Source organism: Cupressus sempervirens, chromosome 5 (genome assembly GCF_028749045.1).
Source record: "Cupressus sempervirens isolate cs-2001-9-10 chromosome 5, ASM2874904v1, whole genome shotgun sequence".
NCBI classification, from domain to species: Eukaryota; Viridiplantae; Streptophyta; class Pinopsida; order Cupressales; family Cupressaceae; genus Cupressus; species Cupressus sempervirens.
Window position 1 is genome coordinate 758,741,583 of NC_143122.1, and position 72,089 is coordinate 758,813,671.

Consider the following 72,089-nt stretch of genomic DNA (forward strand, 5'->3'; position numbering starts at 1 on the left):
AATCTCCCAACATATTCCTTACTTTACTATAAGTGTTATATCCTCTAATGAGGTGAGACCTAGCAGTCTCTTAAGTTTCTAACAGGACAAACCCCTCATAGGGTAGATCATATATTATGATCAAATATTGTAACCCTAATAGGTTAACTTTATTACTGTAGTAGTGAAGATTTGTGGGTGCCATCCTCACCCCAATTTTTCTTCACCTCAGAGGGTTTCTAGGTAATAAATATTGTGTTGTGTTTATTTTCATGCATGTGATAGATCATATTTACATTACAAGTTTTACATGCATAAGTTAGCTGATAGATGTGAATGAATTGGTGAAAAGTATAAGTTCTTAAGATTGTGATTCACCTGCCACATGCGCGCCCCCGCCCCCAACCCCCTTCAGTATCTCATTTATCCTGTTTATAACTCCATGAATCAATAATTGGTATCAAAGGATTGGTTCTTTGAGAGAAGCTTAATCACTTGGAGATTAGATCTTGGAGATGGAGGCTTTCAAGTTGGACAAAGTTATTGACAATCAGGTGATTGACATCCAATTCATATTGTAGAAACTTGAGAAAGCAAGACAAAATATGAAGGATTCCCTAAAAAGGAGGAAGGAATTGGCCATCTAGATAAAACAATTTTCCTATGAAGAAGTTGAGACTGAAGGACTATTTGAATTAGTAAATTCAAATGAAAAATCATCTATAGATCTACTTGAAAAGAAAAAAACACTTGAATGAAGAAATAAGAGGACTAAAAAGATAACATGAAATCTAATCAGTAAGACTATGTGAAGTGACTCTAGACAAAAAAAGAGTTGAAGAAGATAGGACTATGGCTAAAGAGGACAAAAGGGTAATGGCTGCTAGACTTGAAGAAAGGATATCAGATGTGTAGAAGCTCACAAAAACTCGAGTGGACATGATGAATCAACTAATGCTTGCAAATCAGGAATTGAATCACAAGGATTTGGAAATTGCAAATCTCAAATCACAAAAGGACATACTAAAGAATGAACTAAAAAATGAGAAAGAATCTATGAAGAGATTCAACAAACCAAAAGTGGCAATGAAATACTTTGAAGAAATTATTAAGTCATCTAGTTGTTCTAATGGGTCAGGACATTCATGCATTGAGCAAGGAGAATCATCTAAGAATGGTGAACCAAGGAATGTAAAGTCAAAGGACAAACCAACATACTATCGCTATGGGAAACTTGGTCATACTACAAATATTGGTCGAAGCAAACATGGTATGCAAAATCGTAAACTTAAGTTTATTAGTTACTATTTTTACTGCAAGAAACAAGGACATCAAATACATGAGTGTAGGTCAAGAATGAGGAATGCATCTACTACACCTAGATTTGAAGGATATTGCTTTAACTATCAAAAGTATGGGCAAAAAGTATATATAGACAAAACCTTACTAGACAAATCAGAGGAATAATTATACACCTAATAATGCATGTTTCATATGTCACAAGTTTGGACATCTAAGTAGTACTTGCAGGACTCAAGTACATTTAGCAAATTAGACAAAAGGTAAAGGCAAAGTAGATATTGAGCAAGATAGGAAGGAAATGAATAAAAAATGGAAAAAGAGAGCAGAAATGGAAATAGTGGAGCAAATGGAGTTGAGGTGACCCAATCCAATGGAGGAGGTGATCATGTCATCTCAAGCTAAGAAAGAAAAGTATGTATGGAACTATATATTTAATTGATATATCATACATCAGTTCCTAACATGAAATGTGCCAAAGTTTATATTTTCATATATAAAGATGTATAAGAATGTATTTGTGTAAAGTTTTTGAGAGTCAAAAAAATTGTCTATGTTGATCGAGCATTGTAACATAAACCGAGCACTTCAAAAGTGGAATGGTATAGGTCAAGTAATATGGAAGAGACCGAGCTATAAAACAAAGACCTAGTTAAAAGGAACCAATATCAACTGAGATAGTTGGCTTCTACCTACCTGAGTGCACAACATTAATGGAGACCCTAAATCAATCAAAAGAAGGTATATATTGAATTTTGAAGACATTATCTCATACGTTGCATACAGATTTCAAGAGCACAAAACGATTTGGTGATTTGAGCAACAAGTAAAAGATCTCAAGAGCAATTTGGATGAGAAGCTTGAACAAGTGAAGATCTAAACTTTGTCGAGTAATTTAGAGAAGAAAAGACTGTAAACCCTAATAGAGAACATGTCAGTTTCATCTACCACTTGAATTAGTCAAGAGGTTAGTAGATTCCAACTAGTGAAGAGTGATGTTTGTCCTCTAGCAAAGTTTCATGCTATTCTAGAAATTGCGATGAAAGGAGATTCGATGGGTGCACAATCCTCAATATCACCCAAAGTTATTATGATCCATGATGTTAGAAATTATTACATATGTAAAATCAGAGAAGTAGGAGACTATGATATTAGAGAAGCATATGAGAAGTTATGCAATGGAGGAATCTTGAAGGATGAATTCAAAGTTGCTAAAAGGAAAGGATTAACTCGTGCCCTAGAATTCCCAAGAAATTTTGAGATTGAATGGATTAAAGTTGTTTTCAGAAGAATCCATGATATAAAGTATTGGTTACAGAATGGACCCATGGAGATCATGAAGAAAATGATTAATAGGGTTATAGGCTATCCAACCATAGAAAAGAAGGAAAACATGCAATGCCCGAGTCATGAGGAAATTGAGGCAACCACAAGAGCCAAGTGTAATGGACGTGGTTTGTCCATCACAAACACTTTTGATTCACTAATTGAATTTGTAGTGAGAGTTATACCCCACAAATTCTATCAATCAAGTAGATTGAATAGTGTGTCATGTATGGCAGTGGATCAAGAATGGAAGATAGTAATGAAAGATCATGAATAAGATCTTTTCGAGCTACAAAGACTACAACTTGCAAAGAATCAGTCATCTCTAAGAAAAGAAAATAATTCAATGTGTCAGTTTGGATCCCTCATTGTATGTATTATCTTTTATATCCAAAAGTATTTTCTTGGTGTTAGTGATGTTATTTGGGAACAAGACAAATTGGTGACTAGACAAATAAATGAATACATTACTCAATTGGGACCGAATTTGAAAATGTAATGGATCCTTATTTTGATGAATTTAAGTAAAGAATGAAAATGAGGATGAGGATACTTGAAGAATTAGTCACAAGGTATTATAATGACATATATTTTCTTATAGATACAAACAACACATTTGTGCAGGTAGTGAAGCCAATGAAGGCTTGGTTACAATGTTTTGACTAAGAAATAGATAGTGATTTAGTGAGTGCAAACATTGTTACACTATTGAATGAAGAGATAGATATTGATGCTAAACCTTTTGGGAAATATGAGGAAGCTAAAGAAAGAATAACAGTAAATATTAAGATAGCTTCTAGGGAGAAGGAAAGGAAAAGAATGATTGAAGACCTAGAAGAAAAATTGAGCACCCTAGGCAAGGGAAAGGAACCACTACAATAAACACAAGGTCTTGGAGAAGATGAAGAAAAAGACAGTGGTGATGAGGAAGATGAAGAAGAAGAAGGTTGCAAGGAAAAATCTCTAGTTGTTGTCACTCCACTAAGAAAGAAGGCTTAAGGAACCAAAAAGAAGCCATCAATGACACCCCTCTCTCCTCTACCACCAAATAAGCCAAGAACCAAGGCAGTTGCTAGTGTTGAGCAAACTATAAAGAGAATAGCAAAGGCTACTGAGCCCAGTGCCCCTAAAACCAAGAGAAGAAGATTGGTCAGAGGACCACCTAAAGGACTATATAAGTCTCTTGAAGAGGTATGTATAGATATAAGAAGTTCCCCATGATTATCTAGTTTTAGATTTGTAAAGTATAATACATTGGATAATGCTGATAGAAACAAAATTGAGGAGGTTATGGTAGATATGATTGCTAATTACACAAAAAACATGTCAATGCAAACATATATAGAGTGGGGCATGAATACCAATTTTAAAGTCTGTTGTGTGATTCTCAACATGGACTATAAATGCAATTTATAGCATGAGAAAATTAAAAAATAATTCCTTAAGTGACATAAAATTTGCCCAAACATTGTTAAATTCATGGGAAATAAATGTCACTACAATCAAGAGGATATTTTTAAAATACAGGGTCCCTCTCAAATCCAATGATAAGACTTCCATTAAAAAAATAGAGAAAAAAAGTTAGAACATGAACCATCAACCACAAATATAAAATAATCATTATGATCCCTTTGTCCCACCCTTCCCTTTATGGGTCCTTTCTTTTTTTTGCTTTACATTCCCTTTGTGTTTGGTACCTGGGTGGTTTGAGGTTGACATTCTTCTTGCCTCTTTGACACCTAAAAAATTTCTTCCTTGTTCCATCTTATTTGTTTTCTTATTTTTTCTATCAACTACATTCTAGTTGAGTTCCTTGAAAATTTACTCATTGTCTTCTAGTTCCTTATAGGAAGAATGATCAGACAAAAGTTTTAAAGCTTTAAGTTGATCCCTAGATTTGAAAGTACTAGCATCATGTAGATCATTAGGAGATGAGGTGTAGATAAGGACTAGGGAAAATATTGGAAGGTGATCAGGACTTACAATAGTATAGGGTTGCATAGATCCTATATGAGAAGGGTTAGGGAGAACCTAGGCTTGACATAATACTTCATCCAGAATCTTCTACTAAGAAGATTTCAGGAGAGGGCCACTTTGCTTTAGTACAAAGGATGAGCCAAGATGACTAGGTGGATATTTAGGATTACTAACAGGGAGATCTCCAAGAGGGGGGGGGGAAGGTGGGGCTAAGCTCTTCTTTACACTACAATGAGGCACATGACCTCCTGTAGGGGATGAGAAGGAGATATTCAGGTGACCAAACCTTTTTCACTTGACACAGAACATCTCCACTTTCTCACACTTCAAAGATTGGACAAAGAAGCCCAGTTTAGATTCCAATATCCCCACAGTTGGAAGCTCCTTTTTCACCTTAATGCTCACACAAATTCTAGAAAAGTGGATTCTAGACTTAAGCTAATTAATCTTATCCACTAATAGGAGTTTACCAATGGATTCTATAATACCTTTGAACAATTCATTGTTCTAGAATTCAAGAGGGAGCCTAGGGAGATGAACCCATGTCAGGGACTCCACTCCAAGGTCAACCATTGGGTCAAGTTTAGGCTTCCATTTACAAATTGCCAAAGTATTTCTAGCATTAGATATAAAGACCATGACCCATTAGAAAGAAAATAAGTGATATCTTCCTTATTACATAATGAGAATAGAAACATACCATTAACCAGCACATTAATTTTAACACTTCTTTTTAGGGACCACATAGAGGTAGCCCACTTCCTGAGGAGCTTAATAGAGGGTCTGAAAAGAAGGAAGTGACTAATAGAGAAAGTTCAAGTTCTTTAGTCATTTCTTCTAAGATCACATCTAGGATGTTAAAAATATTCCCTTTAATGGAGCAATATCCTTTGGACACTAGAGGATCATGGGGTTGGGCTATAGCACTAGCTACCTTAGAGGAAAACAAGATTCCTTTCTAGATAAGGGCAGCCAGGGGATTATCATCAACAAGTGTTGATTTATGTTTCCCTTCCGAAACATTGAGAGGGGAGGAGAGTTTGATCTAAGGAGTGGTTACCAAGCTGTCAATATCATCAAAAGTTTTAGACTGGATCTTGGGGCCCTCAGGGGAAGTAGGAGGATTACACACCAATAGAATAGGTGAAACAGGGATCTCACTAGCCAACCCATGACTAGGCATGAGAGCAAGGGAGGGACGACACAGCCAAAAGAAAGGTTTAGCAACGAGAAATTGTAGAGCTACAAGTGGGAAATAAACACATGTCTATTAACATTATGCACCTATATGTCCTCACTCTTATAGAGTCTCTCAAGTGTAGCCCTCAAGATATTACATTTTTATGAAATCAAAAGAAAGTTTCCTTGTGAAAGTGATTATTGAGGGGATTGAGCTCTTACCCCGAGTTGTCTATCCTCTGCCAACAAAAAATTTGTATACAATAGTCTATGATTAGATTTGAGATCTCATATGTGTTCCCCAATTACACCATCCCAAATTCTCTAATATAAATTATGTGAACAGATTTCATAATACTACACTTGCACTATTGTATGTGTTGCAAGTGAAAATTTCCAACTTTGACCATCTAGCCAAATAATCATAAATTTTTGAATCTAAAGTGACACATCAAGTGATAAATTCTTCCTCAAAATAATAAAATACTAGCATGTTTATTTGTTATTCTAGTGTTGACATCTCTATAAGAAGAACATCACCTTTCTATGAATATATAACAACCTCCGTCTTTAAAGATATATACAACAATCTTTGTGATCTACAAAGTAATTTTTATACATTTTAGAAACCTGTGGGGCAAAGTAACACATTTTCATGCCTGTTGTGACCTCTACATTTGCTTTACAATAAATTATACCCTAATTAATTCTTTCTTTGAGAAATTTTTATAGAAAATAGAAACTAAATAAGTTTTAATTTATAGGAGAAAAATAATAATCTAATTAAAAAATAATCTTGATGTGACATAAAAAATAATTTAATTTGTTATAATATTTATTAGAGCTTAATTTCGAGGATTAACTATAAAAGAGTTGCCAGACATTTATTTCTTCTAATGATTGGCTAAACAAGTTTAGGTGTGATAAATACAAAATGTAAGTAAAAAGTACTTGCATGATATAGAAATCATGTTATTATAAACGTATACATTTTGAAATTTAAAATTTATTGTAATTTTTATTATTAGATTGGATGAAAAAACATGTTTAAAATTTATTGTAATTTTTATTATTAGATTAGATGAAAAAAAATGTTTAAAAAATGACAATTTCAAAAATATAAAATAAACTTTTTAAAATTAATTTTAAAAGTAAAATATCATAATTAATATTAATTTTATTTGTAATTTTTAGAAAACTTCAATTACCATAGAATAGTAGGGGCTACAGCGCTACTATTGTAAGGCATTCTAGTTGCTCCATATTAATAAAATTAACAAAATAGCATTCTTTTACCAGTAAAATAAATAAATGTAATTAACAAAATATAATTAAATAAATGAAAAATATAAGACAAATTGCATGACATTAACTTAACTAATTAAGATAATATTTAAAAGAATTTAGGAAAACAATCTTTAATAATTTTATTCTCAAATATAATCTCCTATCCCAACTTATTTTAAATGATTTTTAAAAATTAACAATTTAACAATAAGAATATTTTTATATCAATTTAACAACAAACATGTAACAACTTAATATTTTATAAAAAAATTGAAAAAAATACTTATAATTTTTTTTAATAATTAATAAAAATAATATGGTCTTGTAATAAAAAATTCTTGCATTTAAAGAAAATATTCAAAATGAATAAAATAAAATATTTGATTTTTTCAACATAAAATTTGAATTAATGGGAGATATAATTCTTATTCGGCGACATAGAGCTAACCGTCACTTTTGTTTTTCCTTGGTACTTAGAAATAGAGCAGTTGTAAAATGTAAATTGCAAAATCTTTAATTTAGATATTATTGATTTTAAATTAAATAAAAATTAAAGATAGTTATTTTATTTTTAAAAATTCACTATGAATATTTAAATAATATATATTGACATGCAAACATAGTAATTAAATAGAATAAATTGTTTAAACAATATTAATTTTACAATATATTTGTAAAAAATTATAAATACAAACAATTTAACTAAAATATGTTAAAAAGAAAGAACAAATACATAATTAATATTAAAAATAGATTGAAATACACTTGTATATATGAAATAAACTAGAGTTAAAAAATACTTTCATGAACTAATACCAAAAATAGATTGACACACACTTGCATGTAGAAAATAAACTGAAGAATGAAGAATAAACTGAAAAGGAATAAAACATTCCAAAAACAAATATTAAAATAGATTAACATACACTTGCAGTGTAGAAAACAATTTGAAGGAGAAAAATATGTTGGAAAAACTACTTGATTAACATACACTTCTAAATTGAAGAATTTTTTTTTGGAAAAACTAATAGTAAAAATAGATTGACATACAATTGCATGGAGATGTGATTTTGGATTTCCAAAATTAGATGTTATTCTTAGATGCGATGTGATGTATAAATTGAAGACAAGTTTTCATATTTTGAACAGCAAACATTTCATTTTGAAGGCGGGAGAGACGAGAGAGATTCATTTTGACTCTTGAGCATTTGTATAGCAGCATATAACATGGTTGTGGTAATTAAGGAGAAAAATTCAGGGGAACTCATTAAATGGCCAACAGAAGCAGAAGATGCATATTATTCAAGTGAAGAAATTCCCTTCGACATGATCAGCATCCAACAGCCCCATTCTGTTAATAAATCAGTTGAATCAGAGGCAGATTCTGATAATATATCAGTTGAATCGGAGGCAGATTCTGTTAATGGCCAAGGAGAAGGTGGGCTCAACATGAATCAAGATCAAGAACTACATGAGGGGAAAAACAAGAAAAAGAAGAAGGGTATGTTGATCATGCGTCCGTTTAAGCAGCTTGGGAGAATCTTCAGCAAGCTTAAGCATCAAAATAAAAAGAAGAAGAGCAGAACTACTGTCTAGTTCTGATCAAGAGCTCTTTTGAGTAAGGAGGAGGACAAAGAATATGTTGGCATTTCTGTTTTAATATTTTAGAGATGGAAATATGAAGAAACTGGAGATAGGTTTGAAGCGAAGAGTTGAGAGATTGCATTTCTGAAAAGAGGAAAGGCCTATCCATAGAGGGCTACTGTAAGGGAACACATGACTGCAATTGTATGCACTAAAATGCTATGTTATGATTACAATTGTATGTAGTGAAATGCTATGTACATCTCTTCATTGTATTTGTTTTTGGTTTTGGGCCAATATGAGGATATTTCTGCTCATCTGTAATAATTTTACTTTGGATGTAAAAGTGATTAATGGTTGACTCCATATTGCATGTGATTGATATTTTTTGGCTGTTACAATTTCAGGCATATCAAATGCTGTGTCCATATTCATTGCTTTTTTCTTTGTTTAAGGTCTAATGCTTATCAAGATAATTACAAGTCAAAATAATGGCTGTCATATTCATTGCTATTTTTAAATGTTTATCAAACTAATTACAAGTCAAAACAAGGGTTGTCTTGTTGCAGTTGGAGTCTCTGTTTAGTACAAAAGATAGTGAAGATTAGTTTAGATGTAAGCTGTGTAGATAAAGCTTTGCCGTGAAATAAGAAGTTTTCAAAAAGAGCCTCTATCTAGTAACCTGTTGTTATATGCCCATCTTCAAAGTCTTGAAGGCTTGAAAATGTCAAAATCAGTTTGAACTTTAGTATGATAGAAATTGAAATAATTGATTCTAATGTAAGGAAAATCCATTATAAAAAAAAGTTTATAGAATTTCAAATTACTCTTTCATTACATATCAAAATAATCTTTAAATGCACAAATATTCATAAAAGAATTCTTACTGAATTTTACTAAATAATATGTCCAATTAAATATTTGAACAGTGGGACCGATCAGTTTTTTTAAAGTTTACTTGGAAGAATTCTAAACCCTGTGGACATAGAAGTAAAATGTGCAATATGTTGTATTTGAATTTTAATCATGGAAATCATTAACTATATTAGATAATATACAGATAAATTTCATAAAACAAAATGCGTGTAAAGTATGGGAACTGGTAGTGGGCCATGTGTGGACTAGACATGAATAAAGACCTATACTCCAGCAAACTGGTGACATGTATTTTTTTTCACAGTAGGATTTTAAAATGTAATTTCAAGTGTCTTTGTTGTTTCAATCACAGTCAGATGCAAGAAAACATGATACAATACAGTAACAAAAGTTAATTTATGCGATATATTGATTGTGAAATTATAATCCTTGCAATAAACTTGTGGCTGTACATAAAGACAAATGTAATTACAAACTCAAATGAAATCCCTTAATTAAAAAATGAAACATCCATATGCATAAGTTAAACCATACACAAAATGTAACTCATCTTAATGATTTTGTGGGCACTTTTATTATCTGGAGTTCAAGTATAAACTGCAGACATCCATGTGAGTGAAAAACAATGAACTACAGAAGAAAAAAAAATGATAGTTCTAACGAAATGGTTCTCTCTTTTTAAAATTTCGTTGGTCAGCAATGGTTTGACAGGGTTATGGAAAATGGCAAATTAATGTCTAGAATTTGGTGTACAACTAGAACAGGAACTGCAATAATGGAGAAATAACTAGTTTAGGTCACAAAGAGTTAGCCAATTTCATGTCTATCATGTCTAGAAGCATTGTTTTGAAATTCACTCTAGATTTCATCAGCTTCAAACTTCAAATAAGAGGAGGTTCAGACTCATCCCTCACCAAATTTGTCTCTTGAATCTTTTAAATTGAATTATAATATTCATGGTCATCTAAGCTCAAAGGAGATGAGGAGAAGCGGTCTCATTGGTATGTGGAAGTGACGCAGATAAGGATTTATCTCTTTTGAAAAGACGTACTGCTGAATTTGAAGCAGGATCTTGACCATTAGGAGGTTTAATCAAAACATAAGTTGAAAAAGAATTAAAAAAACACACAAACAAAGCAAAAGGGTACGCATATTCTGGACTGGGGATCAAAATTAGGGATCCAAGGGAAAGTGAAAAGACCTGTACTTTTCTACACGTCATGCATTTTCCTCTAAATTTAACTTGGTTACAATTATCACTGCCAAAAATAGCAGTCATAGCAGTAGGGCTACAAAACTATGGGAATTGTCAAAAATGTAATGAGGACTTGCTAAGTAGGTGTGCAACATTTAATTGATTCAATAGGCACTGGAGTGCATAATATTTGTTATCAAACACCTGGTATGACTTTACCACTTACTAGTGGGGGTGAATGTATAGAAGCTTACAGAAAGAAGACAACTAGAACTGCGTGAGGACTCTCAAGAATTCTGGTTCAATAAAAAAATTGGATTTCAACGTATGTATCACATTAAAAATTGAAATTAAAAACATATTACTAAATAGAAAGTCTGATAAAGCCTTTCCAATGAAGATTTGCCCACAAAAGAAATTTGAACTGAGGAGAGCAATTCCAAAACTTACCAATCAAGACTTAAAAGGAAAATTTTGACTTGTTCCTGATCTCCTTTGACAACTTTATTTGTGGGTTTTTCCTAAGGTCTTTCTTTTCCTTCCATATCAAAATAGCTCCGAAAGAGATTGATTATTTCTAGGGTTTATACAGTTGAAAACCCCTGGTGCAGGCAGAGAAGGGCTTAGATCGAAGGTATTTCGGTGGATGTTATGCTCAAAATCAGATTTATAATCTTGTCGTTACAGATGTAAATCAAAGGGTTTCTGAGACCTGGAATGCTTCTTAAAAAATTGTAAAGGAATGTCATACAAGTACGTTGCAATGTAAGATCCCTGCCCATCACCATGAAACTGGTGCATTATTGTTACAAAAGTCTGAAGATGGGTTATGCTCGACTCCTCTTCCTCTGCATTCATTCTCCCTCAAAACCCTAATCATCAAAATAACCCAACAACGCAAACCAAATAAATAGAGAGAATCCCACGATCTTCAAACAAATAAACCAATCAATTGTTAGCTTCATGTCTGTAAAGTTCAATAGCCGCTCCTCCTATTTCAATTTTATTTCTTGTAATATAAATTGGTACAACTCCTCCTATTTCAATTTTATTTCTTGTAATATAAATTGGGACAAGAAAACACCGTTTCAAGAATTATTAAGAGAAAAATAAAATCTATAATTATGATTTTCACAATCAACTAGTAATCGCATCTTTGTGTGCAATGGGTATGCCGAAAATACATTGAAGATCAATTAGAAAGATAAAGATAAAGAGTAGCGGATTTATGCTTTCATGGTGACTATTAATTACTTATGAAAATAATAATTATCTATTAGAACATCAACTACACATAATCTACAAAATATTTTCTTAGGGAAAAAATAGCATACTGAATAAAATGAAGGAAAGATTACATAATTACATAATAACAGGTAAAGAAAGATTAATTATAAGGTTTTAATTTCAAATTTTTATATGGGCACACCACATTGTGATTCTCCATTTGTTTGTGATTGTCTAGATGCATTAGTCTACCAAGTGGAGGTCTATTCTTAGTGAAGTTAGTTTAGAGTGTATAGGCATATTAGGTTTATTTGGGCTAAGGGATATTTGAGTTTTTAGGTTTGTTGATATTTAGGGGTATCATTAGGGGGTGAGAATGCACCCAAATTCACTAAGACTATGGGTTTCATATTGATTTTTATATTTGAAAATTCATTTGTATCTTCCTTTTATCCATTGAGCTTTACATTCTTTCACTGTTGCATTTCATGAGATTATCCAAGCATTTAGATGTACTTTCAACAAGGGTTGACAAGTTATATAAATGAAATAGATTCTTAAAATAAATTCTTACCACATTGTGACATCCTCTTCCTCTTTCATCATGCAGTGCTCTATGAGCAACAAATTTTTCAAAACATAATCCTTAAGAAGGACCCTCTATTTAAAAAATATCCTCTTGATTGCAGTGTCATTTATTTCCTATGAATTTAACAATGTTTGGGCAAATTTTATGTCACTTCTGACGCCATAACTTGCATTTATAATCCATATTGAGAATCCACAACAAATTTAAAAATTGGTATTCATGTCCCACTCCATATATGTTTGCATTGACATGTTTCTTGTGTATTAGTTCTAAATCAAGTCTTTTCTTCGTGCCCATGTCTGAAAAAAAAAAAATGGCAGAGGGGCAAAAGAAAACATTGGGACTCGTAATAATTTCAGTCCTGTGTATTTCAGTCCTTAATAATAATTAATACTTCTAAATTTAAATACTAATTCTTTATATTTATATCAATAAGTTTTTATAATTTGACTCTAGATTTGATTGTTGAACATTTGGGATCACACGCGAGTCACTGAGTGGAATCCCAAAACAAATTCTTTGGACATCGGACTTCTCTCAGTGATGGGACACTAATTAATGCACCATTAACATGAGCTATATGAATTGCAGTGAAGTACACCAGTACCCCAAGTAATGTCTGCGCATTCTATAGCTTCAATTAAATTCCCCCGTCTCCATTTAACTTATTCCAAGTATTGTGTGTTGCCTATTTAAAAAATAAAGCGACGAAAATCTGGATCAGAGCAACAGTTGATCACCAAAATTATCTCCTATAAATTGGCAGGTAACCAGCACGTCCTTCTGTATCTTAGGCGGTCTTTTGCTTGAGAAATAAGCATTTTCAACAGCGGATATTCCACGGGCCAAGATAATCATAATCGAACAGTGAGAAAGTAGAAATGCGCGAAAAGAATCCTGTGATGCGAAAGGATGGATAAGACGAAGAAAGACGACAGCTATTCCACATCATCTTGCGATGAAGACGAGCCTATTAGTTGGAGAGGTTCAGCTGGGAGAAATACTAAAAAACGTTTTCTAGGTTTACACTTCTCTCTGAAATCCACCTTTGATGAATATTGCGAGCAGTTTAGTGATATGGAAGCCGAGTTGGTTAGATTGAAAAGAGAGAATAAGACCTTGGCTGAAAGAAACAAAAAGCAAGAGGAAGAGCTCAAGAGGGTTAAACAGCTAGAAGAATCTACCAAAAAACTAAAGGAGGAGCTCGAGAGAGCTAAAGAACGAGAAGAATCTAACAAAAGAATTCTTCAGCAATCAAGAAATAAACTGCGGGCGCTGTCTACAGCATTTGGGGCGATGAAAGAAGAATGTGATCAAATGTACAATCAGCACGGAGAGATTCCGCAAGTTTATAAGAGGAGAAAATACGTTCTTAAGGCTTACGAGGTCAATGACTTGTTGAATTGCCCAATTTGCTTGGAACCATGGACTCATTCGGGAGAACATATTGTCTGGTATGTTGCAGTGGCAAACGGGTCTCAAATTACAGTAACTTCTATTTTTTTTTCTGGTTTACCACAAGTCTAAAAATTGTGCATTACCTATACACAAATCTTGCACTACTCTCGGTCTCTTTTTTTAATATTAAAAAATAAAGAGGCCTTTTTTGGGGTTGCTCTATTGATCTATAAAATTGTCTCTTGATATATATTCTGAATAGAGCTACTATTATCTGACAGATTTGCTAGGACTTAATGTGTGTTGGGTGTCTTACCCTGCTCTGCTCTAATTTTTAGTGGCAAGCTTTTTTCTTTTTGAAAGATTAACCGAAAGCCAATTGCTTCATTAGTTCCTGCTTATATAGGCTGAGACCAGTGCTTTCAGCGCACTATACCAGATACTTTCCTCCTTACAACTGTGCTCGCAGAGAAATAAAAGGCTTATTCTATGGTCTGATTTTTCAATTTTCTCTTATATATTTTTTCCTTTTTCATATTTGGAAGTCATATTTTGCCAAGGTAACCAATTTTCCAATTAAGAAATTCTGAAAAAAGAAATCATGACAAATGATACATGAACAGGGGAAGTTTAAGTCATTCTTTAATGTTACAAACAGGTTTTTCTTTTTTCTTTTAATCTATTTAGTGAGACGGTTATGAATATTGTACCGGGTCTTCAAAATATTCTTTGTTTTAGGTGGCACATGTGAAACAGTTCACGTGCCTTGTCTATCTTACGCATTTTGCATACTTGCCTGCATCTGTACACAAGAACAGATGGCTTCAAGCCCCTCTTCAACTTGGCTTTTTGTCTATCTCCCTTTCATCGAATCTGGTCAGTGGCATCATGTGTAAGAAATTTATGCATAGCAGGAACAATGTAATGCATGACATAAACAATGCAGTACAACTTGTTTTACCTTGTTTCCGTTGTGTATAAATGTGTAATACTAAAGCATTGCTATAAATGTGTCATACTAAAGCATTGCAAACATGTTAACTCTAGCTTTCCATGAATGTGCCTTGTTAAACTTTGAAAGAGTGGGTTAAAAATTAATTAAGATAGAAAGGATTACATCAAGAAAAGTTCAACAAGGAGCTCTATCCTGAGCAACAAGTTCATCAAATTCTTGCACCATCTCAAAGGGAAGTTGCCCTCTATCAATAATATTCCAGCCTGGAGCATAACCAGAAGTCCATTTGGCTAAACATTCAGCAACTCTGTTCTATTCAAGAGAATGTAAGTAAACCTAATGAGCTCAAGAGAGGTACAAAATAGAAGAATCTGATTAACAACAGTGACCAGCTGCCAACTAACATCTTCAAGCTCCTGCGAGGAAAGCAAGTTCACCACCACTTGGGAGTCAAACTCACAGATAATCTTGCGCCATCCCCACAGACAACATTGTTCCACAGTATATAAAATGGCCTGAGCTTCCATCAGATTGTTAGTGTAATCACCCTTATGCACTGAGAAAAAGAATTTAACATCACCAAAACTACAATGGGCCACTCCCCCAATACCAGCAGAACCTGGATTCCCCCAGAAAGAACCATCAAGAATTGCTCTCATTCTCAATTTCGATGTGAAATAATTTTTATCCATTTTTGTTGTTCTGCTCATTATAGTTTATTGTTCACTTCAACATTCTAATGATTTGTTTATCCTACATGGTTTGCTTTCTTGTTCCTCAATATGTTACAAAATGCATTGTGGAAAAGGTCTTTTACAAAATGAAAGATTGACATCGGGAGTTAACATTGTTGTAGCATTGGTTTTGTTCAACTATTCTAATGATAGTCTTTGATAGCAATTACTAGAGCTGCTCTTTTTTCTCCTAATAGCTTTGTGACAGCCTTGGTGACATTATCTGTTAAAGAGCGTAGCAGAAACCAAAACAATACAGCACCTGAGACAACTAATAAAATTTACCTTCCTGTATATTAAAACTCATAGGCTCATAGCTAATGATATGTAGAAGTTCTCCATACTTCAGGGCACTTTATAGCTTCTATATGGTCTGGAATTCTTCCAACAAATTCTGAAAGACCAGGTCAAAGAACTGAAGTTATTTTCAGTGCACAAATGTAAACAAATTGACAGCCCAATATTATGAAGAGAGTTCAATGACTTGTCTGCTTCTGTGCATAGGTAGTAAGATGAGGTTCCTTTAGAATATTTATAAGGAAAAGAAGCTTTATAGCTGGGATGCAGAGTAATCCTAAGGCTCCCTATCAGAAAACATGTACAGGCCATGTCAAATGATAATAAATATGTATGCAATAAAATCATCTCCAACAATATGTTATTTTACTCCTTGGCCCTAGCCATCAATCAAATTCCAAAGGTGGCTGCATAGAATATTTACCATTTTCACGTCATGCTATGGAATTCTTAAACAAGATGACCATAACATTGAGTAAATTTCCAGCACTAGGTTTCAGATTATCAAAGCAACACCACACAGTCTGTCTGTTAGGCGAGGGAAATATATAAATCAGAGCCTGAGCACCAAGGAGATCTACAGGCATATCACCTGCGCGAAAACCTACAAGTGCTCCAATTGATGAGGTTGTGCCACATAAACTCTGCTCCAAGAGTGGATAGTGAATACTGTTTTTGGCTATACAAGCATTCATAATAACATCTGCAATAACAACACCGCCTTTCACAAGCGTAAGCACCATCACTGTAATGAAGTAGTCCTGACGTTAGGATTTGAGACATGTCATGGAGTCACATGCTTTGGGTTGGTATATAGTTGGAAAATGTGAGTTTCAACAGATCTATTCTCCAAGTTATGAGGATGGCTTTGAGAGTAGAGTGGAAAATGTGAGTTTTAACAGATCTATTCTCCTAGTTATGAAGATGGCTTTGAGAGTAGAAGTATTCGAGCCAAATCTTTTGGGGTTCCAATTCAATCACTGTTTTTAACAGGCTCTCCTACATTGATAGTTATGAAAGTTTTAGATTGTACTTCAGTGACCGGTTGTTTGGATAGATTGGATCATCATTCCAATGTTGGATATTGGCATGGTGATGAGGGTCCAACTACACATGACAATGGAGGTTATTCTTACACCAGCGGTAATGTTGTTTGGGAAGGTTGGGTGACGATGGGGAGCACTGCCGACATAGTGATTATACATATAGTATAACTATATTATTGTTATTAGCACTTGAAAAATTGCTGTTAGTTTTAGAATGACTGTATAATATGATAACTAGAGTTATAAGATTTTCACAATCTATTATAATGCTATAGAGTTTTTGAGTTCGATTTCATGGAGATTTCTGTCATCAACGTTTTGAATCACACTATGTGATCTATCATCAGGATGCAAGAGATCCTAAGAGAAAAGTGATAGGAAGAAGGGAGGAGATGAGAGATGAGGGAGACAAACAGATATCTAGGATGGGTAGAGGTCTTGTCTACCTTGCTATCTGTGTTTTTCTACCTCCTCTCACCTCCCCTCCCTTCTCCCTTCTTTTAGTGGTTTCTAAGTCTGCAATCTATCACTTTTCTCTTGGACTCTCTTGCATCCTGATGATAGATCCCGTAGTGTGATTTGAATCATTGACAGAAAATATCTTTACATAATCATACTGAAAATCTCTATAACATGATAACTAGATTCTAGTAGTAGTATTCATTGTTGAATAATTCAAATCACAAATGTCAAAATTTGCTCTTCTTTTAAAATTTATGTATCAAATGTTATATCAAACAATTGCTCTTATTTTGACCCTATAGTTTCTGATTTTTACACGGGAATGGTATTTGTTTGGCAGTCATGGGGTAAAAATCTTTTCATGAGTACTCATAAATTATAAAAAAGTTAAATAACATTCATTAATAGTTTCATTCCAATTCTGCTATATATATTATTTACCCAATAATGCTGTTGTCTAAGTTAGAATATAGTAACATACTAAGATTTAATAATCCAATCAGACTTTAGTTTGATGTTATTGTAATCCACCCATTTGAGTTGAGAGAACAACACTGTATATTGATGTTAAGCTTCAGAAATGAACAACAAATCATGGACAGGGTAATGCACATCTAGAAGTCCTGTCGATCCCTTTTCCCTGCATTTGGACCCCTGTAACTCCACGACCAGCAATAGTTTGAAGCTAGTGCTCGACTTAAGGCAACCTCTGATACCTTGAATAGATTACAATCTCCCTGAAAATCTGTGCATAGTGAAACAATTAGATTCACCCAGTCCAGGCGCCTACCATTAGGGTACAAACTTAGTTATCGATTCGGGATACGAATCCGATTCGGACACGTGAATCGGATCTGTGGATTCGTGATTTTTTCTTTTTCCGATTAAGATTCGTGAATATATATATATATATATATATATATATATATATATATATATTACTGATCTTGCCCGAGCCCCAACTAGTAACAGATATATATATATATATTTCTCTCATTTATTAGTATATATAATGCATAAAAAGGTCATTTTAGCTCTAGAAAGCCAAAAATTATATTTAAAAAAGTCATATTAAATAACTTAGACTCACTTAAACCTATCGATCCTTGAGGATTCACGCTGGATCCTTGAGGATTCGTGCCTGGATTCATGCAGATCCGGGCAGGATCCTTGTTTTACACAGTGGATTCGTCAAGATTCGTGGGCCATAAATCCGGACGAATCCACTGTGTAAAACAAGGATCCTGCTCGGATCTGCACGAATCCAGGCACGAATCTGGATCCGGATCGGACCTAAATCTGGATCTGGCCTTTAGGGCACGAATCCGGTAACTAAGGTTACAAACAATCAAAACGTTCACTTTACATGTGACATAGTTCTGTTTTACGTTATAAGTTTTAACTTTTGGGCATTCCTTTAATATTGTATTATTTTAATCTTAAAATTAAAAACAACGTACAAAGACTTAGGGTTAAAACTTAAATTTGAAGTTCAAATTTTATTTTGTTTATTTTTTCAAAAAATGCGCCTTTTTAGAATAAATATCTAGGAGACACTTGGAAGTTTCTTTGATATTTGGGTACTTTTGGGCGTCTTAGAAACTTTGCAACATTCCTAATTGGAGTCCCCTCCAAAGGTGACATTTCTTATTGGTGAAAAATCAAAGGTAACACCTTCATGTGGCAGATGTGGGCGACAATGGAGAGAAGCGTCATTGTCTTGGAAACTTTGAGATTTAGAGGTGAGATGTGTCTTTTTGCTTTAGCAGGAATGCTTTTAGGTGGTCTCGGTGACAATTTTCAAGTCTCCAAGTTTGAAAGATGAGTTTAAGTAATTTTAGACTGCTGGGAAGTCAAGTTTGTCTAGGATGTGGGTGCGAGATGGGCTCTAGCTAATCAAGGATATTGTGAGATTGAAATCAAAGGATTTGTGATGAAATGAGTTAGAACATTCAAAAATCCTTGTTCTAGTTTGAGTTTCATCGTGGAAAGTTAGGAAAGATTGTGGCAGGTAATACTGGTAAAGACGCGTTGAATCTTGAAATTTGCCCAAGTCTGAAATTTTTTGAAAACTCCCAAAATCTAGAATCTTTATTATAGCTCCTATGAGGCTGAAATCTATCTCAAACATCTTGCAAGTATTTATATTTTTAAAAGTTATATTTTAAATAAATCACCTCACCATTTGAGCTAAAAATTTGAAGTGACAAATTGAAATTTTCACATGTAAGATAGGGTCAGAAATATGAGAACCTTACAAATTTCAGCTTTTCAAATATTCCGCCCAGCTTTAAGTGATATTTCTATTAAAGCTATCAACTCTAATTTGATCACAAGGATGTAAAATGGCAAAAGGGCAAAATTGATTAAATTTGATGACTAGAGAAAAGTGTGGGGAATTTCCTCTAAGCCTAGGAATTCTGCACAAAATCAGTCCTCCATCCTCAAGATCTCCACCCAACAAGAAAGATCAATTTCAAAACTAAGTGCCTAAATGGAAGAGATAAATTCAATGAAAGGCAGATGCAAATGCTGAAAGTTGAAGGGGTTAGTGTTGAAAATGTGAAGGCAAGAAGGGAATTTTGACCAAGACAAGACATGCGAAGGCATGGCGGAATTCCTTTAAGCCTAAGAATTCCACCCTAAGGTAATCCTCTAAACCCAAAAATTCAGTCCCTCATCAAGAAGTGTTCCTTTGAAATTCGTCAACTCCCAATGGTGTGATTAAGTAAAAAGTGATGTTTGAAGAGGAATTTGGACAAAATCCTAAGGCAGAATCAAGCTTTTGAGAAAAAAATGATGGAAAAGCATAATGTAGCAAGTCTTCATCAGACCAAAATGCTGATTATGAAAAAGACTTAGCTAATTATGGATATGAAAAGGTGCTTGAGGATTGAAACGAGGGAATTAGAATGAAGTTGCACCTAATGTTCAAAAATCCAAATTCCTTTAAATCTCCAATCTTCGACATAAGCATATAGGGGTCGGAATTTCTGTCAGCCTGGGACTTTCGCTATGAACTCAATCAAAAGAGTAGATGCAAGACAAAACCAGAACCCTTCCGAGCCACTCAAAACAATGAAATTTGCTAAAGACTTGTGAGTTTATCAACAAAAAAATTTCTTGATAGGAGGGCAAAACTTTTCAGGAGAAAGGAATTTTGTTTACTTGTGCTCCTAATCTCCGCCATAGGCTGCAAAATTAAGGACAAGGTGACCAATTTGTATATGAAAGGGGTAGCAAAAAGATTTGTTTCCCCCTCATCAATGATATTTCAGATGCATCAAGAAGTGATTTGAACTAAGTTATGGCTTGGCAAAATTCATCTAAGCCCATGAATCCTTCCCAATCTTGGTCCTCCAAAGTTGAAATCTCTGCCATGGAGAAACTCAGCTCCAGTTGGCCTTAACTTGAGAATTTTTCATCTCAATCATCTCAAAACAAAAAAAAAATCGATTCTAATTAACATGTGAAATCAATCCAAGCAAGAGAGTTGATCCACCAAAGTTGTGTGAGCTGAAATAACATGGACGATAAATGTGTTCGGAAAGAGAAAAAAATGAATTGAATTTCATCCATAAACAAGTCGGTTAGTATGGAGGAAATAAAGGTCTAAACTCAAACAATTTTTTTGGCCTAATTAGAAACAAGTCGGCCCAAACTAAGGTCATGCCTTTTCATTGGACTTGGGAAGCTGATGCTTGAAAGTTTACTAATTGAGGGGGTGGATTGCACTAGTTGATCTGACAGGGTCTGACGCATGACAAGTGGATTCCACCGGTTGCTTTGGCAAGGTGAGCCAACCTTGCTGATTGGTGCAGGGGCACCTAATGAATTTGCCAGGAGAGGGGCCAAGTAGTAGGAATAAGAGTTTGGTATGTTGTAATAAACCCTTAGGGCAACAAACCTGGATAGGTTGAGCCTAGGGAACATTAGGATAAGATTGCGAACCCTATGTAATCAATAGATTAGGTTAATGTTGCATCTAGGCATAGTAGTCTTAAGTGGTCAAAAATCGGTCAACGCTTGGTCAAAGGTTGACCAGGGTTTGGAAAAGTCCTCATTATGGAAAAATACACCTTTCATAATGATTTGGAGTCATTTGGAAGAGTTCGGGGCAAAATATGAAAAGTTGCTCAAAAAGTTCAAAGTTGCAACTTGGCAACTTTTTTTTGACAAAATGTTGTCAACTTACCCAACCATGAGGAAATTCTGTTGGGGAAGGATCTAACTGCCTTGGGAAGAAAATTTAACCTATAAATAACCACTATTGGAGAGTTCAATCAACGGAGAGCAAGTTTGAGCAATTTTTGTCAATGCAACATTGCTGATCCGTACAAGCAGAGTTGGAATTTTTTTGAAAATGATTGAATGCATTTATTATTAGAGTTGTGATTGTTTACAAATGTTCTTACTTTTCTTCTGAATGAGTTTTTGTAGAGGAAGATAGAAGTTTGTATATATTTGCTTGGTTTTGCATCTTTCTAAGCAATTGGGCTTTTTGAAAACAAATGGAGTCTTCTTGGCATTTCACAACCTAAAACTTCCCATGGCTTAGTGGGATGTTAGGAATGTACACAATGGAGGTAGTTTAGAATGCTCAAGCCCTGGATCCAAGGGCTGGATACTCTATTGGTGAATTTGTGGGTGATCACTATGTGTTTTGAGCCATTAAACTGATGAAAAATGGGAAATAGGCCTTCTTGTGAGAATACAGACAAGATCAAAGACCTCAAACGTTCATGGTGGATGCTATAGGATCTAATGAAACTTTTTTGGATGTTTCATTAAGAGATTCAATCGTGAGACTAAGGGACAAGCTTGAAAATGGGGAAACCCTAGGTTTTTGAGGGTTTTGTGGTTAAGGCACTTAAAGGTAGAACCCACTTGGGAAACTCGGGAATTGGAAGCCTCATCCAAATAGGCATTTGAATCTATAAAAACTTTGGTGCCTTGTTCAGAGCAATTTGGAGTAAAGTTGGGAAAACCAGTTTTGGAGGGTTAATTCTATTAGGCCTAGTAGGTCCATTTGATGAGTTAGGAGGCTAGATTGTCGAATGACTTAAACAAATTGTAGGGGGTTGGACTCCTAATGCATCAAAGGAGTTAGTGAAGGTGTTGGACACCTTGTGAGGTAAAGATCATGCAGCAGGGGGTAAGAGTGTTGGGTGGGGGAGTAAGGGTTTCTAGGAAAAACCTTGAGCATTGTTACTAGGGAAGTATTTGGATTGAACTTAACCCTTGGAGGGTGAGAGTTCATTGGTAGGAGTTGTCACGGGGCTGGATTTTAGCTTATTCCCAGGTTAAGCCTTCTCCCTTAGAATCTCCAACAACGCGTGACACTGGGAATCCCTACTTCTAACTCCCCATATGGTCCAGCCATTTTCATTCACCCAGAGTATGCCTCTCCCAAAACTTCATCATGTGCCCACACACCTGATTGCCTAAACAAACACTCTTGCAGAATAGAAGTGCCTGCCGAACCACTTCATACTCTGGTTCTCTTCCTTTGCTTCTCCACGCACACATCCTCGAGCTACAAGCTCTACCCCTGTTCAACCCTAGGCTAAACCCCTGCTTAGCCCTTGTGATATCTTTCCCTTGGCGTCCCCCATAAGACCACCTTACTCCAATATCGGCCATATGTGATCTCAACTCCCCGAGTCTCTTGGCCACCCCTGATCACCCTTGATCTTCATAACGCCACTCTTGGAATGCACAGAACTACTATAGCTCCCCTTGTTCAACTCTACTAACTACTCGAGCCCAGTACTGCACCACTGCATCGAGAACTATTATGACCCCCTTGCTGAACACTACATCCACACTGGCTGACTTAGATCGTTGAGTCCTCCCTAGCTCACTACGCATACTTCCAAAGTATACTCGACACTACCATGACACCTTGGAACATTATAGAATCCTCTAGTCCAATCTTGCATGTTACCTTAACACGACTCTATCTCCACGACATTCTTTCTCTTGTTGGTCTCCTTAGCTCCCCATGAACCCTGAAGCCCAACCCTTGTTCCCCATGGAACTGTTGACTGCCTTAGCCAAACTCTGAATCCAAACACTGAGCCCCGACTGCCTCGACACCATGTCTATATCTACATGCCCTCGTTGGTGAACACTTTGTTCTCGTATGTCTGATGCACTTGAACCAACCCCTTCATGCATCCATGCAATCTTACCCAATCCATGGATCCCTTCGCAATACAAGACCTACTTGAGTTCCACACCCTAGCTTCATGATCCACCCAATCCCTTGGACGCTGTACTCCATTTCCAACTTGGCTATGCTACCATAGCTTCTCCTCTGAATCATTTCACTCATCCGCTTCACCCGTTTCAATCATGCACCACAAGCCATTGCTTCTAGCCATCTATCATGACTCACTTCCTTGAGTCATGTCCAACAACTACCTCTTCGGATGCTTGATACAGATCTGTCTCATGACTTGGCTCACTGTGAGCACTATCTTGGAACACTACATCCCGATCGCCATACTGGACCACCACAGTCTTTGAGATCCCATCCCAATGCAAACACTCAACCAAGCACCCTGGATGTTGACCCAGTGCCGCACCCCTTTGATACCGCTCTGCATAGATATCTAGCTCCATAACACATCCCCCCACAGCTAACCATAAGCCCCCAATGCGCCTACTCGAACTAACCATTTGCCTCCTACCACAAGACTAGGTACTCCACTTCCCCAGCTTTCAGACTTTGGACAAGCTCAAGGTAGTCATCGACAACATTGGCTTAGCTACTCCACTTCACTAAGTTAGGGACCCTTGTCTTGTTGCCAAGCCTCACCAAATTACGATACGGTGGAGCTACTCTTCTTCGCTCCAATGACTATGCATCACCTCTATCTCATTCAGAGAGTAGAGGGAAGGACTACTCTTCTTCGTACCTCTTGGGGGAGGTCGACTAGCCAAGCTACCCTTGATGCACACTGACACTTACCTTCCACAATTACACCTCATCTCGGCTCCATGCCTTGCCTATGCCACAACTATGCTAGAGGGAGCATCTTGTAGCATAGCCCCAGGATTGCACCTTGGCTCGGTTCCACACCATGCCTACACCAGAACTATGTTGGAGGGAACATCTCGCAACACAGCCCCAAAGGGTACACCTTGGATCATGTCCCATGACAAGATCCTACGCCACAACTATGTCTGCCTAGCACACGACATAGTCCCATCTTGCTCCTCAGCTCGGCCCATTCCTCGCCTACACCACACTTGTGTGCACCCAACTTTGTTGTACAGGCCCATAGCCTTTAAGTTTCATCTTGTGAATCAATAGCCCCTTACAGGAGTCTTGGGAAGACCCTAGAAAACCAATCTTTGGAAGGTTAGGAGAATCCCCTAAGCATCTTATTCAGAGTTAGATTTAGCACTTAAGATCTTACTGCATCATGGTAGTATTAGAGCAAGAGTTATAGAAGTTTAAGTCAGACACAGAGGAGTCAGTCTTCTTGGGAGAAACAGAAGTGGAAAGCATGACTCTTAAGGCTATGAGCATGAATACTGTAAAACAAATCTTCCAAGAAATGATGGAAGCCCATAAACAAGAGTTGAAGGGAGAACAAAGTAAAGGTAAAGATATGGGCAAGTTAACTGAATGGGGGATGTTGCTGATAATGAGGATGAGCCAGAGGCCACCACATCCAACTCTCTTGCTGCTACAACAACTGCAGCTGAGAATGAACAAAAACTGTTTGTGGATGCCTAAAGTACTTGAGTAGGGACCATTTTGATGGGTTACCTCTTTACCATGGAACTCTCAATGGAGAGGAAGTGTCGGATTGGATTGATGCATTAAACAATCACCTTGACATCAACGAGGTGACATAGGATAAAAGGGTTAGTGTGGCAAAGGCAAGGTTGAAAGGACCAACCTTGATATGGTGGAATGTAATGCAAGAGGAAAGAGTACAACTTGGCAAGAAGAAGATCACTTCTTGGGAAAGAATAGTGATTAGATTGAAGACTCAATTTCTACATGCAGATTATGAGGTACAAATGTACAAGAAGTTGCAACAATTTAGGCAAAAAGACCTAGATGTTAGTGGTTACACTGAGGAGTTTCATAGAATTAGTTTGAGATTCAAAAGGCAAGAGAATGAAGCAGAGAAATTGGCCATGTATTGGGCAGCCTAAGGAAAAACATTCAAGATGAGATAACCATCTTGGCACCTGAAATAGTGAACACATGTTTCCAACTAGCCTTGAGAGTAGAAGACTGAAGAGAAAGGTTAAGATAAAAAAGGTAGAAATTAGAGAGGGTTTAGAGAAAGAGGGTTCCCTAGTAGAGGATAGAACTACAATGGCAATAAGGAAAATGCTTAACTAGAGGGGTGTGGAGAGAGTAGTGTGAGGAGCACAAAGGCAATTTTAGAGGAAGAAGCCCATCTAGAAGCAGATTTGGAGGATGAGGCAAAAGCACTACTGTCTTCATAGGGAAATGTTATCATTGTGGACAAGTAGGGAACACTATGGGTAGATGTCCTGATAGGAAGACTAGTTCACAAATAATGGAGAGGACTACCTTAGTTCAAGAAGATGAAGCCAGTAGTGACTTCACCTATGGGCAAAATTGGACCAATCTATGAAGGAGAAAGTTTGATGTTGAGGAGGACATTGTTGAAGGTACCCCAACACAAGGAGCCACCACAAAGAAAGACCTTATTCAGGACCACATCCAAATCCCATGGCAAGCTGTGTAAAGTGATAGTGGATTCTGGTTCAAGTGAAAACATTGTAGCCTTAGAAATGGTAGAGAAACTAAAATTGAGTAGACTTCCACATGCAAGTCCATACAAGGTGTGCTGGCTAAACAAGGGACATGTTCTAGAGGATGAGCAAGCCTATGTAGAGTTTGAAATAGATGAATATAAGGATAAATTCCTATGTGATATTTCTACCCATGGATGCTTACCATCTTCTATTAGGACAACCATGGTAGTGTGATGTAAAAACAATGCATGATGGAGAGAAGAATGCATATGTTATCACTAAAAATGGAAGGAAGTTCCAAATGGATATGGGAGACGACAAAGCAATAGGTCTTAGCGTCATGTTATTTGGGGGGAAAGAGTTACTTAAGGTCCTAAAGACTGAGCCCGAACAAGAAGGGTATGCCATTGTCTTAAAGCCTAAAGAACCTAGAAAGGAGAAGGTTGTAGAGGTGCATAAGGAAGTGCAATAATTGTTGAAAAAATACTAAAATATTGTTGTCAAGACATACTAGATAGTTTACCACCTATGAGAGACGTGATTCATCAAATAGACCTAATACCAGCTTCCACCTTACCAACCGAGGCAGCTTATAAAATGATCCTTGCCTAAAATGAGGAAATAAGTAAATAGGTACAAGAGTTGTTAAACAAGGGCTTGATAAGAAGAGTCCAAGCCCATGTGCACTGCCAATAGTGCTAGCTCCCACAAAGGATGGCAAATGGAGAATGCTTACAGACTTGAGGGCCATCAACAAGATCACTATTAGATACATATTTCCTATGCCTAGGATTGAAGATTTTATGGACTACCTAGGAGGTGCTTGTGATTTTTCTAAGATTGACTTGAAGTCAGGATATCACTAAATTAGGATTAGACTTGGAGACGAGTGGAAGACAACCTTTAAGACCAATGAGGGCTTATATGAATGGTTGGTGATGCCATTTGGGCTCACAAGTGCACCTAGTACCTTTATGAGGTTAATGAATAAGGTATTGGTAGAATTTATTGGCAAATTTGTAATCATTTACATTGATGACATACTAATCTTTCACAAGACAAGAGAAGAACATTTGCAACATTTAGACATGGTCTTGAAGAAGTTACATCAAGAGAAGTTGATGATCAACTTGGATAAGTGTGAGTTCCTAAAAACTTAACTGAACTACCTTGGTTTTGTTGTGTCTCAAGGGTACTTGAAAATGGATATGTCTAAGGTAGAGGCTATCTTGAATTGGCCCACACCTAGGTTTGTTGGAGATATTAGAAGTTTTCAGGGCTTGGCATCATTCTATAGGAAGTTCATATGGAACTTTAGTCATATAGTGGAACGTATTGTTACATCCCAAATTTTGACCTAATTTAAAATATGCCGTTGAAGTTCACATGAAGTTAGTTGACAGTTAAATTGGTTATAATCTTGTGAAATGATAAGATGGTTAGTTGTTATAATTATGCATCACGAATTCATTCGGCGGATAGTCATTATGATTATTTATAACTTGTTTAATTGTGGAGAATTTCCTTGTAGGAAACACGTCGAAGGGGTGGAAGTATTGTCAGAAAAGAATTAGGCACAAGAGCATCACCATCACTGGGCAGAGGGGTTGAGGACCTAGCGACTTGAAATAGGATACATCTGTGGGAGCCGCATGAGCTATTTAAATAAATAGTTTAATTAAAATAATTGAATTATAAAATGTACCTCTTAAGGATTTAATATGATCTTTCACCACATTATTATAATAGATATATTTATATACGTGCATATAAATAACAAAATGAAATGGCACCATTATATTATAATAATTTAATTAAATGTTGTCACCTCATTAATATATTTATATGTGCTTATATAAATAATAATATTCAAGATATAATAACGTTTGAATTATGATAATATTTAAATTATAATCTTCCAACTCTATTCTTTTCTTTTAACCGATTAACATTTGACATGATAAATCGAAGTAATTATTGGAATTCGAATGGATTCTTTCTTTGAAACTAATGGAAGCTGACAAGTCACGTCTCGTTCCTTTTATGTGAACCTAGAAAGGAGTCGGATTCATTCTTTTCCCACTCGGCCATGATTCTTACTATCTCTACCACCTTATTATATTATATGGAATCGTAATAGGAGAAGAGGGTAATCATTTTTAAGCACTCGACTTCTTTTTATTAGTCACGACTAGACTTTTTAAATGAAAGTCGTGAGAGGAGTTGGAGACCTTTTTATTTTTTCTGGATTTGTTTATGCCGTTGTTGCTTTGAAACCTCCTTGCCTCTATAACGCCAAACTCTATTCTCATTGCCAGTTTTAATTTCCATCAATACCCTTGCAATCATCAAATCTTAACCTTGATTCCGACAATGTGATTTACCCTTTGTTGTACAAGTATTTTCGGCTAGGAGATCAGAAGTATATGTGCTGAAGGTGACGCCTACAATCAACTAAAGGGAAAATGATTTTAGATCAAATTATAAGTCGCAGACAATTCCGCACTTCATCAGGTCATGTAATGCCATATCTATATCATTTTATAATAGCCAGATAGATTCACAAGATTCTTTCTTTTCCAGATTTATCTTAGAGCAACAATATGAGTTTGCTGCATACTTCTTGTTCCTTGGAATTAGTCCTCTTCCTTTAGCCTTCAAAATAATGTAGATATAACCCTTATGAAGGTGTTTTTCCAAGCACAATAAAATTTGAAATGAAGTATACTATCCAATGATATTTTCCATATAGTCTCAAGAACATAATCTTCGGGGCACAGTTGTGATGAGCATACTAATCAGCGAATTTATGCATAGAGTAGTTTGCAGCGAGTTTCAGCATTCATCATGATGATATCTTGTTTGAATTTACAAATTGAACTTCTTTAATTTAGCTCTGTGCATGACAAGTGAAAGCCAGGAAAAACATAATATGGATCCATAATCATTATGCCAATGGATATTAGAATTAAACAATCAATTCTGGAATATTTAAAGAACATAATCATGTAATCACAGATTGTGAAATGCTGGAGGTATGCAATCTTCCTGAATAATTGATAGAGTTGTTTGCTCTGGGATTCCAAACACCTGAGACTCACTCGGCTATATTGCCAAGGAAAAGGGTGGAGAGGTGAGAGAGGAATTTGCAATAACAAGAAAACAGAATCAGATATGACATACAATGTTTATCATTTTAATATGAATTATATAATAGCTCATGCATGATTCTGTTTTTTGTAATCTCTTACTGTCATGTCGAGGGGTGTGGTTAGATACTAGGTTACTTAGCTAACGACAAGATGGTCCTTGTTTGTACCGGGTAGGGAGGGCCTTTCTCATTAGAGATTGTGTGGGGAGTAAGTTAAGGTCCGAGGTTGGGTGGTTAAGCCCCTGACAATGTTTCACCTCTTCCCAAGTTGTCGGATGTTCAACAGACAAAGATAAGCTATACATTCAATTGTTTGTCGGAAACAGGTATTTTACTTTTATGATATATGCAAGATGAAGGTAAGATTAATTGAATTATATCATCATTACAGTTATTTTACATTTAGTTGCGAGAGAAAGATTTATTTGATGAATTGTTATGTCAATCTTTCATTTATATTAATAATAAATATGAGCATATCTCCTAATCTTGAGTTATTGCCACAGTTAAGCAATTGGAAGGAAATAAATGATACAGTGGTATTTGAAGCCTACTTAATACAGTGGTATTAGAAGCTCTCATTGATACAGTGGTATCTAACGCCCTAAATGATCCAGTGGTAATTGAAGCCCTAATTGATACAGTGGTATCTGAAGCCCTAAAAGATCCAATGGTAATTGATGCCCTAATGGTTATAGTGGTATGTGATACCCTAATTTTTATATAGTGGTATTTAATGATAATCGTCATTTGATTTTGATTTAGCAATATTGGATGGAAGTTGTTATATGATATAGTTATAGTGGTATTTGTGGACTAATTTGGGTGATTGCAGAAGCATCCCTAGTTTTGACTTTGACCTCAAATTCCATGGTATGTGGCTTTCAATTTCTATAGTAAATTCATTTGATGGTGTTTTAAGTTCATAGTTAAGAAATTTTGTTAAACTGATTTTAACCGTCAATCACTTTCATATGAACGAAATTGATTTAACTGGCTTATTCTGAAAATGAAGTAATAATTGTATTTCTTCGAGTATGTTAGTTGTTAATTAAGACTCGGGAAAAGTGTTTGTTACACCGATACTTAACACCATCAAAGTGGGGATCAAATGCAAGTTTGCTTGGGCACTTAGAGAAGATGAGAGTTTTGAACTCTTGAAGAAGAAAGTAATAGAGTTGCCTATGCTTAAGCTACCAGATTTTCACAAGACTTTCATAGTGGAATGTGATGCTAGTAGCCTAGCCATTGGGGCAGTATTGAGCCAAGAGGATCATCCAATAGCTTTTGTTTTAGAGAAGCTTAATGAGGCTAAGCAAAAGTACTCTACATATGACTTAGAGTTGTATGCTATGGTACAAGCACTCAAAAAGTGGAGGCACTACTTGCTTCCAAAGGAATTCATTGTTTATATAGGCAACCATACATTGAGTTCCCTTAATAGGCAGGATAAGCTCGATTAAAATACCTAAAGTGGATTGAATATCTGTAGGCATATACATTCATCATTTAGCACAACAAAGGAACCTCAAACAAAGTGGCCAATGCCCTTAGTAGGAGAATAATGGAAATACAAGAGGTTCAGTTGCAAAGTTTGGGTTTGGAGACTCTTAAAAACCAGTATGTTGAAGACAAGGATTTTGCAGATGTAAACAAAATTTGTTTTGATTTTGCTAACACTTTACACGTTGAATATGCTGATTAATTGTTACAGGAAGGGTTTCTCTTTAAGGGATCATAGTTGTGCATTCCACCAGGGTCCATGAGGACTAATATTATCAAGGAGAAACACCAAGGAAGCCTTGGAGGTCCTTTTGGGTATGAAAAAACTTTGGAGTAGGGGAATAGGTCCTATTATTGGCCTAAAATGTATCAAGATGTCAGACAATTGTGGAGCAATGTACTATATGTTAGAGGGGAAAAGGAACATTATCTAATGCAAGACTATACCGACCTCTAGCCATTCCAACTAGGCCTTTGGAGTGCCTTAGTATGGACTTTGTTTTGGGCCTACCTAAGATAGTGAGGGGCTATGATGTTGTTTATGTTGTGGTAGACCGGTTTAGCCAAATGGCGCACTTTATCCCGTGCAAAAGTACAAATGATGCTTCCTACATTGCAGGGCTATTCTTCAAGGAGGTTGTAAGAATTCACGGAGTACCACCGAGCATAGTAAGTGACAAAGATTCTAAATCTGTGCGACACTTCTGTAGAACTTTGTGGAAGAAGCTAGGAACCAATCTGTCATTTTCTTTAGCCTACCATCCATAGTCATATGGTCAAACTGAGGTTGTCAACAGGTCATTGGGAAATTCTTTAAGGACTTTAACGAAACAAAATGGTCAAGTATGACATCTAATAATAGGACAAGCAAAATATGCCTATAATGATTCTCTGAATATAAGAGAGGAAAGAGTCCTTTTGAAATAGTTTATGGGTATCATCCTTGGGGCGTGTTAGAGCTTAGAGATCTCAAGGACATGGAGAAAAGAAGTGCATTGGGAGAGAACTTTGTTGAACATATCAAATATATTCATGATAAAGTTAAGCAAGCTCTGCAAAAAAGTGTAGAGAAATACAAGGAGAAAGCAGAAAAGACTAGGAGAGAGGTCAAGTTTAAGGTGGGTAACTTGGTCATGGCCTACCTTAGGAAGGAGAGGTTGTCTAAATGGAAACCTACCAAGTTGTTGATGGAGAAGATAGGGCCATTAAAAATACTACACATGTATGGAGCCAATGCATATGAACTAGAATTGCCACCTAATTTGGGCATATCTCCAATCTTCAATTTGTGTGACCTCTATGCTTATAAAGGTTCACTTAATGGTCTTAAATCCACATCAGTGCAAACACCTCAGGAAGTTGATTGAATTACAAACCTTCCCTCACCTCAGCTAATGCAATTGGAGTGTATCTTGGGCACCAAGGTGGTCAAACAAACTAGGAAGGGCACTTACAAGGATTATCTAGTTAAGTGGGGTGGCCTGCCTGAGGCGGAAGCTACTTGGATGTCTGAACTAGACATCATCAAACATGGCAGAACCATTTCAGACTTATCAACTCATGGGACATGAGTTGTTTTGTACCTCAGGAGTATGGTACAGGGGCACCTAATGAATTTGCCAAGAAAGGGGCCAAGTAGTAGAAATAAGAGTTTGGTGTGTTGTAATAAACACTTAAGGCAAAAAACTTGGATGGGTTGAGCCTAGGGAGCATTAGAATAAGATTGGGAACCCTATGTGATCAATAGATTAGGTTAATGTTGCTTCTAGGCATGGTAGTCTTGAGTGGTCAAACTTGGTCAAAGGTTGACCGAGGTTTGGAAAAGTCCATTTTATGGCAAAATACACCTTCCATAATGATTTGGAGTCAATTGGAAGAGTTTAAAGCAAAATATGAAGAGTTCTCAAAAAGTTGTGAAGTTGCAACTTTGCAACGTCGGCAATTTTGCAACCTTTTTTTGACAAAATGTTGTCGACTTACTTAACCATGAAGAAATTCAGTTGGGGAAGGATCTAACTACCTTGGGAAGAGTATATAACCTATAAATAACCACTTTTGGAGAGTTCAATCAATGGAGAGCAAGTTTAAGCAATTTTTTGTCAATGCAACATTGCTGATCCGTATAGGCATAGTTGGAATTTGCTTGAATAGGATTGAATGCATTTAGTATTAGAGTTGTGATTGTTTATTGATGTTCTTACTTTTCTTCTGAATGAGTTTTTGTAGAGGAAGATAGGAGCTTGTATATATTTGCTTGGTTTTGCATCTTTCTAAGCAACTAGGGTTTTGAAGACAAATGGAGTCTTCCTGGCATTCCTAGGGTTTTGAAGACAATGGAGGTAGTTTAGAATGCTCAAGCCCTGGCTCAAAGGATTGGATACTCTATTGGTGAATTTGTGGGTGATCACTATGTGTGTTGAGCCATTGAACTGATGAAAAATAGCAAACAGGTCGTCTTGTGAGAATAGATACAAGATCAGAGGCCTTAAACATTCATGGTGGATGCTATAGGATCAAATAAGACTAGTTTGGAAGTTTCATGAAGAGATTTCACCATGAGACTAAGTGGACAAGCATGAAAATAGGGAAACCCTAGGTTTTTGAGAGTTTTGTGGTTAAGGCACTTGAAGGCAAAATCCACTTCGGAAACTCATGAATTGGAAGCCCTATCCAAATGGGTATTTGAATCTATAAAAACTTTGGTGCCTTGTTCAGACCAATTTGGAGTAAGGTTGGGAAAACCAATTTTGGAGGTTAATTCTATTAGGCCTAGTAGGTCCATTTGATGAGTTAGGAGGCTAGATTGTCAAATGACTTAAACCCATTGTAGGGGGATGGAATCCTAATGCAACAAAGGAGTTATTAAATGATCCGGGGAATATTTTCACCAAAAATTGAAGTATCTCCAAAACTCCAATAAATGGCATAAGTTTTAAGTCCTCAAAATTCTGCACCCAATGCAATTCGAACGGGCGAAAAAGGAGTTCGTACGCAAAAGTTATAGCCACTCAAAGTTTGGTCAAACTAGGTATAGAGGTCGTCAAAAGGTGAAAAAATAATCATCTCAAAAGTGGTCAACAATGGATTTCAAATTGAAGATCTCGTTGAGAGCTTTCCAGCGACGTTCGTTTCGTCAAAAAAAGAGCTCGTATGTGAAAGATATGCCCGATTGAAGTTTGGGATGATGAGGTGGAAAAAATTTTTAAAAATAAAATAAAATAATAATCGCAGTGCCGGGTTTTGAACCCGTGACCAACGGCCCCTAAAATTTGACCGGTGGCCATTACACCACCAACAACTTTTGAAATGTAATTAAGAAATGTTTTATTTATGGTTTTAGTGGCGGTGGTAATTGGAGTAAAAGACAAGAGGTCGGTGTGGGGTTGGAACCGCCGACCTCCATTATCATAAAAGACCTTGTTGCCATCACGCCACATGAGTGGCTTTGCTTATAATATGCGTCGTTTTTATTTATCTTTAAACAATGCCGATTCCTCCTTTCTTAATTAAGGAGATTTGTTGGAAACTAACCCTTAAAAAGGGGATAATGACAAATTCCTAAAATGACTAAGGCCTGATTTCGAAGGTGGACTGTTGTGAAGGCCTATTATTAGAGTTTTTTTGTTTTTCCCTATTTTAGGCAAATATTTGTATAAAAAGAGGGTTTAGGGGCCTTTTGAGGCATGAAAGTTAAGGGAGAAATTATGCAAATGGTGAGAGCGATTTCATGTATTTGGAGACTTAATGATTTTTCCTGCACATAGAGGAATTTTGCTGCGTGTGCTTGAAGGGAATTGTCACAAATCATTTGTATTGATTTATTGGAGTTAATCAGATCGGTCCCCCTATTGGAGCTGGACCCGGAGACATAGTCCTTCTCGGATGAACTCCGAAATCAAATGTGTTGTGTCTCTATCTCTCTTTCTATCATCTCATCTTGTGTTTTCTTATGTGCAATTACGTTAATTTTCCTTTATTAAAGCTTTAAAATTAACTTTATGTAATTGGTTAACATTATCTGTAATAGTCTTAGATCCTAGAAATCAGATCATTAAAGGTGTTGGACACCTTGTGAGGTAAAGATGCTGCAGCAGGGGGTGAGAGTATTGGGTGCGGGAGTAAGGGTTTCTAGGAGAAACCTTGAGCATTGTTACTAGGGAAAGTATTTGGATTGAACTTAACCCTTGGAAGGTAGGAGTCTTGGGAAGACCTAGAGAACTAATCTTTGGAAGATTTGGAAACATGAGTCAGATTAAGCACTCAAAAGCTTACTGCATCACTAATCAACTAAGTCGTTCTTAACAAAACCTTGATATCTTCTCAATGCTATTGATTAGCTCAAACCCAAACATGTGACCATTGCTTTCTTAGTAAAATTTGCCTTTTCTGAGTATTTTCTAATATTTTCAGTTACATATAACTTGCAAAATGTCAAACTATTGGTAGTCTACCCTACCAACTAAACCTGTCAATGGAAAGAAAAAGAGGGGTTCCCCATTTACAATAGGGTGATGGTGTGAAAACCTTACTAAAAGACAGGAATGCATTCCCTGACGAGCTGGACGTCTATGAACTTCAAGAAGTTTATGACATTATTTTGGTAATAGCTTCTTTCAAAGACAATACATATCCGAGGCTCCAACATTTCATGAAATGAAGCAGACCGTCTTGATCCATATGCATATACAGATCAGATGTTTCCTATTGCGACATGACAAGTTTTCCGTGCTTTAATCAAACTGAGTTTTACGGTTTCTATTATAGTTGATGTATTCCAAGCTGCCACCATATGCATGTCCATGTAATGCTCGGTTGAGGTTTATATGTGTAGCTAGTAATATCGACTCTTGTCATGAATGCTTGTATGACAGTGAATGGGATAAGATCTTATGATTAATTCCTCTGATTGTTTTAGGTGTCTTTAAGGCCCGCTGAGTGGATTGGTTGGTGTCTTTTGTTGGTCACTTTCCAATCTCAGTAAGATGGGCAATATTGAAACGAAGCTGTTCGAACTCTCGGCAGGGACTGCTGTTACATCGCAGCTCTTGTTTATGTGTTGATATTGTGATTTTTCATTTCTTTAAGTCACGGAGCATGCTTTGACCGGCAACCATTTCCCACCCAACAACCTTAATAAATTATCTGAACTGAGTTATGGTTCCTTTTTAGGTGCTTCTCATCTCACATTAATGATGTTCCCGGCCAGAAGGATTAAAGGGGAGTTTGGAGGAACCATTAAAGATATCTCGTAAGCTTTTTATATTTAATTTTCAGGGGTGGATGAATCATTTAAGATATGGAGAGTTTCTTTTGTGGAGGGATTTCTTATGGAGGAGGTAGACATGGACTAAAATCAGTTGTTTGGTAGAGTATTTTAATAGCTATGTTAAAACTCATTAAAGATTTTTAAAAACAAAAGACATATAAATGTAAAAGAAAATAAAGTGATGCTACATTATCAGATCAATTAAATTTGATAGTTGGCAATTATTAGTCTTAATTATTTGGATCTTTATTAGACATGTCAATGAAAATAAATAAATTGATGTGGCATCATATTTGATCATTTTTACTCAAAACTAAATTTTATTAGGACATTGAATAGGTACATTGTTTTACAAATGTGAGAGTGATTTGAAACACTAGTGTTAGATTTTGGGATTAATGAAGTTAGAATGTTCTACAAAGTAGATTTTTTTTTTTTAGTTTAATCATTTTTTTTATAATATCCATAAAATTGTTAGTTACTTGATAAATGAACACAACTTATGTTGATATCTTTTTGGGTGAAAAAAGTTTGAGAGTTGAATGATATATATTTGCCAGTCACAAGATAATACAAGATTTGATATTATCAATAAAATTGTTTTGTTTCTTAATATACAAACACAATTTTTTAAAATATTCTTTTAGCTGAAATATGTTGATAACTGAAAGTATCCATTTTGCCAAAGTCACCAGCGCACAATCTTAATCTTATCCCATACTTATTGATACTTGATGGATGGTATGACGAAGGAACATACCTTCACCCCTGTCAATTAAGCTACAATTAGTTTAGATGTTAATATTGTACCTATAATCTGATGTTTGTCTTTTTAATTTTCTCCTTTACTTTTTGATAAGGGGCATTAGTTTAGTAGAGTTATGCCATATTGTTCCACCATTTTGATTGATAGGGGAGAGTGTCTGCATAATCATTCTATAATTACTTGTAACCTGACTGAATGTTTTCAATCTTAAAGTAGTGGATACAAAGTATAAAGGTTTATCCTCTAATTTAATTGACATCCATGATGATTTTGTGATCTTTATTAAAATTTATAAATATAATATTACATTGAATTATTTTATTTCATATTCTAATTATTGAATTGTAAAGAGAACAATTGTTCTACTGTTTAATTCTGTTTGGAATACTTATTTTATTGTCAAGTCTAACATATCTAATTGTGAAACTCAGTTCTCTTTCCTGCGGCCATTTCTTTGGCAAATCATGTATAACACGATGGATTTCAAGAAATGGAAGGCGTAGTTTTTCTACTGTATGTGAAATTTAATACATCTTCTTATTATCTAATTTGATTCATTTACCTTACATATTTTTTTTTAACTTAAAAAACTTTTTAAACAAATGATTGCAGTGCCCAGTATGTACGAGTACAGTTACTTTAAGTGATATTAGACGTCATTATGTATCTCAGATTTATGATGGGGCACTTGCACACGGGGATTAGTTGGTTCTATTGAAAACCTTAGGAGGAGATATATGATACTATTTATGTTAAAAGAGGAACTTCTTTTATATTTGACAATATTTAGTTTAAATTTGGAAAATGTTGTAAATGGATCATTAGAGACTATGGAATATATAATTTAGAATTATTAGGAAATTGTTTCAATTTAGATATTAAATTTTAACAAATTTCTTCTTCTAAATTGATAAGCACTAGAGAAATTGGTATACAACTTTTTTCCTTTAGAAATTGTTTCAATTTAGACATTAAATTTTAACAAATTTCTTTCAAATTGATAAGCACTAGAAAAATTGGTATACATCTCTTTCTAAATAGAACTTTTTTCCTTTATTTTTTATGGTTAAAAATTTCAGATGATATCTTAGTAAAACAGTTGTTTGTCAAGTGTAAAAAGAAATGTTCATCTTGTTATCCGTTTAGTTGTGGTTGAACAATATCAGTTTTAATATGTTCTCATAATTTTATGCTGAACAATTTTAATTGTTAATGTATTTTTTTATAATCAATGTTAAATACTGATACCAAGTAGAAGGGATACTAAACAGATTTTCACTTTGCAATGGTAAATAAATGTACATACTAATTTAATGTAATAAAATTGTAAAATTAATTACTTACTCGATAGCAATATCAATAGTTACACAATATAATATTTTTTATAGATATTTTTTGATACACAATGTTTGTTCTAAACAAGGGAATTAAACTCAACAATATTGACATTGAAATAAATTAGAGAAATAAAATATTATAATATAAAATTTATATTTAAAAAAATTTATTGTGAGTAGTATTATTATGATACATTTTGAATTTTATATTTTAACTAGTGATTAATTTTCTTGCTTTTGTGAGTTGGAATTAATCATTTCTAAATTTTCTTATCAAATTAATAAGATGCATAGTATGCATGCAAGATTTTTAACTTCACAATTTTTACAAAATGTTTTTGTAAAATTTGATTGGGTGAATTCATTTAACTCTGATAGCTCTTGGATGATTTGATGGATTCTAAAACTAATATTTTTTTGAATGTAAATGTATTGGCTAAGATTTATATATTTTAATATTGCATTTTTTATAAAATAATTTTTTAATTAAATTAAAAATAATATTACTTATATCAAATAATAGTATCATATTATATAATGCAATAGAACATATAGATCAATAATTATATTTATGAATATAATTTAAATTAATATTATTATGGAGACTATAATTATATAACATTTTTATTAATTTAAATATTTTATACACTAATATAAATTTATAAAATTAAAACTAAGTTTATATAAAAACTAAAGGCAAGTACTAAGCCATTGTGTGACACTTATTTAATTTGATAAAGTATTATTGAAGGAAAGTTGCATTTAATATAAATTCTATATTTAACTTTTTGATTTAAAAAGATAAATAATTTCATGTTTCAAATATTTATTTTTAAAATGATTTTTCACAAATTCTAGTTTTTAAAATTTAAAAAGATTACAATATTTGACTTCTACATTTATTAACCACTTTTGCTTGATGCTTCCTAAACTCTTTCCAACAAATTCGTAACTTGTATTCATTGTCGTCCATAGGATTGTGGGACAGTCTAAAATTCCATTTTTTGCGGAATATGTCCCACTTATTCTTTATTGTTTTTCACTTTGTTGAAGTTTATCCAACTGTATGTGAATTTATCTCTTGCTTCTTGTTTTGTTCATGATTGGGATGTGGCATAATATTGATATAGTAGATGAGGTCATACTTTCCATCTATAGATGAACACAAAATAAAACTTTCAATCTTCTAACTACAAATTTAAACTCCCTATTATCCCATCTACATTCTAACCTTTGCACAAGATAGAGACTCAAAGCTCTTGTTATTATTTGTTAAGTTTGAATACGATTGTAGATATGTTGTTAAACTAATTAATATTCATATTTTATTTTAAATTGTTAATTTTATAAATTTACAATCTATTGATAAATAAATTAGTAAACTATTTTTTATTGAAAGATATGTTAATATTAATTTAAAAAATATATATAATAGAAATATTTTTAAGTTTGTTAATTATGAAATACTATATTTATTAAAAAAGAATGTAAATTAGAAATGTCCCATTTTAAAAGAAGAAACTCAAAGTTTGAGTGCATGAATACTTTACAAGAAGGGAGTGTACGAAGTTCAATATTAATCTTGTAGTTAAAAATCATTAAAAGATTAGAAGTTTAAAATTTAAGAAAATGAACATAATGTGCTTCAAAATGCACTGTTTTTTTTTATGGTAATAGTTAGCACAATATATTTTGTAACGAAAAATAATTTATGTTATTATAGAATTTGATATTAATGTGATTGATATGCTTATATTTTATTAATTATTACTAGTTTGAAAATTTAATTTAATTGAAAATATATTTGGAAAGCTATATGAAATGATTGATGTTTAGTTTCATAATTGAAAAATGATGTTAAATCAATAAGTTTGTATAGTTTATCTATTTTTAGATTTTCTTTGTTAAAATAATTTGTTCTCTATTCTTTGTTTTAACTTTTCCAATTTGATTGTTGAAAATTTTGACATATCCATAGATATAAGATTAAAAAATATTGGGAGCTTATAATTTCAAGTTTGAGAAAAAGAGAAATATATTTACATTCAAAATGAGCCTTTTAAATTTTATTGCAATATGTAATATAATACAATTGAGAAGGAAAATAATGTGTTATCTTAAAATTATTATAATCAAATAATTATTTTTAGATGTGAATAGTCAATATTAGGATTGAGATTTTAGTTTGTTTAGAAATATAATTCATAACTCCAATGAAAAAGTTATATTTAGTTTGATAGTAAAAAAATAATACTAAATCAATAACACTATAACTCATCTACAATATAGGATAATTGCATGAGCTTATGATCAATTTATAAAGTGAATCTATATTTATATTTTGAATTTGTCATGGAATTATCTAGATTTTTAAATTGCAAATTTGTATATTACGCAAACTTATTTTTTAATAAGATTTCGTTAGTAATAAGTTTAGTGTTGTCATTGATGTCTATCTATTATTTGCATTGATGTTAACCTTGTGGAGAGTTGTATGTATTCACTATTATCTTTGATATCAACCCCATGAAGAATTGTGTTGTCTAGTGTATGGGAAGTCAAGAAATGAATAAAAAGGTGTATTTGAAGTTTGGTAAAGGTTTGATATGGATGTTAAGATGTTATGATGTGTGGTGGCGATGGTAAGTTAGTATGTGGTATATCAAGAAGGTATGAGTATGATTAGCTAGAATATGTATGAAAGAGTTATTGAGGTTCTCATTGTAGAATGCTTTGTAGTGCTCCACATAATAAGTTGGTGGCTTGTGCTTTTAGAGTTAATATCCACGATCTATGAATATTGTACTATCTTGCTTTCAAGTCAACAAAAGTTTAGTGGTTGGAGTTGTGTTTGATGTTTGTTGAATAATAAGGTTGGCTATGAGGTATGGTAAGGACTAGTTTGGAGAATGCTTTTGCATTGATGTTTTTTGGGTGTGGAGTTTAGTAGCCACTATCTTAGTACTCGTACAATATTTCAATTTATTTATCTTTTGTTTTTTATTAAGGAAAACAGGTTTTGAGGGGTTCCTAAACCCTTAAAACATCAAAATATTTTCAATGGAGCCCAAACAAAAGATATAATAGACCAGAGGTGAAACAGGTCACCAACCAAATTAATGTGACCAGGTTGGCCTCACAGATAACACAATACACTTCTGCCACCAAATTACAACTCAAAAAACCATTTAGGACCCTTTAGTCCCAAAAAAGTGAGATCTAGGAAGTCGATCAGAGGATTGTTGGGCACATTTGTATTTTTTTCTTTAACCTTTGTCCAACCTTCCTCCACCAAAGAAGCCTCCTTCTCCCAAACCAAAGCATCGACATCAGGCCCAACCGGAGAAACAAGCAAAATCATACTAGAAAGATTGCCTATAGGGTCCCGACCCATAGGGGGAGGGGAAACCACTACATCCACATTCAATAATGGACCAGAAGCCTAGTTAGACAGGGAAGAGCTATAGGCACTCGAAGCAACCACAAACGCAGGGGAAACCAAAGGAGCAAAGTCTTTAAGGATAGAGCAATGCTGAACCAAAGCCCCAACCCACCAAGAAGGTCTTTTCTTTGATTTTCGCAACTCTGTAGGGAAAGGCATAGCCACATGTCTAGTTCTAGAGCAGACCCTACATCGGAAAGGAATGCCTTCATAGTCTAGAGTCTGAATCTAGGAACTATTAGGGACATCAAGTTTGATCTTCTTAGGGAGGTCCTTCGAAACATTAACTGCCATGAGAATGTGAGCATAAGTAGTATGAAGAATATCTGAAGATTTAGAATCCACCATTCGGAAGTCTTCAATGACATCTCCCACAGCTTCAAGAATCGAATCCAACCACAGGTGAAGGGGAAGATTCAAGAGCCTCACCCAAAATGGCATATGAGAAAAAGATTCAGATGTAGGGTTGAAATCCTCATGCTAGGGTTTGGCCAACAAAGGGTAATGATCCTCCTAGCTGAAGTGACTACACAAAATAGCCCTCCTATCATCAGCAACATCAAAATTTACTATGAAAAAACCCCTAGCCATAGGGTAAATCTAGACAGATTCAGAAATTAACGAGTCCCAATGTTTAGAAATCCAAGCATGAAGAGCCTTAAGGGAAGGCCAAAAGCCACAAATTTGAAAATAGTTTCCCTCTCAGAGAAGTCCTCAATCTTATGAGCAATTTCTTCTACAACTTTGTCCTCTAACTCCAACTGGATTGGATTGCAGACCGTGACATGAGTCACACCTGAGGAGAAAATCGGACAATCCACAACTAGAACCCCCAATCCATGGACCTTAGCTTTGAAAGTGGCCACATTCGCAAAGGAAGCAACACAACCAGTAGCAGCCAAGGTAGGAAACCTAATCCCCGACTAACTGCTAGAGACAGGTTGAGAAGATGCAGCGCCAACAACCATTCACAGACCAGGCAAGCAGTGAGCAGCAGCAACAATTGTTAACTTAACACAAAAATATTTACTTTGGGAGAAAATTCCAGTCCTATACCCCAGGCCAACGGAGTAGGTACTTGGCACGAAAGTCCCATAAGGGAAACTGGCCTACAACCATTCTCCACTACAAAGGGGAGTCAAACCTGTGACCTCAAGGAAGTAAACCAAAAGGCACGTACCAACTCACCTACAAGTGGTAGCGAATTTATTCATCTTTTGTTGGTTTTCTCTGCAAGTGAAGTTATGTTGCTTTATGAACATTCTTGTCTATGTCAGTCCATAGCCAACTTAGTTGATTATTTTAACTTGTTTAGGGACTTATTGGCTGATTTTGAATTTTTACATGGCATGTTGAGATTCACATAGAGTTATAAGCATTGGAGAATGCTTTTGGGCCAATTTTTTAATGTGTTTTAATGGGTTGCCATACATTACATTTGGTAACAACTTTGGAGGATGTTGCATTGCATGTGTTTCTTTTATCTCTTGGGTTACTAGATAAAGTGTAAGTGTTCATGGCAGTTGACTCTAGATAAATAATGCTTGTTACTATAATCATCAACCTAGTTATGTATTTGGATGCTCAAGTTGATATATATTGAAATGCAAATGTTTGAGTTTAGTATGGATTAATATTAATTATGTGGATTGAATGTGAAGTCAATGTGATGCAAATGTTGGATGAGTAAAAGTGTGAGCATCTAAGTTTGAAAGAGTTTGTTTTAATGATTGATCATAAGATCCTACATCTTTTAAATTTATCAATTCATTGTCATTGCTAGAAGATAGTGTCTTCTAGTGTGTTCTTTTGATGGCTTGTGCAAACCTATATCTTGCCTTGGGATCACATGTCTTATCTTTGCATGGCCTTTGTGTCTTTTCCTAAGGTTGTGTCTTAGCCTATGAGATATTTTCAATAGTAGTAAGCTCTTTGACTTGTGGGCTAGTAACCATGATTCTCATTGTGGTTTTTCCCATATTGGGTTTTCACATAAAATTCTAGTGTTCATGGGTTTGTGTCATCTTTACAATATCTTTCATTGATGGTTAGTGTTAGAATTTATCATTGATGTTGTTAGAGAAGAATGTTGTGCATTGCTATATCAATTGTCATTGATGTCCACATACTTCTATTGACTTATTTTGTTATTGCTCTAGAAATTTAGTAATTATGATCTTGGTTTGGTCCACATTGCTCTATTGATACAAATATGGGTTCCCGATTTGGATGATATGGTTATGAATACTAGATGATCCTATATTCAAGTTTTTATGGATTTTTGGATTTTCAAATATGAGATACATAGTTTGGAAGTTTAGATTGTTAGTTTCTTTGTTCCTTTGGAACAAAAATATTTATTAGAGTATCCATACTTTATTAGTTGGACTATTTTGATCCTATGATTTCAAAATAAGACTAAGCATTGGGTGTAATGTGTAAATTCAAGATGACATCTACTTTTGTTATATCTTGGTTGACTTATGTAAGTGAAATGTTTGAAGCTTTGTGATGGAAGCATGTAAAATATTCTTAAAAGATGACTTAATAATTGAAGTGTGCTTGGTTGACCTCAAGAATAATCATAACGATTTGTGTGTGTGTGCGCGCGCGTGCGCACCTGCATGTGTGTGTGTGTGTGTGTGTGTGCGCGCGCGCGCGCGTGCGCGTGTGCGTGTGCGTGCGTGTGTGCGTGCGTGTGTCTACAATCCTTAAAGAAGGTATGTATGTATGAAAAATGATGAGATGGGGTGATATGTGATTTCAAAAGCAATTTAAATAGTAGTATGGATGAAGTGTGTGAAGTTAGTCTACTAAGCCTAAAAGAAACTGGATTCAGGGATATATTAGATGCAATTGGAATAGTTCATATTTTTAATTCTCTTTTGGGGTGTGAGCACTTTAGTAATGAGATCTCCAATAATGATCCTTGTAGCAAGCATTTTGTAATATGATATAATTCTACAGTATTGAGAGTTAACCCTCTTCGTAATTTTTCCAATTTTGAGTTTTCTACAATAAAAATTTGGTGTTCTCTTTTGCATGTTGCTATGTGTGATGTCTCTAATTTAGTTCTTCACATGATTACATGTTTCTTTTTGTTACATGCATCCTAAGAAGAATATGCAAAGCATTAAGTAAATTGATTTTAAAGGTTTGAAAGAATATTGATTCACACCTTCTTAGTATTTTGATTGTTCAACAATTGGTATCAGAGCATGGTCTTATGCTTTAGCTTAACCACTTAAGGGAGTTCTTGAAGGTTGAATATATGATATCTAAGGAAAATGTAGAAGAAAATAATAGGGATGGAGTATTGGAGATTTCTCTGTATGATATTGAGAACATGGAATGTGAAAATAAGGATTTGAAAGAAAACATTATGAAAGAAAATGAATAGGGAAGAAAGCTACAAGAATAGATCAAGAAGTGTAGGAAAAAACATAAAGAGGTGAACAAGAAATTGAAGAAAGTAAATAAAATAATTTTTAGTTTGAATATATACGCTGAAGAAAACAAGAAAATTGAAGAATGTCTAAGTGGAATAATCAAACATAAGTTTGAGGAATGTGCAAAACAAGAACTATAAACAATGTGTTTGAAATCAAAATGTAAATCTAAGGAAAGTTCTTTAAGACTTGATGGGAGATGGTTGTACAAAAAACTTTGAAAGACAAAGGTGGACTAGGATTTGAAATAGGAAAAATACTCTAACCGAAGAAGTAAAGTAAAAACCAATAAGCTTGAAATTGAACAAGATGTTGAAATATAAACAAAGGAAAACATATCTAAAACCAAAGAAGTTTTCTAATGAAACAACTGATCAGAGAACCTTATTATCAAATGTACCTTCTTTTTAGGCTGATAAACTTATTCCCTACAAAAGACTCCAACCAGATTGTTTGAACAATTTGGAGGTCTTATGTCAAGAAAATCTAATGATGTTGAGAAAGTGTTATCATAAAATTTTTCCAAACATGTGGTCACACTAGTATTTTTTTACTGTTCAGGTGTTGTAGCACATTATCAAGAAACTTCCACATACCTAATTGTAATGGGAAACCCATATTTGGGTGTGAAAAGTGGGAAGTGCTATTGTACAAGGTTTGAACGAATAAGATCATTGTATACAACCAACACTTGTACTTGCCAAGATCAAGGGTCATGCTGATTCTTAAACCAATCATGATGGCCTCTTAGTTTTGTTGTATGTAGATGGTTGTACATGAAACCAAAGCCAAATAAATGGACAATTTTCTAAAATTATTGATATGAAATATGACGACAATCACAAAAGTACAATTACAATCATTATTAAATGCCAATGTGTTTTAGAGTACTAGTACAATGGTTTTAGACTCCCTTGTCGCTAGTACATTTCCCCTTGTTTTTGACCAAATCTTTCGAAGAAAGTAAGAAAATTAAAGAATGTCTAAGTGGAATAATCAAACATAAGTATGAGGAATGTGCAAAACAAGAACTATAAACAATGAGTTTGAAATCAAAATGTAAATCTAAAGAAAGTGCTATAAGACTTGATGGGAGATGGTTGTACAAAAAACTTTGAAAGAAAAAGGTGGACTAGGATTTGAAATAGGAAAAATACTCCAATCAGAGAAGTAAAGTAAAAAACAAGAAGCTTGAAATTGAACAAGATGCTGGAATATAAACAAAGGAATGCATATCTAAAACCAAAGAATTTTTATAATGAAACAAAATATCAGAGAATCTTATTATCACATGTACCTTCTTTTTAAGTTGATAGACTTATTCCCTGCAAAACACTCCAACTAGATTGTTCGAACAATTTGGAGGTATTATGTCAAGAATATCTAACGATGTCGAGAAAGTGTTATCATAAATTTTGTCCAAACATGTGGTATTTTTTACTGTTTAGGTGTTGTAGCACATTATCAAGAAACTTCCATGTACCTAATTGTAATGGGAAACCCATATTCTGGTGTGAAAAGTGGGAAGTGCTATTGTAAAAGGTCTGAATGAATAAGATCATTGTATAAAACTAGCACTTGTACTTGCCAGGTTCAAGGGTCATGCTGATTCTTAAACCATTCATGATGGCCTCATAATTTTGTTGTATGTAGATCTGGTTGTACATGCAACCAAAGCCAAATAAATGGATAGTTTTCTAAATTTATTGGTATGAAATATGATGACAATGATAGGAATACAATTACAATCATTATTAAATGCCAATGTGTTTTAGAGTAGTAGTACAATGGTTTTAGACTCCCCTATCACTAGTACATTTCCCCTTATTTTTCAACCAAATATTTCGACCAAAGGCCATATTTGCCTATGATTTTTTTTTAATGCTTGAGTTGGTCGAAATTTCAACCAAATTAGGTTCATTAAAAAAAATTAAAAATCGTAATTCATCATTTGATTTGGTAGAGTTTGTTTGGCAGCAGGAGTTCATTGTTCGGTCTATGCAGGAGCCATTTTAGGTTAGTGCCCTACGCCTTGCCTTCCATTTCAAATTATATCTGATCAGATTGCTACTTGTGATATGGTGTACCAATTTTTGTAGAGCCCTTGAAAGCTTCTATTTCATTCATGGTGGTCTTTTTCCTTTTCCTTACATGTAGATGATGATCAAATTGCTGAGTGCATTTCGAGTCGACTAGATCATAGTTTCTTTTCATAGTGGAGATATCAGATTTATCAATGCTATCTTCTATGGGGTTAGGGTTTTGTATGAAATTAGGGTTTGAAAGGGGTTTGTGAGTTCTAGGGTCTATGCCTTGACTTATAAGCTTTTTGCTAAGATGGGTGTTCCAATAATTCTTTATCTCATTATCAGTTCGCCCTAGGATACACGCTGCTATTAGAGACCACTTATATATTTGTTCCATAATCAAATGCATTTAGTTGTAGGTCTTAAAATAAATGCATGTTATTCCTCTAATTGATTTTAAAACCTTTGATTATGGTTAGTGAAAATGGTTTTCAGATAAGTCTTGGAAAAACAATGTATTGTAGTATAATAAATATACATTTCAAAAGAAAATAATTTATATGGATTCTATGTAGTTCTCTTTTTCTTTTCTTTCTTGAGGCTTTTTGGAAAGAATTGATGCATTACTTGTTACCAAGGACCTGGTGCAACTTGAGAATCAGGTCTTCCTCATTAGGTGAAATGTATCCTCTTTTCACAGTTGGTCATAAGTAGTTCATCCATCTCAATCGACAACTTTTTCCACATCTTTGCAAACCTGCCAAAAAATTATAGTTCAACTATCATGAATTTTCTTTAAAGCGGTTTAACCATGCAATACTATATATAAATGCATCCATATGTGAATAATCCAAATGAAGAGTTGTTTAAATTTGGAAAATAACACCTCTAACAAGGAGCAAGTTAATTCTTATTCCATTAAACAGATATGCTAGTTGGAGATTTCTAGCATTTTGATTCTTTAATGAATTAAAATGATGTAAAGACCCAAAAATTTTTTGCAAATCAATAAATTTCTTTGACAATACTACATAGACTTCTAGCCTTCCAATTGAAAGAGATCATTTCTTTATATAGGTAGCATATCAACCATTCTGATGCAGAATCAACAAAATATATACTCTCAATTAGATATATTATATGTTTATATGCTGCAATATGTTTTGGTAGGAACCACCTATAAACTTCTAAGTTTATTTGGTTGTTTATGTCGCATTACAATTCATGAATATGATAATGTGCTATATTGGAGGTTCTATGTAAGTATAGTGTCTAATAGATATTACAAAGCATTAGGGGTATGTGCAGGATCATGGTGTGCCAAAAAGTAACGATCTAAAAAATATGTAGTTTTGAAATGTCTCAAAGCATTTCAAAATGTATTCCAACATTTTTCCCACCCATCCTAGTACCAAAATAAACAATTAATATCTTTATAAGGCCTATTATATATTTGGATACCAAACCTACATGGTCAACTTTAAAAATGTCCTGAAAATGTGTTTTTGACCTCTTCTTGTGTTTTTTATATATTTCAAACATGTATCTGATGACTTTTTTTTCACCCAAATTTGATTAAATGAAAATGATTTCTTAAGAATGTTCTTATCTTTCCATAAATATAATGTCTGTCAAATTATGAGTTTAGTACGTAATTATTACTTATTTTCTAAAAGTATAAAGTGTTGATCGACACACTAATTGAAAAACAACTACAACTTTCAAATGGTACAACATTTTTGAAATCCAAAAGATGCATCACATTCTATACTTCTTCTAATATAAGGGAAAATAAAAGATTTTTTTTTTTTTTTGCAGAGTTTTGAATTAGTTAACATGGTTAGACACGATTTTTTTTATTCCAAAAATACTATAGTAGAAAATTCATAACTAATTATTTATTTAGAATTAAATACCCACAAATATGTGTTACATTTGGGCATGAGTCTACTTCTTATATCTAGAATGCTATTAAAAATATTATCATTTTATTTTGATTAAGATGGTCAGACATATGTCTATTTCTTATTTTTGTCCTAAATTTGTTGTACTATTGCATTCAAATTCAAAATTTTTACCAATCAATTTCCCCCCACTTTAGATAAGGCCTAATAGTTTAGAAAATAAATTCAATTTCTTAGAGATTCTTTTCTCTCGACTTTTTGATAGAAAATTTATAACAAGTTGAAAATTGTATGTGAAGTTGACATAACCACTTAAGGGCATAGTTTGGTTGACCATGATCCTACACATACACTTAGGATCGATAGCATAAATGAGGTTATTCTACAATTGAGTGAAGGAAATTTGAAAGTGTATTAAGTTGATGGGTCCTAAAAATAAATTTGATTAAAAGATACTTCAGTTAGGTTGGATGGAGTGGCAAGTGAGTGTCAAGTTTTCAAATATCTAAAACTTTAAATGAATGTCTTCATGTAGGACCTATTAGCTCCTCTCACTATAAATAGATTTGCTATAATTGCAATTTGCAATTGTAAATTGTAACATTACCAAGTCTACTCCTTTAGTTGTAACTAACCAAGTTTTAATGGGCTGAGTGTAAATAAATTGCAAATAAGAACATGAGACTAAGACTAAACTAAGACTAGCATAAGAGAAACCGATATGTAGAAGATATTTTGTACAAGTCAAATTGTGATATTTCTATCAGAATTAAATTGCTGCAAATGAAATCTTCATTTTTTTTTTCTTATACAACTAAATTAAAACATAGAAGAACAATCAACTTAAACATATGGAAGACATATATACATACACAAATGTATATAGACATAAGATAATCATCCAATAAATATGAAAAGATATAACATCTTTTAGACTTTCTGTACATGGAATCCCTAAAACCAGAAGATCCATATATGTTGATAGATCTCACAAGCCAATTTAATACAAAGATAATAGATATTTGTCTATGCCAATCTGAATGAACAAAATAGATATCTTCCTATGCCAATTTGAATGAACAAATCATATGATCAAACATATACTAGTCACAAGATACCTCCTTGCAAAAACTCATCAAACATAAAACATCAACTTCAGTTTAACAAGACAAAACAAATAATCTAACATATAGATTCAAAGAAACCACATGAATGATCTTCAATTCTTTTGATTAAAAACCAACACTTCCTCTACTTTTTCTTCCAATTCTTTCAAGACCCATCTCCATTATTTTCTTGAACATGGGTCTCTAATGAGCCTACAAACTGTAATGTCCCCATTTTAGCAGTTGACCAAGTGTGTGCGCGTTAGCCTTGTTCTACATGGTCCCGAGGGCTAACGAAGGGTTTAATGGGATCTTGGAGTGTTTTGGCCTAGTCATTTCCAGTTTGGGCCAAAACGAAGTTGATTTACTTAGTTTCAGGCATACTTACTATTTTTAGTAAGTCGGCAGGACATGGTGCAGGTCAATTTTGGTGATTGGACTCGATACTCCTCGGTGAGAGCTTTCCGATGAGCTATCACTCGCATTATTCGGAGTCCGATTGCTAATACATTTTAATGCCTGAAGTTTTATTAAAGTAACGTCTAATTTAATTGTAAAATATTAAAGTGTTACTTTAATATATATTTTATGGTGATGTGTACCCAAGGGAGACATAAGGGGTATTTTAATATATGTTTTATATTACACATCTTTTATCCCACATTGCCCATATGAGTTGAGGGGACCCGTGGGAATAGAATAAAAGGAAGCATTTGTGGCTTCATTAGACAGGTTGAATATGAGAAGAAATTGGTGTGTGAGTTGCAGCTTTGTTTTCGGCATTTGAGGACGTCTATCCTCTCTTGTAACATTCTAGACGTCATTCCCTTGGGGTTTGGCCTTTGGAATTCTTTCTTATTGGCTTCATTATCAGGCAGTTTAGTTGCATTTCCGGCTACAGGCAGATTTGATATTTTGCTCATATCTTCTTCACTACTTGTCCGACGCTTATGCCGCTTGGAGGGAATGGTATTATGAAGGTAGTGGGCTGATTGGAGGACAAAGTATTGTAGCAGCAAGTTCGTAAGCATGGGCTAGAGTATTATGACAATATTGCTGAAGTAATTAGTGAGTTGATAAATCTGCTATGTATTTGATTTTATGAATTCTGAAAATAACATTTTATTAGCAGCAGTTCATTTCCACTTTGCATATCATTGTAGTTGCTTTCTTGTTTATGTTGTATGATACCAATTGTATGCACGAAACACAACAAACAATAAATGTTTGATTTCCGGAATTATAAGGGGTTTAAAACATTAAACGAAGAAATAAGAAGTTGAATGCAAACTGTTTGACATAATTCCTTTCAGCAATTTGGTTTAGTTTTTTGGGACATCCAGGGGTGCCCATTACAGTGGTATCAGAGCTATAAGTCCTGGCATCCTGTGGAGGTCTTATAGGGAATTTGGAACAGCCGGATAGAGGGAAAAAGTAAGTAAAAAAAACACAGGCTAAGCATTTATGTTTGAGCATGCGACAAGGGTCTTATAATTTCCGCGATACCAGAGCAAGACAAAATAGGATTTCAGACTTGCAAAGCAAACAGTCTAGTACATCTGTGCAGGGGGACATTGAATTCAACCATACAGACACAGAGGAGATATTCTGTGATCAGGACAATAATATGGGTGATCGAGATGACAGGAATACAGGATTAGGCGGAGGCAGAAATGCTGGTCCAGATCAAGGGGAGGTACTGTTTCGATAGTTACTGGATACATTAGAGCAGGGGCAGCGTATGCAGCAGGAGCAGAATAGGCGAATGGACATGATGTTGCAGCTCATGGCTAGACAGATGGGGGTCAATATTAATCCAGGTGATGCCAACAACAGAAACAATAACAACGAGGGAAACAATAACAACGGGGGAAACAATAACCATGAAGGCCAAGGCAACAACAATGGTCCTGAGAATAACATTAATGGTAATAATGGACATGGCAACAATGGGAATGAGGCTGATAACTTTAGACACGTTGCACGCCCAGCACGGACTGTGAGCTCGAGACCTCTTCTACCCACTTTTCCACCCAGGGATCCGGTTCATCCAGTAAACGAACCGTAGATTACCGAGTTACAGGATCAGTTCAGGAGGGACTGGGAGGCTAATGGACCAGAGTTTCAGGCGGATATTTCTCTTAGAGATTATATGGACTCGAGGATGAGACACATGCCTAAAGCAGGAGGGAGGAATCAAAACTTTGAGCTAAGGAAGAAAGTTGGAAAACTTTCTTTACCTTATTATGATGCTTCAGGGAAGATGACTACACGAGCTTGGGTGTAGAAGGTAGATACATACTTGCAGCTTAATCCTATGCCTGAGGAGGAGGCTATCAAGTATGCGGCTATGCACTTGGATGGCGTTGCACATGAATGGTGGCATCATGGCATGGTGACTTTGGGGCATAATCAGATTACATCTTATGAGGAATTCACCGAAACATTGATTGGGAGATTTGACACTAAGGATCCCGAGTTACATTTCAAGGAGCTAGCACAGTTAAAACAGTCAGGTTCTGTGGATGCTTACATTGCCGAGTTTCAGCGCTTGTCTGTACTTGTTACTGATATCTCTCCTAGGAGATTGGTGGTGTTATTTTGTGATGGTCTTGCTGATCCATTACGAGGTTGGGTGAAGGGACATGATCCACTCACGTTAGCTGAAGCAACTAAAAAGGCACGAGATTTAGCCCCTTCGGTATACAAAGGAAAAAACCATTCAATAGATTCTTCCTACCGCAAGGACAAAGACAAAAAATCATTTCAGAAAGAGTATAGCAAACCCAAAGAAGGATCAAAAGGACTAGACAATGAAACCTTGAATGAACTTCGAAAGAAGAAGCTGTGCTTCCATTGTAGAGAGCCTTGGGACTTATCTCATAAATGTTCTCTCAAGGCTAAGGCAAATCAAATGGAGTATTTTTCAGCAGAAGAGTCAGAGTCAGAAGGGGAGGATCAGCACTCCGATTCAGATGAGGGTAACACTATAGAGGAGAGCAACATTCCTAAGGATGATAGATCGTTGACACGCTTGACAGGGGCCCAAAAGGCAATCACATTTAAGGTCAGGGGTACTATCCAGGGGCAGAAAGTGATATCTCTTATTGACACTGGGGCTACACATAACTTCATAGATGCACAGTTGGTAGCCAGGAGAGGGTTACAGACAGAGGAGCATGATGGGTTTAGAGTCATGGTGGCTAACGGTGATAAGTTATTATGCACTCGGAAGATATCTAATCTTCGCATCAGGTTTGGAGATGGCTACGAGTTGGAAGATGAGTTCTATGTTGTGGACATGGGAGATTATGATGTCATCCTCAGCATGACATGGATGGCTTCACTAGTTGAGTTCACACTCAATCTAGCGAAATGGAGATGAGATTCCAGCATGAGGGGAGAACTGTGGTACTTAGAGGGCTTTCAGATGGAGGTTGCAGAATAGTGTCCTTGAGGAGAATGCAGAGACTTTTTCGTCATGATGACATAGAGTGGGCGGCAGAGTGCCAAATTATGCCAACTTCACCAGAGCCACAAGAAAAGAGTCATCCACTAGATGTCTAGAAGATACTTGATAGACACGCTAAAGTATTTAGCAATATTCCTCATGGGGTTCCTCCTGACAGAGGGATGGAACATGTTATTGAGCTCGAGGAGGGAGCCAAACCAGTTATGATTACTCCCTATCGTCATCCTAAGAAACACAAGGATGAGATAGAGAAGGCGATTAAGGATTTGTTGGAGATGGGGCATATCAGGCCCAGTAAGAGCCCTTTTGCTTCAGCAGTAGTATTGGTAAAGAAGAAGGATGAGACAATGCGCATGTGCATCGATTACAGGGCACTGAATAAGAAAACAATTAAAAATAGGTATCCCATTCCTAGGATTGATGAGCTGATTGATGAGTTGCATGGGGCATGCTTCTTCACCAAAATTGATTTGCGATCCGGATACCATCAGATCAGGATGAGAGAAAAGGACATTGAGAAAACAGCCTTCCGATGTCACTATGGCCACTTTGAGTTCATGGTTATGCCATTTGGTCTAACCAATGCACCTGCTACATTTCAAAGTTGTATGAACCAGGTATTCAGGAAGCAGCTGAGGAGATTTGTCTTGATCTTCTTTGATGACATCTTGGTCTTCAGTAAGACCTGGGAGGAGCACTTACATCATCTGGAGGAGGTGTTATCTATTCTGGAGAGAGAGTCATTGTATGCCAAGGAATCTAAATGTGAGTTTGGCATGACTGAGCTCCTTTACCTGGGGCATATCATTAGTGCAGATGGCGTTCGGGTTGATCCCGAAAAGATTAGAGCTATTGTAGAATGGCCTACTCCTACAAACCTTACACAGCTTAAGGGATTCTTTGGTTTATGTGGTTTTTATAGAAGGTTTGTTAAGGGATTCTCACAGATTGCTACACCCTTGACAGATCTTACCAGGAAAGGAGCCTTCGTGTGGACAGGGGCAGCACAGAGGTGTTTTGAGCATTTCAAGCAGGTAATGTCTTCATGTCCAGTTCTAGCTCTACCAGATTTCACAAAGCCTTTTGAGCTTCATTGTGATGCATCAGGTGATGGGATTGGAGCAGTATTGATGCAGGAGAAGCATCCCATTGCATTCGAGAGTAGGAAGCTCCGAGGAGTTGAGAAAAGTTATTCTGTCTATGACCGGGAGATGTTGGCCATAATGCATGCATTGGCCAAATTTTGATCATATTTGGTAGGTGGACGTTTTGTGATCAAGACTGATCACAATAGTATTAAATACTTCATGAGCCAGCGTGATCTTAATGACCGACAACAAAAATGGGTGACTAAATTGCAGGCTTATGACTTTGACATAGAGTTTGTCAAAGGTAAGAAAAATGTGGTGGCTGATGCCTTATCTCGGAGACCTCACTTATGTGCTCTGGCAGAGATTTCAGGAGATTGGAGAGATCGGATTATAGCAGAGTATGTCGGAGATGCTTGGGCTTCTGGATTGATTTCAGGTACCATACAGGATGATCGCTATGAGGTGATAGATGGATTGATCAGAGTTCAAGACAGGGTTTATTTGATTCCGTCATCACATTTGAGAGAGGCGATATTGAAGGCATTTCATGATGCACCCACAACAGGACATCCGGGGGTCTTCAAGACCTACAGGTAGATCCGAGAGCGGTTTTCATGGAAAGGGCTCAAGGATGATGTTCAGAGGTATATCAGGGAGTGTATGGTTTGTCAACAGAATAAGGGAGAACACACATTTCCTGCAGGTTTATTACAACCCTTGCCCATTCCTGATAGGAAATGGGAAAGTATTTCGATGGACTTCATCACTGGTTTACCACGAGTGCAAGGAAGGGATTGCATCTATGTGGTGGTGGACCGCTTGACGAAGTTTGCTCACTTCTTTGCTATTCTGTCCACTTACATAGCAGCACAAGTGGCAGATCTTTTCTTTAAAAAGATATTCAGGTTACATGGGCTGCCCAGATTCATTGTCAGTGACCGGGATAGTAAGTTTATGAGTGTTTTTTGGCAAGAGTTGTTTAGGTTGTGTGGTACAGATCTTACACCTAGCACTAGTTATCATCCGCAAACAGATGGGCAAACAGAGATTGTGAATAAATGGGCGGAAGGATATTTGAGGAACTATGTAACTACACAACAAAAGGCTTGGATCAGATGGTTGCATATGGGAGAGTATTGTTATAACACCACTTATCATATGTCCATCAAGATGACTCCTTTCATGGCACTCTATGGTTATGAAGCACCTAGCTTCATGGATTTAGTTTTGGGGGACAGTAGAGTGCCCAAAGCCAAAAACTTATTGCAGGATAGTCAGGACATCCTGAAAGTGCTCAAAGAGAATATACAACAGGCCCAGAATCAACAGAAATTGTATGCTGATCAGCACCGAATAGAGCGTAGCTTCGAGGTAGAGGATATGGTTTACTTGAGGCTACAACCATATAGACAGTCATCGCTCAAGAAGAGCGGAGCTGAAAAGTTGAAACCTAGATTTTATGGTCCCTACAGGGTGATTCGCAAAGTGGGCAAAGTTGCCTATGAGCTTGAGCTTCCAGAGGGCAATCGAGTGCACAATGTGTTTCATGTGTCTAGGCTTAAGAAAACCATTGGTCAGAGTGTAGTGCCTTCTGCAGATTTACCCCCTTTGGATGAGGAGGGGAAGCTTGTGTTAGTACCTGAGGCTATTGTGGATACCAGAGAGAGGAAGCTTAGAAACAGGATAGTGAAGGAGTATTTGGTCAAATGGAAAGACCTGCCTGAGGAAGATTCTACATGGGAGAGTGAGCAGGTTATTCAGCAGGCTGGACTAAGGTTGCTTGAGGACAAGCAATTTCAAGGGGGGCGGACTGTAATGTCCCCATTTTAGCAGTTGACCAAGTGTGTGCGCGTTAGCCTTGTTCTACATGGTCTCGAGGGCTAACGAAGGGTTTAATGGGATCTTGGAGTGTTTTGGCCTAGTCATTTCCAGTTTGGGCCAAAACGAAGTTGATTTACTTAGTTTCAGGCATACTTACTATTTTTAGTAAGTCGGCAGGACACAGTGCAAGTCAATTTTGGTGATTGGACTCGATACTCCTCGGTGAGAGCTTTCCAATGAGCTATCACTCGCATTATTCGGAGTCTGATTGCTAATACATTTTAATGCCTGAAGTTTTATTAAAGTAACGTCTAATTTAATTGTAAAATATTAAAGTGTTACTTTAATATATATTTTATGGTGATGTGTACCCAAGGGAGACATAAGGGGTATTTTAATATATGTTTTATATTACACATCTTTTATCCCACATTGCCCATATGAGTTGAGGGGACCCGTGGGAATAGAATAAAAGGAAGCATTTGTGGCTTCATTAGACAGGTTGAATATGAGAAGAAATTGGTGTGTGAGTTGCAGCTTTGTTTTCGGCATTTGAGGACGTCTATCCTCTCTTGTAACATTCTAGACGTCATTCCCTTGGGGTTTGGCCTTTGGAATTCTTTCTTATTGGCTTCATTATCAGGCAGTTTAGTTGCATTTCCGGCTACAGGCAGATTTGATATTTTGCTCATATCTTCTTCACTACTTGTCCGACGCTTATGTCGCTTGGAGGGAATGGTATTATGAAGGTAGTGGACTGATTGGAGGACAAAGTATTGTAGCAGCAAGTTCGTAAGCATGGGCTGGAGTATTATGACAATATTGCTGAAGTAATTAGTGAGTTGATAAATCTGCTATGTATTTGATTTTATGAATTCTGAAAATAACATTTTATTAGCAGCAGTTCATTTCCACTTTGCATATCATTGTAGTTGCTTTCTTGTTTATGTTGTATGATACCAATTCCATGCACGAAACACAACAAACAATAAATGTTTGATTTCCGGAATTATAAGGGGTTTAAAACATTAAATGGAGAAATAAGAAGTTGAATGCAAACTGTTTGACATAATTCCTTTCAGCAATTTGGTTTAGTTTTTTGGGACATCCAGGGGTGCCCATTACACAAAGTTTGCAAGAAATTTACTAAAGACACTGTTACCAAAAAATACATTTCAGAACCATTTATATCTAAAATCTCAATTGATGAGTCAAGTGCAACAGATTTGGGTCGATGAATCAAGTGTGAAGATTATTAGGTTACTAGATTATCTATTTTCTTGGGAAAAGTTCTCCATTTACCTTCACCAAAAGCTTGAATGTATTTTGTAAGGAGGAGATCTTCATCAGGAGTCCATGGCCCTCTATTGAAGCCAACTTTGGAGCAACAAGGAGTCCTCTTTGGTATCTCATGTTGCTATAGTACTTGCATGACATTTGAATTCATGAATGCAATAAATACAAATATGAATAATATGGCTTGATCCAAAAAATAATTTTCTATCTTTCACCTACATTAAAAGCCACTATAACCAATCTAATTTTTTTTTGTTGTTGTTGGAGCAACTACAACCAATGAAAGTGATAAGATTGGCAGGTGAGAGAGACCAACTATCTCAATATGCGAGGATAAAATGCACTTTATATAGATCAAAACATCACATGAATATGTCTCTTTCCTTAAAATTCAATTATTCCATTTCATAAGATCTGCATCAGTAAATGAATTTTGAGGACATTGCCTATTATATTTATAGTCAATCCTCAGGTTAGACAATTTCTCTAGTTTATGGTTTCCATAACTACATCTCTTCACGAAAGAAAAATACTAAATTTGTAATATCAAAATCTATATAGAATTTGTGTTAATCCACTAAAAAATTACCTCAAACATGCATTCATGGTGTTTGGTAGCCAAATCTCGTAATGTAAGCCGAGTTGTGAGGTTCTTTGCATCTTTCTTATGTGTATAAAACCTCTAGATGATTATGTGATATCCCCATCAATAAGATCCATATAATTAATTAAATAAAAATAACATAATATTAATAATTTTATAGTATAATCTATAATATATTAATATGGAAATTAAATATCATATTAAGTGACAACATATTATATTCAGATTAATTATGTGAATACATAAAGTAGATACATTATGTATTATATGTGTTAGTATTAATATTAATATAATAAATATAATTTATCTTATATTAATATAAGAAATATAATTTATCTTATTATTAATATAATTTTCATATTTAATACAATTTATTTATTAATATATTAATATTTACAAAAAGACATGAATCTTAAATAAAAAACCTATATATAGAGAGAGTTTTAACATTGAGAGGGAATGCAGAAAATATGAAGAAATAAAGGCCTTTGGACTGTAAAAGTTTAACAAGAAAAATCTACAATAAATTATTTAATGTCCTCGCACAGGACATTACAAATGGCATCAAAGCTGTGATCTTGCCATCATATAGGGTAAGAACAACAAGAATAATATGAAGCAAACAATAAGTAAGAAAATTCAGATATAATTTATAGATAGAATTCAATCTTATATAGTCCTATTAGCATTAAATAATATCTTTCCAAAAGTGAAATATAACAGAAATTATGATTGACACAGGAAGGTTGCATAGACAACAGACCATCGATCGACCAAGGAATCAATAAAAGTGCTAAAGAACATATATACAATGATAAATATTAGGTATGTGTGAGGCCTTGCCCCGACCCTTCATAGCCTTAGTTGTTATTTTATCATTTTGACACTCACGACTCGAGATGTCGAGACATTATCTGATGCTTAGAACATATTATATTATTTCACGATGTGTTATGTTACTTTCAGATATATTGATGTTTGTCATTTAGGGCTTTATGTATATGTATGATGATGAATTAAGTAAAATGTAAGATTAATACTTTGATTTAAGAGATTGTAATGGTTAAGAAATGAAAGAAACCCTGATTGATGTATGTTTCAATTTATGTGAATTTTTGATATGTATATACATATGTACATGTGATTTTTGGGACTACTGATGTGTGCAATGAGTGTGCAGATATTTTAGTCGAGAAAATCGACGGAGGAACATAATTGATCTCTATGTGCTAATTTTGAAAACTTTGTTGTTCATAATTAAATTGAGATGTATGTATGTATCCTTATGTGATCAGTAAATGTTAATGTTCGTAACTATGTTCTTTTAGTGTCGTTTGACACTCGTGAATTGTTTGTGCTCTTTAGTGTGCTGATTAGGGTTAGTTGTGTAACCTTTGGACCTAGGTCGGATTAAGTTAGTATCTTTTTCTGATTTGGTTCTTGATCGAGTTTGGTCATCTTTAATCCAGAATAGTGCTTAATCTGCATTTTAGAGTTGTTAGTTGGTCCTAATTATTTCCTAGCCTTTCTTTGGCTCCAAACCTATTCTTAAGGCTTTAAAACATGAAATAATTATACCCAAAGGGTATGTGTATGGGTTGGGGGTCTTTTCCAACCCCTAAGCCCCTTTTATTGACTTTTGAGGCCACTCAAAAAGTCTTTGTTTGCTTTTGTGCGAAAATTACAAGTGGCTACCATGAGTTATCTCACCCCACCTCCACTTAGTGTTTAACCATAGTGTGGTTTGAGTTAGGAGTTTCTAGAATTGTAAGTGGGTGGGAGAAGTTATTGATCCCTTTGGTGGTTGAGTTTGAGGCTTTTTAGAGGTCCTTCTTGGACTAGTGGAGGTGGTTACCCAATCTCTACATTTAGAGAGGAGTCTTGGAAGATTGGAGCAAGGAAGGGGAAAGCTCTACTCAAACTTGTTCATTGCCATTACCTCTTTGTGAAGGTAGGCATTGTCATCTCCCTTGTTCAGATTTCATTCTTGTTTCATGTTTATGCTACCTTGTTGTTGTTTGAATGTTTGTATGTTTGTGGGTATGTTGGGAAGATTTGAAAACTATGTTATTTTGGATGATTTCTTTTCATGTTTATGCTTGAAATTTTGATATTTTCTTGTATGGGTGTTTTGGTATTACTCACCCTTGGATAGGGCAGAAGTGACCAATTTTGGCAAAAGGTCTGTTTAGTTGGACTCCAACCAGTGTAGAGTCTCTTCTCAGGATGAGATGAGGGAGAAAGGGTAGGGTGTTATGGGCCCCTACCTGTCAGCAAAAACCTTGTATGATTATGGTATGTTGAAATGGAAGAACGGAAGTTCTTGGTTTATAGCCCCGATTGGGCATCTGTTTGGTGTTGTACTTGACTTCTCGTGGTTGGAAGAATCCACCTTTCCCTAGTGTTGATTCATTGTGAATCATATAGTGATAACCTTGTGTGAATATGCATGGTTGAATTGTTCTTGGTCATGCTTGTTGTCACCTGATCAGAATTCTATTCCATCCATGGTTCTAGAAATGTGTTGCAGAAATTGTTATGAATCCCTTGATGAGGGTCATGAAGAAAATTCAATTATATTGTTGAAATTTGGGATTGATATCCTATGTAAATTGGTATTTCAAACATTGTTGGATTGGCAATGAAGCCGAGTTTTCTTCTTGATTCTTTTCCGGCTGAGCCTTTGAATCAGGTTGGCCAATAAGATTGGTGTTTGAGTATAATTGGTTATCATGTGATTTAATCGTGATTTAAATTTAGATGGTTGCACATTAAAAATAGGATGGAATTGATGATGTTCAATTTGGTGAAATTTCAAGTTTTCTTTTATGTTGAAAATGAAAATTATGATCATGGATGTACATTCAGTTTGCATGATTATTTGAATCAAGCAATTCTTGCATTATTGATTAAAACGAATAATTCAAATTCTTGGCATATTAAGTTGTAACAAGTCCTTATAGATTTGCTTTGAAAAGAAAAATTTAATTCCCCCTTGATTATTAATCAACTGAAAATTTTATACTTAGAAAATTTTAGACCAAAAAAATAAAATACATGCATTGCTTGTAATTCTATACTTAGATAAAATTTCAAAAAAAAAAAAGTTTCCAAGAGAGTAAAAACTATCTGGATTTTGTATGGGAAAAAGTTTAAAATTTCCCCTTTGGTTACAGAGAATATTCTCTAAATGTTCCTTTGTTTTCAAATTTTAAATTCAAAAGAAAAATAAAATAAAATATTTAACAATAAAATAATTACTTCTAGCTAATGGAATAATGTTTGATTATCCTAAATATCTATGATGTTACCTATAAAACTTTATGGGTTTAATGCTTCCCCATATCCCCTTGTTGGTCGTAGCTTGTAGATGGGGTTTGAAAAGACTTTTGTTTAAAAATAAATAAAAATAAACCATTTCACCAAATGCTTGTGAGGGTGACATCACCCTGTCCCCTCACTTTGGCCTTGTGCAGCGGTCAAATCTCCCTTGTAAGCGCTGTCTTGTCTTGCTTTTTATTGGAGATGTATTAAATTTGGTTGTAACTTTTTTATACCTTCTCAAATTTTGTTTGAGGTGCCACCTTTGATATCCTGCACTGGTTCTAACATGGGGCAGAGCGCTGTCCCAAGGACAGCGCTTGGGAAGCGCATGTCCCTTGGGAAGCATAGGGCATAGGGATTAGGGTGGGCATAGGATTGTAGGGTGGGGGAGTAGAGTGTAGGATAGTTAGTAGAGTAGGGTTTAGTGTTAGTTAGGTGTTCGAGGTTAGGTTAGTATATAGGTTAGTTTAGTATTTAAGTTTTTTTTAAAATTGTAGTTAGTATGTTTTTAAATAAGTTAATGTTAGATGTTAGTTTAGATTAAGTTAGTTAGTTAGTTTTATTTTTTTTGTATTTAAATTTGTGTCATATTAAATGATTTAGATAGTTGTTAGTTTTAATATAGTTTTGTAATGATAATGTAGTTAGTTTTATATTAAGTTATTTTAGCTTGCTTTTAATATTATTTAGTTTAATCTTAAGGGTAGTTAGATAGTTTTATGATTTAGTTAGTTAATTTTGTTTAGTAGTTAGCATTATTTAATTATTATTTAGTTGTGTAATTATTTTTTTGAAAGCTTTAAATTTCATAATTAGTTAGAATTTATTTAATTGTTAATTGATTAAATTTAAATTTAGAAGATTTTGATAGTTAATTATTATGTTAAAGTAGTCAAAATATTTAAAGTTAATAAATTATATATATATATATATATATATATATATATATATATATATATATATATATATATATATATATTCTGTTTTAATTCTAGTTAATTGTTTTTCTTTAAGTGACTTTTCAATATCGATTATTTTGTCAATCAATATTTGTCTAAGAGATTTATAATTGAACTTGATCTAGTTGAACTTGATTAAAATTCTTTTTTTTTTATAATGTTAACTTTATATGAGATGAAAGATGCTATGTAATAAATGTTAAATCTATCTTTAATTATAATGTTATAGAGGAAATTTAAGTCTATTGTTTTAAGATTAATATGAAACGAAATAAACATTGATATTATTTTAATAACGAGAGCTTTAGTTTAACGATGTATTCCTCCACAAGAGCTTATAAACTTATGATGTAATGAAGAGAATCTTTTCTTGTATTGTGATTGCAAACTTATCAACTTGAGCATTATAATAATTATTAATTTTAAAAAAAAAAATTGTGTGTTTGTGCCCTCATAGTTTGGGCATGACAGTATGGATAGTGTTGCAGTAGCATCAAAGGAAGAAAAATATCACACAGTACAGAGCATCATAGAAGGGTGATCATTCTAGGCAGAGTCCCCTAGAGAATACAAATTGAGATTGATTCATGTTCAATATTGAAAGCATGAATCAATAACCAATTAACACTCAAACACATTACATCAAACTCATGCATAATGAAGAGATTGAGACACATTACCAAGTCCAGATCTGAAAATATCTAACTGAATCCATCAATTGAGAATGAGTAATTTTTTTTTGTATAGTGAAGTTAGGAAGAGAAAGGACAAGCAAATAAAGAAGAGGAAAGGACAAGCAACAAAGGAAGAAGAAAGGATGAACAACAAAGGAGAAGGGATAGGGATTGAATTCAACACACTCTGCAATAGTGGTAGAGGACACCATGAGGAGAAATCAGACTGCACAGCCCCGCATCACCTGTATAAGGGAAATATAATAGACCCAATACCCATGAAAGGTAATGAGGTAAACATATGTTATTTTAAGTGTTGTTTTAATATTAATTATGATAATGATGATGTAACATAGTTAAATAAGAAATACCAAGATAATAAGAATGGATATTTTCTTTCCTTTGAAATAATTCAATAAAAATAAATAAACATTTAAATTAAGTCATTAATAAAGTAGGAGATAATAGTTCAAAAAGATCTAAAGATTATGTTAATCAATAAGAATTAGGTGGATAAGAGGGTAGGGCTGAGTCCTAAGGCAAGATGAGTATATTCTGACTCTTGGGTTTAGGTTTATTGAGTTATGGGACCCCACCACACTGCTCGAGGACTATACTATGGTATAACATCTAGGCATGGCGAGGGATGGAAAGCACCCATTTGAAAGGCAAGGACCAAGGTCTTGTCAAGTCTTTTATGCAATTTCCTTGTCCAATCTCTGGGTGACCTAGCCTATACATACAATGTAGTAGATAGGATATGAATATATACATATATGAAGAATTATTTTGATTAAATAATGCAATGGTAATTTTTAAAATTGATTCTTTGGAAAAATAGGACAATACTATAAGCCCTTACAAGTAGGGACATTACATTGGTATCTAGGCAAATTGGATAACATCAACTCGTTCCATTTTTTTGAGGTTGATATGGAGCAATGTATCATGATTCATAGTTTTTGAAACTTATATATACATGTATATACTAATGATAACTTGTGGTTGCAGGATTCTATCAAAGAAGCAAATCATCTTCTTGACTCTAGTAAGGCATTAATCAACAAAACATGTATTATGTGTCTACGTCATGTCTTCTTCATGTTTTCATGTAGTCATGTCTTTGTATTGTGTTTTAATGTGTCCACTTCATGTTTTCGAACATTCATGTGTCTAATTTGTGTTTTCATTCATCAAGATGTATATCTAATAAGTCTTTTAGGCCTTTTGTTTGCAAACACATTTTGTATCTATGAAAGAAGTTGTGTATGAATGATATTGCTTGAGGACAAGCAAATTTGAGAGGGGAGGACTGTGGTATCCCCATCGATAAGATCCATATAATTAAATAAATAATAATATAATATTAATAATGGTATAGTATAATCTATAATATATTAATATGGGAATTAAATATCATATTAAGTGATAAAATATAATATTCAGATTAATAATGTAAATATATAAAGTAGATACATCATGTATTATTTGTATTAGTATTAATATTAATATAAGAAATATAATATATCTTATTATTAATATAATATTTATTATGTTATTAATATAATATGCATATTTAATACCATTTATTTATTAATATATTAATATTTATGAAAAGACATTACTCTTAAATTAAAAAACTATATATAGAGAGAGTTTTACCATTGAGAGGGCATGCGGAAAATATGAAGAAATAAAGATCTTTGGACTATAAAAGTTTAATAGGAAAAATCTACAGTAAATTATTTAATGTCTTTGCATAGGTCATTACAGATTCGAACCTCGATGCATTAACAATTAAAAAAACCCTTGAAACTTGGCAGATGAACAAAACCCTCATTCACAAGTTGTACAGTTTAGACGATTTCTCAGGTATCTCACCTCTCAATTTATTCTGGGACATGTCTTCTAGTTTTTCATATTACTACCACATATTTTGTTTCATATTGTCGTATTATTACTCTATTATTTTCTTGTAACATAGAAATTTAGTAGTTCTCTTTGGTGAAAGAATTGTGGTCTTTATTGAATGTGATTACCAAAGATTGTATTTTTAAAAACTATTCTTAAGAATAGGTTCATTTGTCATAGGCGATATATAAAAACTTGGTCATAAAATTGTGAGATACAATTTTATATCTATACATTTATCATTTGAGATTCTAAATTAACCTCTAAATGCAAATAATTCACTCAATCAATTCAATCTGATTGTTAAAAAAGTACAAATCTATTACTTTGTTTCATTGAGTAAATCCTATGCCGCCTTTTTAACCATATCAATGAGTATTAAATTAAAAAAAAACTCATTATGAGCTCTCCTCTGCTCTTAACCAATACAAATAATCATCACATAAAAGACCTCTAAAGACCTTTTCATAAGATCAAATCTTACTAATAGAACATTGGAATATGAGTAAAACTTCATTATGTGAGTGATCGGTAATTGCGGTGTGGGAGCCTAAAATGAATTTTAGTTTTGATTGATTAAAATAGTTTAAAGGCTAATTTGGAAACTCAATTACCTCACTCATTATGAAAATCTGATAACATTGACTTGTATACATATTAATTTTAGACTACAAAGGAAATTTAATAGTATAATGGTGCTTCCTTGGCATCTTGTAGAAAATTTGACAACCATTTAAATAATCAACTCAACCACAACTAATCCTATTCTGATACCATATTATAAATATGGACAGAGGAGTATAAGAGCTGCAATAGTTAAAAACTAGATATATGTACTTAATTTTCAAACAAATACACCACACTTATATAGCTGTACACAAAACTATTCCCTAGTTTTGTTGTCATGCCATGCTTATTATTGAAACAATTGATTAATTGTGTATTGTCTTTGATGTTACAAAAAATGTCATATCATTTATAAAAGCTTGGACATAAAACTATGAGATACAATTTTATATCTATACATTTATCATTTGAGATTCTAAATTAACCTCTAAATGTAAATAATTCACTCAATCAATTCAGACTATTGAAAAAGTACAAATCTATTACTCTATTTCATCGAGTAAATCCTATGTTGCCTTTTTAAACATGTCAATGAGTATTAAATTAAAAACAAACTCATTACAAGCTTCCCTCTGCTCTCCTCTGCTCTTAAATAATTTAGACAGTGTAAATAATTATTAGTTACACTTTAGTTAATTTTACTTAGGATAAATGCATTATTTTATTATTTATTAGGTTAGACACCTAGGAGTATGCATACTTATATGAGTTTTCATGTTGACAACACAAGAGTTAGCAACTCTATCTTAGCACATGGTGTCTACAACACTGGAGTTTGAATAATCAACTGAGTTTTCATGTAGACAACACAATTGTTCGAACTCTAATTAAGCATATGGTGGACCTACAACATAATTTTACATGACACACCTATGTAGGCTTATCCTCTCATCATCACACTAACTTCTGTGCTCAATGGAGGATAATCCACTCTTGGTGGACATGTGCTTAGTTGTGAGACTTATCATTTTACTAAATCATAGTCAATCTAAAGGCTTTTATATACAAGCACTTCTAGTGTACTTGTACATCAATTCAATTTCATATTGTTATTCTAATCATACATCATTTGGTCAATATTGTGCTTGTTATTGAGCTTCTTGATCTTGGCATCATTTTTCCCTAAGACAAATTCTTACATGGTACTAGATCCATAGGAGTGTCATTTCATAGCCATTGGAGACCATTCTTGCTTCACCTCTCAGAGGGCCACCGATTCAGATCTGACAAATTCGTAGTCATTGGGAGTGTCTAGAGCCAAAGCAGATCTCACCATTGTGTTTGGAGCATTGATTCGATGAATTTTGACCATAAATTTTCCCACCCTAGGCCATAGTCAAAATTGAGGCAATTTTGTTTACAAACCTGCACTCAAAGGCCGGATTTGCAGAATTTGGTATGATCTATTTAATGTGCAAATTTATTTTTTTAGATCTGTCATTTTCATTTCTTTGCAATTATTGTATTTTTTGGATTACTTTTTTAGAAATTTTTTTTGGCTTGAGGAGATTTTTTTGTTGCCAGAATCGAGTGGTCAAATCTTGGCTCCTGTGGCCGCATAATATTTCTTAATCATAGCGAGCTCATAACTATGGTATACTAAATTACGTCAATGGTTTAATTCATTTTACTAGACGCATGAACCACAACTTTTGGCAATACAAAAACGGTGGGCTTTATCAACTCCGACGACCTCTTTTCTTTTAACCCCTATGGGATTTTCATTTTACACTACCCAACACTCATTTGCATTGGGCATGTGGGATTAAAAACTCCCCCACCGGCTTTACATTTCCACCGACCGCCAACAGCAACCCTCACTGCTAGTTAAAGCACACTCGCTAGCTTTCAAAACCATGGCAACTGCTACTCTTCCGATGGTAATAAGGCCTCTAGTGATGATTTCTTTTTTTCTCTGGCACCAGCCTATTAAAAGCTCCTGCCGGTACATACTGCTACCATTGATTAAAACCCTGATGCCAACTTAGCACCATGCAGTGCCCATGTGCCATGTCACATCTATCAACCCGGATCCTCCTCAACATCTAGCAACACCACCATGTTGTCCGCCTTGCACCCCTGCACATGGACACATCAGACAACGCAATGCTTGAGACATGTCACACCACTGTACATGCTAGCAATCCAGTAAGAAAACACATGGATCTGTCAGGTCATCAACCATGGAAGAATTTTGTACATCCCAATTAGTAGGCCACACAAACTTCCATACAGTTGACATCATTCTATACAACTGACATCAACATCCGTACCTACCATGTCATGTAAGGAGGTTTTTTTTACTGACGTCATCCGGACACAACATTAAATTTAATGATTGTCTGATTATCACCAGTAGGTGAGATTGCATTGTAGTGACTACCATTTGGATTTCAAATTTAACACATGTTTTTCTGATTAAACCCCTCACCATATTCATTTTTGATTTGATAATTCAACTTCGAGAGGCCATATCTCAGTCATCTAGACTCCAAATCAAGTACAATTATTTTTTATTTTGGTTAGAATTTCCTAAATTTTTTAGTGGTGCTATTATTTTCTACTTTTGGTGCATAGATTTGTCAAAAAATTTAGTTTTTGGTGGCTATACTTGTCCATTTCTACATTTTGCAACTTCAATTGCTTCGTATGAGCTTATTTGGACACATTTTTAGGTTCCATATTTTTTGAAAGTGCATTTTTTTTTGTCTACTTTCCAAATATACAATCATATTATAGGCTTGTGTGGATAAAAATAGCACTTTTAGAAATAAGTCCTTTTTCACATTGTAGTACTTTGATAAAACTTTAGAATTGTTGTACATTTGAGCTATAGTGCTTTGTACCAGTTTTGAACTCCAAGAGGAGGTTGTAAATAAAAAAATTAAAAGACCACTAAGGCCAATATTGGCAAGTGGCTATTGTAATCGCACTAAGTATAAAGTGCCAAAATCTTTCATTTGGGGGGGGGGGGTGTGTGTTCTTGATTGAGTGAAAAGGGGGGGGTGTATCTTGGTGTTGTGTTCCTCTTTTCTGTTGTTATCTTTCATTTCTTTGCATCATGGAAAATCTTAAGATTTCAAAATTAACACCACATAACTATGCCACATGGTCTATTAAAAAATGGTGTGAATTGATGCATGAAGAAGTTTCTCAAAATGTAGATGGTTCCTTTCCTAAACCAACACATGATCAAGTATCTAAAAGTGAAAATGAGGCTTAGGAAAGAGCAGATAGGAAAACCCTAAGTATTCTTAGGTTAGGGGTTGAAGACAAGATCCTCTATTAGATCATGAAGTATGATACATCCATGGAAACTTGGGATGCCCTTAAAAACCTATATGGTAAAGTGACTGAGGAGGATGTCTACAAGATTGAAGATGAGCTTATCTCCCTAGATCCTAAGAACTTTGATTCAATTCAAGATTTTATCATTAAGGTGAATGAGTTGAGAACAAAAATTACTGATTGTGGTAGTCCTATTAAAGATGACAGGTTGATTTATCTCATTCATAATAAGATGCCATACAAGTACTCCACATTTGTCTCTTCTTTCAACACCACAAAGGCTACTCTAGAATCTTCTTATCAAAAACTCACTTTTGATGATTATGCTCAGCTACTAGAGGATGAACAAGCTAAGTTGATAAAAATGAGGATTCTCAAGTCTTCAAATTCTAAGGCATTGGTGGCTAATAATGAGGGTTCTCAAAATTCAGCTGGTCAAAGTTCAACCAAAGGAAAGGGCAAAAACAAGAAGTGGAAAGATACTAAAGAAGGGGATACAGAAAAGATAACACCAAAATCAAATCAACAACAAGGTAAGTCTTCTCCTAATACCAATAAAAAGGGGGACACAAATTAGGAAAAGAAGAAGTGAGGCTATTGTAAGAAGATGGGTCATGATAAACATTAGTGTTATCACAAGCAGATTGACGAGTTGAAGAACATCATGAAGAAACACAATGTTCCACTACCTAATGCTTATAAAGAGAAACGACCTTCAACTTTTGATTTTAAGGGCAAAGGGTACGCTTTACTCACAAACACTGTGTCAGGGAGAATGGATTATTGACTCAGATGCCACACATCATATGGGTGCTTCAAAGCAAGATTTTTCTTTAATGATGCATTCAGAGGCACCTCACATATTTTTAGGGGATGATACTAAATTGGAAGTTAAAGGTAAAGGTGAAGTTGAGATGGACAATGGAGCATTCAAGGATGTTCTATATGTTCCTAATCTTACCTCCAACCTTCTTTCAATCTACCAAATCACTCACTATGAAGGTGGAAATAAGGCTGAATTTCTTCCAAACTCAGTGGTAGTGAAAAGAATCAAGGATGACTCTATGATTGCAATAGGAGAAGCCAATCATGATTCAAGGCTTTACACTTTCTCTTCCTTTGTGCTTAAATGAAATGCATAAGCCTTGTTACTACATTCAAATAAAAAGGAAAACTATGGCATGAGAGATTTGAACATCTCAACTACAAGTATCTTTAGTAGCTTAATAGTAAGAAAATGGTTCATGGTCTACCTCAAGTCTAGTTTTCAAAAGTTGTTTGTTTAGGTTGCTCACTTGGGAAACATCCTAAAAAAATGTATGACAAGGGGAAGTCTTGGAGAGCACACTGTGTTCTTGAATTGGTTCATAGTGATGTCACAAGCCCATTTCCGGTGCCATCATTTGGCAAGTCTCACTATGCACTCACCTTCATAGATGACTACTCTCGCTTTACTTGGGTTTTCTTTATGGCTCATAAGAGTGAAGTGTTTGAAAATTTTCTTAGCTTCAAGGCTCAAGTGGAAAAGCAGTCAAAAAAAGTCATCAAAGTTCTTTGAGCAGATAATGGGGGGGAGTATGTGAACTCAAGACAAATAGACTTTTGTACTCAAGAGGGAATTGACCTTCAACATTTAGTACCATACACGCCACAATAGAATGGTGTTAAACAAGTATCTTGATCAAGTCTTTTGGGATGAAGTAATGAATTGTGCTAACTATATCTAAAATAGGAGTCCTCATAAAGCTTTGGATGGTATAATTCCTTTTGAAGCTTGGAATGGTAGGTGTTGGTGTAAATAAGTATTTACTTATTACACTTTAAGTTTACTTAGGTTAATGCATTATTTTATTATTTTCTTAGGTGAGACACTTAGGAGTTTGTGTACTCTTATGAGTTGTCATGTTGACAACATTGGAGTAAGCAACTCTAATTCAGCACATGGTGTCTACAACATTGGAGTTCACATCATTAACTGAATTTTCATGTAGACAAATAGTTATTTGCACTCCTAATTTAGCACATGGTGTCTACAACATAATTTTGTGTGCTACAACTTTGTAGGCTTATCCTTTCATTATAGCACCTACTCCTTTGCTTAATGGAGGATAACCCATATCTATTGGACATGTGCCTGGTTGTATGATTTATCATGATGTTGACTCCTATGCATTCTAGAAGCATTCTAGAGGCCTTTATATATAGGCACTCCTAGTGTACTTGTATCCATATTGAATGAATATTATATCGTCATTCTGATCATACTCTCTTTGGTATGCTATTGTGCTTGTGGTTGAGTTCCTTGGTCTTGGGTGAATCTTTTCCTAAGGAAAATTCTTACATGGTATCAAAGCTTGGGGACATTCTCTTCACCTAGCCATTTGAGACCATTCTTGCTTTAGCACCTCGACCCAGATTTAGAGAATCCATAGATATTGGGAGCATCTAGAGCCAAAGTGGACCTCACCATTGTGTCTAGAGCATCGATTTAGTGAAAATTGACTATAAATTCACCTATATTGGGCCCTAGTTGATTTTGAGTATTTTTTTTTTGGAAACTAGCAACCGAAGGCCCAATTTGCAAATTGGGTAGGTTATTTATTTGATCTACTAATTTATTGTTAAGATCTATAATTTATTTATTCTCTGCATTATTTTTGAATTGGGTATTTTCGAAAAAAATTCTGCCCTACAGGCCCCTGTAGAGAATTTTTTTTATAGAACCAGGTAGTGACACCCCGACCCTGCAAGGAATATTCATTTTTATTTTGATGGATATTCTATCTTCATTAATTGTAGGCACCTTTACATATTTTGGCAACAACATTATAAGATTGTACAACACTGGCAACCAAATTACATTTACTAGCGGCCTTTATCTATTTATCGATCAAGCACTAAAACCCT

The 72,089-nt window shown here is 34.7% G+C and overlaps 1 protein-coding gene across 2 annotated transcripts; it reads left to right on the top strand.

The window, feature by feature from the left end:
* Nucleotides 1-13,008: 13,008 nt before the first annotated feature.
* On the top strand, nt 13,009-37,711 carry LOC149558116 (uncharacterized). 2 transcript variants are annotated; one of them, XM_089786094.1, is made up of 3 exons: nt 13,009-13,982; nt 37,282-37,363; nt 37,463-37,488. In XM_089786094.1, exons 1-2 carry the CDS (start codon nt 13,431-13,433, stop codon nt 37,351-37,353), a joined length of 624 nt encoding a protein of 207 aa, XP_089642220.1. In that variant the 5' UTR covers nt 13,009-13,430; the 3' UTR covers nt 37,354-37,363; nt 37,463-37,488. The 2 variants fall into 2 exon arrangements, with proteins under 2 accessions (XP_089642220.1, XP_089642218.1); XM_089786092.1 differs by having other exon boundaries at nt 13,015-13,972; nt 37,463-37,711.
* Nucleotides 37,712-72,089: the final 34,378 nt, after the last annotated feature.

Bases quoted from the DNA above. Each gene is read 5' to 3' on its own strand.
- LOC149558116 (XM_089786092.1), top strand. From the start codon at position 13,431: ATGGATAAGACGAAGAAAGACGACAGCTATTCCACATCATCTTGCGAT. The intron at 13,973-37,281 runs GTATGTTGCAGT...TGTGAAACTCAG, and splicing joins TCGGGAGAACATATTGTCTG to TTCTCTTTCCTGCGGCCATT. The intron at 37,364-37,462 runs GTATGTGAAATT...AAATGATTGCAG, and splicing joins GAAGGCGTAGTTTTTCTACT to TGCCCAGTATGTACGAGTAC.